Raw genomic sequence first — 72,089 nt, 5'->3', positions numbered from 1 at the left:
GATTTCTTTGAGGTATTTTAATCTCCTTTTTTCGAAATGATCAGCAAGACTCATCTACATTGGGTTCTTGACATGTGAAGAAGTTGGTGGCAAAAAGAAGATGATATGAGAGGATTTCGATAGAGTCGATGATCAACAGGGAAGCGGGGGGAGATGGAGGACTCCGGCCTCCGGGTGGGGTGTGTTTTATATATTTGCAATTTTAGTTTCATCTCTCTCGCTCAATCTCAAACATTGAGTGATTCCATTGTGTCTTTAAACATGAATTGCTTTATTTCTCTTGATCTCTTATCCAGATCCAAATCCCTATCTCTGTCTCTTATCGTCATCTGTAATTTGAAAATGTTGTGTTTTCTTGTTTTGCTATTTTGGGCTTTTCTTGCTCTATTATTGGATATAGATTAACATAATACGGTGTGCTCATATCTTCTTCAAAATATGGTTTTGCAATAGATCCTTGCAAGTATGAAATATCCTACTTTTTTGTACTTTTTGTAGTTCAAAACACAAATAGATGTACGTTATTGATGAAAAGAACAACCAAAAGAAACAGAGTACAAGTCTTGAAAGCAAATTTCTCAATCTAATAACCATTTTTCATCGATTGCTTCCAAAAACATTTGTGTCAGATGTGAGTTCAAAAAGATGAAATGAGGGTGAGATTTTTTATGCTTTTATGTTTGTTGATGTTGAGAGGGAGAGAGAGAGAATTTAATACAACTTTAAATTAAATAAAAAAATTAAAAAAATACCACAAGGGGAATTTACTCTTTTTAGTTTTCTAGGGACTAAATATGCAATGAAAGATTCTCCAAATGACCACCAATCAAAAGTTTTAAGGGCCTGTGGTTTCTACACCGTTTTTTTTCTATTAAGTGTGAACATGTGCGAGACGTGTGAGGTCAAAATCGTTATTTAACAACCACATGGACCATTTTTGAAGTTTTTGTCTTAAAATAACTTACTAACCCGCCCTAAAACTAGAAAATCGAACTTTACTCTCATCGGTGGTTGGAAAGGGTGTTCCTGTCATGTAACATGATAGTATGAAATTCCAATTCTCAAAATTTACACAAGCCTACATTGTAACGTCGTGAAAATTATGACATAAAAATTTGTTTTCAGATTAATAAATCGTTAATACATATCTTTCCTAGAAAACCAAGGTAACCAAGATATAGCAAAAAATCATCAAATCAGAGTAATTAACATTATGCAGAAACATGTCGTGTGTGCTCTGCAATCATTCCGAGCTCTTCCATTTGAAAACTGGAGTACCTGAAACATAAACTGAAAACCGTAATCACAAAGTTCAGTAAGTTCCCCAAAATTCAACACACATACAACCACATAATATAATACGACATACATATTGTTGCTATGCCCCATGGTCTTTACCTTGAATGACATGGGTTCCCCCATGGTCTGATATCCGAGTGTCATGGGCTCCCCCATGGTCTTTACCTGGAATACCATGGGCTTCCCCCATGGTCTAATAACCAAGTGTCATGGGCTTCACCCCATGGTTTTTCATGCAAGTATCATAGAGAAAACTAACATTCTATATATCAAGTAATGGGCCGGCATTGGTTCCTTCGACCTATGGATATAGTGAGAAGACTCACCTTGCACTGCTAAATCAAACAGAAAAATCATTGGCTGATGGCTGACAAATCCCCGAACTATCAATAACAAAACAACACCCAATTAACAATTGGGTTCCAGTCCATAACCATATATCCATATTTGGGGTAAAAAGACCATTTTACCCCTAACCTAGCCTTGTCCAAATCTAAGGTCCAAACTTACATTCTGAAAGGCCCAAAGGCCAATTAATCAACCAAGGCCCAAATATGACCCAATTTTCCAAATTGAGCCCAAACCCCTTACATGGACCTTACTAGGCATGCACAAACCGGTTTTTTTCTGAACCGGACCGGTTCAAAAAACCGGTTCGGTTCTAGTCAAACAAGTCAAAACCGGTTCACCCGGAAACCGGTTCGGTTCCAAACCGGTCCACCACAAAAAAAAGCCGAACATATGTAAACCGGTTCGGTTTTATCGAAACCGATTCAGAAAAAACCGGTTCAACGCATATAAGGTTTTTTTTAATTTTTTTTTTGTTTTTGGGCTAATAAGGGTAAAATAAAAATGAGTTTTTTTTTTGTTTAGATTGTATTGATTTGTTTAGTGGTTAACCAAAAAAAATTTGCATTTCACAGTAAGTTATTTGGGGGGAAGGAATTGGGAAGGCTTATATGCCTAATACACACATACACTTACATATATATATATATATATATATATATATATATATATATATATATATATATATATATATATATATATATATATATATATTCAATTTTTTTTCTTTTGTTTCCTGTTTAATAGTATACATACTTTTTGGTGTTTATTATTTTTTTGGTTTTAAATTTATGTTTGTGTACATGAACAAAAACATAATGTATGCACAAAATTATTCAACTTGAATCAACACATTTTTTTGGAGCAATTTTCAACCTTTTTTTCATTTTTTTTTTGTTTTTTATATTGGAAATACATAATACAACTTCAAACATAAAAAACACAAAACATCCAAATTGTCAAACTAATACATCTTCAAATATAAAACATTGTCGTCGTCGTAATCTTCATTCCAAGTCCGTAGTCATTGTATTTATTCGTCATCCGCCATGTCGTTGCGTAATCCTCTCTCATACTCGAGCTCTTCTAGGGTGAGTGGCACCGACATTCCGATCGCTACTTCTTCCTCATGTACTCGTGCTTCGACATGCAACGATGTGCCTTCTAGTACTTCCACCGACACAATGTCTTGTATCCGTTCCACGCCATCAAGGTAGCATTTCAAGCAAATGCACACTTCCACCGACAAAGGGGTGAGTTTTGTTCTTCTTGGTGATATAACCCTGCCACTAACAGAAAAAGCCGATTCCGAAGCTACCGTAGAAGCTTGGGAGCTTAGTAGATCACGGGCCATAGCGGCTAGAATCGGAAATTGGGTTTCCTTTCCTTTCCACCAAGCCAAAATATCAAAATTTTCAAACTCTTGAATACTCATTTGAGACAAGAAATCGGAACCAATGTACCTTCCGAGCTCGCTACTAGGGGTGTTAGACCGAGCTCGTTTGGAATTTTCATTCCTCAAAGTATTATAAAGCCTAATTGTTTCGTTATTTTGGTGAGAAGTGGATCCGGATGCCCCCGTATTTTGCATCATGTCATGAATGTTTGTTGAACCATATTTTGTTAAATAAACTTCAAACAAATTTTGAAAAACTTTGTTAAATTTTGAAACTTCCTTTGATGCATAATCAATGTCATCATCCAATAAACCCAAATCGTAACAAATATTTTCAATTAAAGTCTCAAACCCCCCCCCCCCCCAACATTTAGAGCCGGATTCAAAGCGGCAGAACAAGTAATAATGGGAGGCATTTCTTGAAAATATTTTTTTAACTTTGCTTTCATCGGTTTCATCATATTAGCAAACATTGTGCTCCTCATTTCAAACTCATTTATTGTCGCACACATTAAAAAAAATTTGGTTTAAAACTAAACAACTTGTAGGATAATAAACCCCCGATAAAAAAGTAGTTGCTTTTTTAAAAACATCAAGCATGTCCGTAACAAGTTTGATAGTATCCCAACTTGATTCCGGATAAGCCGTAACCTTATTACGGTCGGCAAGGTTGTCATGGAACATTTTTAAAGTATCTTTTTGACGTAAGGCACATTCAAACATTTTGCAAGTGGAGTTCCATCGGGTATTATTTTCCCAATTCGGACCTAAAAAGAGGGCATTCGCATCGACACAAAATTGCATATAATTATGATATCGAGCGTTACTAGAACTAAAAATATCTTTTAGCATGTCTTTGAAACCATCTTTTATAGTTTCAATGCTAGTTAGTCCATCTTGCACAACCAAATTAATGATATGTGCAACACATCGACTATGAAAAAAAACACCATAGCAAATTGGTTTATATTTTAGTTTTAGTTGTCCAACCGCGACGGTGTTGTTTGAAGCATTATCAAAAGATATAGAAAAAATCTTTCCTTCAAGTTTATAAGTTTTGATCACACAATCTAAAATTTTAAATAAATTTCTACCGGTGTGCGGGTACTCAAACAATTCAAACGTAATCGTACGCTTCATCATTACCCAATTAGTTGGATTAATCCAATGAGCGGTAACACAAAGGTACGCATCCGGTGAACCGTGAGGAGCCGTCCAAACATCACAAGTTAAATTCACACCGGTTTCTTAAGATTGAAATCCTAAAATCATTTCATTTTTTGCAAGTTTCCACATTTCAATACAATCACGTCTAATAGAAGTACGACTCACATGGCAATATCGTGGTTGGAGAGTATCTTGGATGAGTGAAGTCAATCGTTTGTTGTCGAAGTGGTCAAAAGGCAAGCATTCTTGAATCACGAACTTCGCCATCCTATCCCGAACTTTAGCCATATCGTAACTCCACAATGTTGCATCATTCGCCATTGTTGTTTGATTATGTCCCGGCCCAAATTTCACCGCGGGGCATCTTTTGGTCATATGAGTTTTGAATGTCGAATTCTCATCTTCATTAAAAAAAGCACCACATTTCTTGCATCGCGCTTTTTTTATACCGTTCGACATTACACACAAATCATAGTTGCACCAAATAGCCGGATTTCTATTTGTTTCTTTGATGCTAACAACGGTAAGATTGGTTGATGAATCTCCAACACCAACGGAAGCCGAATCCATTGTTTGAATTAACAACGTTTTTTGAACTAAGAGAGATTTTTTTGAGGTTTGGTTAAGGTAAAATTGAGACCTAAACATCTAATACATATATATACTATAAGGAATGGTTAATATGGTCAAAAAGGAGCCAAAATCGGGTCTTCAACGGCCTCAAATGGCTATATAACCGTTAGGAAAAGACAAAAAAACGGTAATACTCGAAAACCGGTTCACCAACGGCTATATTCGCAAACCGGTTCAACAAACTGGTTCAGCAAAAACCGGTTCCAGACCGGTCTCAAGGGTAAAAAGTGTGAATTGGTCCAATCTGGTGGTTCGGTTTAGCATCGATTCGGTTCTTACGTGAACCGGTTCAGGGCCAAACCGGTTTTCGGTTCAGCAACCGGTCCGGTTCCTGAACCGGTTTTTTTGCACACGCCTAGGCCTTACCCTAAATCCCAACCATTCTTACTAGTCCAAAACACTTGTACTCTGATGGGCCATTAATAACTCAAACACCCTTTATAAATGATATATTAGATGTTTATTTGAGATTTATTAGATAGTTTATGTAATGTTGGTATATTTGATGTTTTATGTAATGTGGTATGTATTTTAATTAATGCTGCATTTTATAATATATACAAACAAACTAATATCATAAATAAATTGTTTTTTCAGGAAAAAAAAGAAGAAAAAAGAAAAACTTTAGCAGTGACACCTTTAGGAACGACATTGATCAATTGCGACAACAATTTATTCCGGGAAGAGTAGCCGGGAAAACTCCGACCGTTGGCCGGAATATCAATAGAGACGACGCTATTTGCGACGACAAGTGAGTATTAGCTACGAGGTAATAGCGACAACATGTCGTCGCTAAAGGTATTAGCGACGACAAGGTGCATCAATTTCGAGGATTTTTGACGTCGCTAAAGGTTACGTTTTTTGTTGTGTAATAATGAAGGGTATTTTGGTAAAAATGATATTTATTTTTAGAAGTGGACAATTACTTTGGGACAAACCCAAAAGAAAACATGAACTATTAATTTGGGACGGAGGGAGTATTAAATTTTGTTAACTATTACTACATGATAAAACTTTCAAGAATCTAATATTGAATGTAAAACATCGAAGTAGTGACCTTCTGAGCAATGGTGTCATCGATATCTACAAAATATTGTCTGGAAAAAACACAAGAAAGAATATAAGAAATTAAGAATCAAGTCGATCCAAATTTAGCCTTGAAAAAATGAGGTAAATGCTTAAAACCGCCAAGATTGTCAACTTACTTCACCACTACATATCCAGGATTATCTTGAAGGGGATTTGGATGTGTCCTCAACAAATCATACACATAAATAACAATAAGATACGCTAAAGATATGATCTTCATCTTGTAAGCATGATTATATTCGATTCTCTTTACATGGGAAACATGTTTTATTAGCTTGCTACACTAAATATGGGGACCTAATATTTTAATTTTCTGCAAAAAAAAATCTGGTGCATTACCTTGCAGCACTGAATCTGATGAGTTATTATCAAAGTAGCCTTCCCAAATTGCAATTGGATGTGGAACCTGAGTATACTAAAATAACTTAACAAATGAAATGCAATTGGCTAGATATATGTAAAACAACCATTAATGGAGAGAAAATAAAGGTTCTTAACCTATGTTGATGCCTTTAATCTGTTTATGAGGGCAGAAAAATAGAAACATACTGGGTTTCTCGAAATTACAATAGAAATTTTGTGGTTTTTAGAACCTATATATACTTGCTTTTAATCAACATTGATACAACAAAACAGAAAATGCAGAGTATAATATGTATTTAGTAATCAACTAAAAAAAAAATATAATAATGTTTAGGTAGAAGGCGTGTATTACTCTTATTTCAGGAGGAGGTGCAAAATCTAAAAGCTCATCACAGATAAAAAAAAAAAAGTATATTTCTATTAAACGTCCATTTCATTAAAAAAAAAAGTTTTAAAAAACTTGCTATATAAACTCTAAGCTGGCCTGGAAATGAACACAAACCGAAATAAAATAAAAAACATTTTTTTGAAGTACCTTGCTATTAAAAAACCATTTTAGAGATATTTTATTTTGGAAAACTTTTAGACTCGGGTTTGACCTGGAAATAAAACTGTAACATCCGGATTTCCAGGTATGACAATTTGAGTATTTATTTTGAGATATGAGGAGTGACTCGACGAGTTGACGCCTCAACTCGTCGAGTAGGGTCGCGACTGATGACTCGGATTAATGAATGGACTCGACGAGTCGGCGAGTCGACTCGACGAGTCGGCGAGTCGACTCGACAAGTCAGCGCTGTGGACAGAAACCCTAAATCTTTGGGCATGAGACCTATTTAAAGGCACTTATGGCCTTCATTTGCGGCCACCTTTCCAGAAAGAGAACCCTAACAAGCTTGAGTGTGTAGAGTGAGAGAGAGAGAGAGAGAGAGAGAGCTATCTTGAGCTAGTTGGTGTGATTTTGCAAGGAGGAAGGAGATTCCAGCTAAAAGGAACCAGAGGAGGTTGTTGATCTGAGTTATTCAAGCAAGGAGCTTCTTTCTGAGGTACCAAATCGAACCCCTTTCTTCCCTATTGTGTAGAATCCATTTATTGAGGATTAGGGCTTGAATCACCTCCTTATTGGGGTCTTGAATGTATCAAACCCCTCTTGCAAGTTGTGTTATAGATCTGGACCTTTCTAGGTCCAGAGAGCCAGAAAGTATGAAGCTTTAGTAGAGAAATCATAGGGTTTTGAAGCTAGGAAGAATTAATGGGGTTTCTATGGTATATTATGCAAGATACACCATGCATGGACATCAAGTTCAGACCTTTACATGATTTTTGGGTGTTAGAAGGTCATATCTATAAGTTAGAGAAACAGATCTGACCTCAGAAGGTCAAATGAGTAATACCATGGAAGAAACTCGTCGAGTCCATAAGAGAACTCGACGAGTCGGATCGAGTTGCCCCGCGATTCGTGACCAGTGGTAACCCGTCGAGTTGGGAGGTTAACTCGACGAGCCGAGTGAGGCCTTAGAAGAGTTCAGAGGATACGCATGCACTCGCCGAGTCACACGAGTGCACTCGGCGAGTCTGGTCAAAATTGGACCGTTGACCAGAGTTGACTTCAGTTGACCTTAGGGTTTGGTCAAACTGATTAAGAGGGGTCAGAGAGGGGTAGAATGGTCTTCTACCCATTCTCTAGAAATGAGGATGTAAAGAGAGTATTGATTAGAATTATTATCATTGTGCTAGGCGGAGGCTAGATCGAGGATATCGAGCACGAGAGTTTACTAGACATCTTACGAGGTGAGTCTTCTCACTATACATTACTTAGAGTGGTATATATGTGCACACCGGAGGGTCTTATGTGTTATGTGTTGCTTGTGATTATGTGAATTGTGATATTTGTATTCTATTTGATATTTAGACCGGACCGGAGGGTCCAACGATTTAGACCGGACCAGAGGGTCCAACGATTTAGACCGGACCAGAGGGTCCAACGAGCTAGACCGGACCGGAGGGTCCCGCTGAGACACATTGACCGGAGGGTCCTACAGAGTATAGCCTCAAGTGGCTTATGTGTTGTATGTGGTATTTTGGGGAACTCACTAAGCATTTATGCTTATCGTGTTATGTGATATGTGTTTCAGGTACTGCCGAGGATCGCGGGAAGGCGTCAGCATGATTTGTACACAGTGACAGAGGATTATGTTTTCCTTTGAGATTCTGGGATATGTTTTATTGTGATGACTTTTGATACACATGAGATTTTGAGAATAATTATATGAGTTTTATTGTGTTTGAAAAACGAAAAATTGTTTTAAAAATTTACGTCGTTACAAGTTGGTATCAGAGCCTTGGTTTGAGGGATTTGGATACACCTTCGGGCATATCTGGACTCAAACTCAGGATTTGAGAAAAGTTTTCAAAAAGAAACAATTTTTTCAAAAAAAAAAGAGTAGAAGATTCCAGAAAGAAAGGGAAAAGAGCAGTGTGTACAATCAGCCAGCGCCCGAACGGTGATTTCCGAATATACCCTTACGTTATGTGTTATGATATTATGAGATGTGTTAAGCATGCTAGAGTAGGCTAGGTAATTCATATGTTAGGACTAGAGTGGCCTGATTTGTGATTCCTTAGCCTAGGAGTTCTGCTGCTGTGAGTTGCTTTGAGTGCATATAGGTAGCAGAGAGTAGGCTGTATTCAGAGTAGTATAGAGTACTTGCGAGTTGGGATCCTAGGAGGAGGACTTGGGGTGGATACAGATACGGTGTGGAAGATAGTATTGGGCCCGTACTACTGAAAGCACCGGATCGGTAAGCATTCCAAGTAAGAATCCTTAGGGTGTTAAGGAACAAGTAGGAGTGGGTGATCGAGTGTGAGTAATCTCGATCGAGTCTCTGATTATTTGTTGTTGTATTTCAGAGGCATCATGGTGGGTACACGCCACAACTCAGAAGGCAGTGGTACCAGTGATGAGGAGATTCGTAGGTTGATTCACGAGGAGGTGGCCGCAGCCATTCGAGCTGAGATACCGGAGATGTTTGGGTCTATCAAGACCACGCTGATTGAGACATTTGACGAGCGAGATGCTGCTCTGACCGAGGCTGCTGTTGCTGCAGCCACCGCAGCCGTCGCCGCTGCTAGGCCACAGGGGGGCGACTCGTTGCTGTACCGGGAGTTCAGCAACACGAAGCCACCAGAGTTTGATGGGACTCAGGATCCGATAGCCGCGATGAGGTGGATCTCTGACATTGAGGGATGCTTCTACACATGTTCTTGTCCGGAGCATCTGAGGGTACGGTTCACACTGAACCAGCTTCGCTTGGGAGCGAAGGACTGGTGGAAGTTTGTGACAGCTGACTTTTCTACTGTAGAGCTTACCGCGGTGACTTGGGAGAAGTTCACCGCTATGTTTCGAGATGAGTACGTTCCCCCGATGGAGAGGGAACGTTTAGCCCAGGAATTCTTGTCCCTCAAGCAGGGAACTGAGTCTGTGACAGTGATTATGAAATTGTTTCATGAGAGGGCGTTGTTTTGCCCTGAGCACGTGTCTACTGAACAGGCACGTATGAGCCGATATCTGAGCATTCTGAGGAGAGACATTCGTGAGTTCGTGGCAAACCCGGCATACCGAACATTTGCCGAGCTCCAGGCAAATGCTCGGAAGAGGGAGATTGAGCTAGAGACTCAGGCCAGGGAGGAGGCGGAGTCTCAGAGGAGGGATAGGCGGCCGACACAGTCTCAGCCGACGGCCAAGCGGGCAAAGTCCGCTGAATCGAGAGCGGGAGGTCAGAAGGGCCGCACTTGTGGGAAGTGCGGCAAGAGCCACGATTGGGTATGCAGAGCAGGTGTGTGTTACAAGTGCGGGAAGGAGGGGCATATCGCGAGGGATTGGCCCAAGGGATTTTCGGTTTGCTTCCATTACAACCAGACTGGCCATAGGAAGGCCGAGTGCCCGCAGTTACTTCAGGGATTAGCGCAGGGATCTGCGCCTTCTTCTACTCGAGCTACAGAGGGTCGGCCCATGAAGGCCGAGGCACCGAAGGCTCGCGGTAGAGCTTTCTAGTTGACAGCGGAGGAGGTCCGCGCAGCACCCGATGTTGTGGCTGGTATGTGATCTTTTTCTTATTCTTTTGTTTATATGTGGTGCTTATTTGTGATATGTTTAGGTACTTTTCTTGTGAGTTCTGTACCTGCTTTGGTGTTGTTTGACTCGGGTGCGAGTCGATCCTTCGTATCACTAGCATTTAGTCGTCACCTCAGTATTCGTCGTGAGGCGTTGAGTCGACCTTTGAGAGTCTCCATAGCTGATGAGCATGTTGTTTTTGCGACTGAGGTGATCCGGGGATGTGTGCTTGACATTTGTGGAGTCGAGTTTTCGATAGATTTAGTACCTATCGCGATGGGGGATGTCTGTGTCATCGTGGGCATGGACTGGTTGAGTCGATTCAGAGCTATGATCGACTGTGAGCGTCAATTGGTGACCATCCGGAACCCGAGTGGGGGAGAACTTACAGTATTCGGCGAGGGTACCCGATCTGGGTCAGCATTTTGTTCGGCTGCTCGAGCGAGGCAGAGCTTGCAGCGGGGCTGCATGGGTTTTCTGGCATACGTGTCGGATACGCGGGATATTACGGAGAGACCGAGTACTATCGCTGAGGTGCCGGTGGTTAGCGAGTTTCATGAAATTTTCCCCGAAGAGTTACCGGGTGTGCCTCCCGAGAGGCAGGTGGAGTTTCGCATTGATTTGCTTCCAGGGGCGGCACCTATCACCAAGGCACCCTACCGCATTGCGCCGCCAGAAATGCAGGAGTTGTTCTTGCAGCTTCAGGAGCTGTTAGGGAAGGGATTCATTCGGCCGAGTAGCTCGCCGTGGGGAGCACCGATCCTTTTTGTCAAGAAAAAGGATGGTTCACACCGGATTTGCATCGATTACCGGGAGTTGAACAAGCTAACGGTCAAGAACCGTTATCCACTCCCGAGGATCGACGATCTGTTTGATTAGTTACAGGGCGCATCTTGGTTTTCCAAGATCGATTTGAGGTCTGGTTATCATCAGATGAGGGTTTGTGAGGAAGATATTCAGAAGACAGCATTTAGAACTCGTTATGGGCATTACGAGTTCGTGGTGATGCCTTTCGGGCTCACCAACGCACCAGAAGCGTTCATGGATCTCATGAACCAAGTATGCAGGACGATGTTGGATCGATCGGTGATCGTGTTCATCGACGATATTTTAGTGTATTCGAGATCCAGAGAGCAGCATGAGGAGCATCTGAGGGAGATCCTAGGAGTGTTGAGATCGGAGAGGCTTTACGCCAAATTCTCCAAGTGTGATTTCTGGTTACGAGAGGTCCAGTTCTTAGGGAACCTCGTTAATCAGAATGCGATATTGGTCGATCCGGCCAAGATTGAGGCTGTTATAAGCTGGGAGGTGCCGAGATCCCCCGTCGAGATCAGGAGTTTTCTGGGGTTGGCCGGCTACTATCAGAGATTTATTAGAGATTTCTCCAAGATTGTCGTTCCCCTCACTAGAGTGACCCGGAAGGGCGTTGCTTTTATTTGGGGTCCCGAGCAGCAGACCTCGTTTGAGACTCTTCGCCGGAGATTATGCGAAGCTTCGGTGTTAGCCCTTCCCGAGGGAATGGATGATTTTGTGGTTTACTACGATGCGTCTATATCGGGGTTAGGTGCTGTGCTTATGCAGAGAGGGCACGTGATAGCATACGCATCGAGGCAGATGAAGCCTCATGAGACGAGGTATCCCACTCATGATTTAGAGTTGGGGGCAGTGGTGTTCGCCCTCAAGATATGGTGCCATTATTTGTATGGGGTTCGGTGTACCATATACGCGGACCACAAGAGTTTGAAGTACCTGATGGATCAGCCCAACCTGAACATGCATCAGAGGAGATAGTTGGATGTGGTAAAGGATTATGACTGTGAGATCTTGAACCACCCGGGCAAGGCTAACGTGGTAGCCGATGCCCTGACTCGCAAGGCAGAGAGTGCCCCGATTCGGGATATATGTATGAGGATGACAATGATGACTCCGGTATTGGACATCATTCGAGAGGCCCAGAAAGAGGCCGTGAGACCGGAGAACCGCAAGAGGGAGCGGGTGATTGGCCAAGTATCCGAGTTTGTGACGGATAGCCGGGGACTTATGACCTTTCAAGGTCGAATTTGGGTACCTTATACGGGCGGAGCTCGTAGCACTCTGATGGAGGAAGCGCATAGGTCGAGATTTTCGATCCATCCCGGGGCCACTAAGATGTATTTGGATCTGAAGAGAGACTTTTGGTGGCCCTGTATGAAGAGGGATGTTGCTTGGGTGGTCGAGAGGTGCTTGACCTGTCGTCGGGTTAAGGCCGAGCACCAGCGTCCGCACGACAAGTTGCAGCCACTAGAGGTTCCCCAGTGGAAGTGGGAACAAATCTCTATGGATTTTATCACCAAGTTGCCGAGGACCGCACGGGGGGTCGACGCAATTTGGGTGATTGTGGATCGACTGACGAAGAGCGCTCACTTCCTTGCTATCAGTGAGAGCTCTTCTGCAGAGAGGCTGGAAGAGATATACGTGAGAGAGGTAGTGTCTCGGCATGGAGTGCCGATCTCGATTGTGTCAGACCAAGACATGCGTTTTACTTCCAGGTTCTGGAAGAAGTTTCATGAGGAGTTGGGTACGAGATTGCATTTCAGTACCGCCTATCACCCATAGACAGACGGGCAGAGTGAGCGGACGATTCAGACGCTCGAGGACATGCTTCGAGCATGTGTTATGGATTTCAGTCGAAGTTGGGACATATACCTACCTTTGGCTGAGTTTTCTTACAACAACAGCTTTCATTCGAGTATTGGTATGCCTCCCTTTGAGCTTTTATATGGGAGGAGGTGTAGGACCCCATCTGTTGGGGAGAGGTAGGACAGCGAGTGATGGGTAGCACTGAGATAGTGTTTAAGACGACTGAGCAGATTCAGCAGGTCAGGCAGAGGTTACTGACAGCCCAGAGTCGCCAGAAGAGTTACGCAGACAGGCGACGATCCGAGCTCGAGTTCCAGGTTGGAGACTTTGTACTCCTGAAGTTTATCCCCTTGGAAGGGGTTGATTCGGTTAAGGAAGAGGGGCAAGCTGGGGCCCCGATATATTGGTCCCTTCAGGGTGACCGCTAGAGTGGGCAATATAGCATACCGTTTGGAGCTACCAGAGGAGTTGGGTCAGATCCATAACACCTTCCACGTATCCCAGTTGAGGAAGTGTGTAGCCGATGAGACGGAAGTTGTACCATTAGAGGATATTCAAGTGGATGCGAGCCTGAAGTACATCGAGAGACCGATCGCGATTTTCGATCGGAAGATTAAGGTTCTGAGGAATAAGGAGGTGCCTCTGGTTCAGGTCCAGTGGCAACATCGGAGAGGGTCCGAGCTGACTTGGGAGCCGGAGACAGAGATGCGGGAGCAGCTGTTGGGTTTTGAGCATTCTAACACTCCTATGGTGTACATGCAACCCTATAAACCTTGGATCTATGTTTTCTCTATTATACATGCAAATATTAACTATTCCAAGGTTTCATCCTAACTAGCATATTATGAAGCACCTATACTACAAAGTTCTAATTAGATGACATACCTTTTGATGTAGCTTGATGTCTTCAAGCTTTAAGAGCTTAGCCCCAATAGTGTGGAAGCCTCAAATGGAATCACAAATCACCAAAACACCTTGGAAGAACTTGAGAGAATATGTATGCACACTAAAATCGGCCCACTCTTATTTTCACACACTTGTGCCAATTTTGTGAGCCAAGGACCCCTTTATATATTATGGAGGATTAGGGTTACATCCATGTAAACCCTAATACCCATGACCTTTCATTTACATAGGATCCATGGGTTAAAAGCTCCATGGACCATCCATGAAAGCTTAGCCCAACCTAAATGAACTTGGCCCATTCCATATATATAAGAGTCCATATTTAATTAGTTCTTTTTGATCACTTAATTAATTCTAAATTAATTCTTGATCAATACTAATTAAATAATATGATTCCATATTAATATATTAGAACTTATAATATATTAATATAAATCATAAATATACTATTCTCAAAAGACTATCCATATAAATTGTGCCGGTGAAGTGCAACCCAAATGGACCATGCCGGGTCGGGTCAAGTACATACCAAATATAGTTATGGACTTAGACATTAATCCAACAGTCTCCCACTTGGATAAGTCTAAAACTATTATTGAGTATGACTTCAAAACCTAACTGGAAATCGTAGCTCTTAAAGCCGTTGTCGAACTCTGACCTTGTCAATGACTTGTCCATTAGATAAGGGATCATATATTCCTCCATTCTAGATATCATATGGACTGAGACATGGATTATAATCATTCTCTCTGTCCATTTGTTGTTTCCCGATTTTCGATTTATGATGACTGACTGATTGAACAAATCAAATCAGTCCTGGCTTGGCCAAGCACTCACATGTGTCATCGCTAAATCATCGAGGGGCCCACATATATCGCTTTTATCCCGAAGGTAAAAGGAATGGATAAACTTCGACTCATATGGCTTGTTCTACTACTTGTTGAATCATACACAAAGGCACGTTTTATAACATCGAGTTACCAAATGCGTTTTCGTGCAATCAATCTATAACCAACTCATAGTAACAACTCATATCTCTTGGTTTGAAGAATATAAGATATTATCATCTCATGATCACTCGTGATAAAATCCATGAAGTGATTCAAATGAGCACGGGTTGAATCCAATACTCAGAACTTATGAGCACTCATGAGTGTTGTAGCACCACTTTGTCCACCAACTTGGACCTCTACAAACCAACCCATGACAGTCTTGATTCATATCTACTTCCAACATATGACCGACTGTGGATGGTTTGAATAACTTAATCATTCAGGAAGAGCGACTTAGTTATTTTGGAAGTCAAAACATGCAAAGTGAAACACAAGAATAAATGAATCAAATATGGTATCAAACCCTATGAATATAAATAAACACTTTTATTTATCACCATACTGATTACTCATTACTCATTGTTTCGGTTTTATCAACTTTATACTTGAATTAAAAACACTAGTTGTCCCATGCTCCAAGCATGTACACTATGTTTTTCTTAAATAATAGCTTTGCCATACACCAAGTATGCACTCTATGTTTGTCTATGATCCTTACTTTGTGAAATAAACCAATTGAACATAATTTCAATGATTCTAATTTCACACTCCCAAATCCTTATCGAAAAATGTGAGAATTTCAAATTCCTATCATTTATCGAAATCTGTTTAGATTTTAAACTTATATGCACTGACCCTCCTGTAATGAATATGTACAAAGTCACAAAGACTTGTCAACAGTCATTATAAGGTATTCCAATGGAGATCAACTCCATGGAAACTAAGTCTCATATTCAAAGTACATTGCTTTGGACATGCTTCTTGCATTTAGTTTGCAAATCTTACACAGATAACTTCCACCTATGGAGACAACTCCATATTCTCATTTTGACTATCACTTCTGAATAAGAGATGCCTCTTTTCAGAATATGTCAATATGGTCCTTCCAACATTAGCACTATACTTCCAACTGTCCCTGAGCAACCAATCTTTGGTAAACCTCAGAATGTCCTCGACAATTGCTTAATCATTTTAGTCATATCCAATTCTAGACCTTTTCCCTTCTTAATGCCTCTGGGCATTTGGAAAAATTTAGAAATGACAAATATTATAGCACATGCAATCGATCCTGTACCCAAAGCAAATGGTACACGATTCATGATGTCTCACATAAAGACATGATTCTAGACCAGTCTTTTGCTACAATATTTTTATTTGCCATGTTTTCAAAATTTGACTATGAAGAGGGATGCCGTAATCATAATCGAATTTTGAGAACGCAATATATAGAATTTCCTTAAGTTGAACCAATCCAACATGAAATTTATATATATATTCTTGACTAAAGATGATTAAGGTCTCAATCTAAGCCTTTAGAACTGAAATGAAGTATATCCTCTCCCTTAATTATAGCAAAACAACTTTTTCAATCCCTGCAGCCTCACGAATTGAAACTTTTGTTTTTTATAATTAACATTGCTAACTTGCAACACTCACAATAATTATCATGCTCCCACTAGCATGATGATTATTAGCATAACACTTATGCTCCCACTAGCTTTGACATGTACTCAGAAATCAGGTGGACTTCTAGAAATCAATACTTTATTGACTTTCTTACCAAAGTTCAGATTTCTGATACGAGATGCTTTGATAAAACTTTATCAAAATCATACACCTTTCCTTAGATAGCATTCATGTGTGTCTAAACAATTTCAGAACTATGAAAAGGGATGCCGTAATCATGGTCTCAATTGTTTAGACCTTTTGCCATTTGCTTCAAATCTACTTGGTGGAAGTGTTTCCTCACCATCATTTTCATGAATCGGAGAGAAACCTTATGACCCTTAGATTTTATGGTGTATGTGTTCTTATCCATGTGAATCGTCAAAACCATAGTCACAAGACAAGGATAATGACAAATCCAAACTCATATGGACTGAACTTATGCAATCTTAACTTCTTGCCACCTGGCAGAACAGGGCCTGCCATTGCTTCCAAGTTGTTATGCAACCAATTGAGAACTTTCAGAACTCCTATGCAAAGCCAACTTTAACTAGAATGGGCACAGAATATGTCAACACGATAGGTTATAAACCTCAAGTCGTGTGCTAGTGAAGAACCTCAGGTTTTATTCTTGATTAGTTCTTGAAATTCTTTTTAGGATCTTTAAGACTCCCACTATCCTCTTGACATATAAGACTATCTTGCCAAATATTCAAGAGATAGTGCGGATTCTTTATCAAGACAAACACTTCACACAATTGGCCTTAGTTGGTCTTTGTTTTATCCAAAACATCACAACTTACCAATTTCAAATGTACAAGAGTAGGACACTTTTACTCTTACATTTGACAAGTGTTTTAAACCTTTCTTTAAGATATGTCACTCAAGTTACAATCTTGGAGTATGACTCTAAGAATTATTTTGGAACGAAGTATGACTCATCTTCCTGATCTAACCATTTCAACAATTCATGACTCCTCTTCTTAGTCATAAGAATGCATTAAGATGACCTTTAGAGGACTAATTGTGATATGATTTCTAAATCATTAAGATGATCACAAACATGATACTAAAGTACTCTCCCATCTTTTCAGATTTGAGAAACTTTTATCTTTCTGCCTAATTTGATTCTTCCCATTCGTTCTGCCATACATTGAGACTTTTCCAATGTTTCAGAATTATACTTAAACTTGTAAGTATAACCATATTTACTAAACTTTAGTAAATCAAATAGTCTTAACGAGCTTTGTGGTGGACATGACCAGTGCACAAGAATGTGTACTCGATCCCTTTAGTCCTTCACTTGACTCACGCATCCATGTGAACAAGTAATTAGTCTTGATTTTCCAATGCTTGAAAGTTCTCATTCATCATACTATTCAACTTGCATGATTCCAAGTTTCGGTCCAATTGAAACTTGGGCGATGAGGAACTTTCCTGATTTGGTAAATTTAGACACTACCACAAATGAAAGAATCAAATCCATTTTCCAATATTGCTGTCAGTGGAATCATATAAGCAATAATTTTCCACAAATTCCATTGTAAGGATACTTCAAATAAATAAAATTAAACAATTTTCTTTTATTTTAAAACTTTGCGGAAAAACTTATCCTTACAATCCACATGGAAAATTGTTGTTATCTATTCCTTAGCAATATATCATAACTTCTTAAGCAACTGCTCAAAATTCTGATGCGATCGAAATCCACCTTCGCGATCAGAATCAGCATATACTTCCTTTAAGATTTCTCTCTATTCTTTGATTCTTAAAACATCAACATGTGACCCAGTCACATCATGTAATGAGGATCTCAGAATAGAACTTAACAGAGTTAGATAATGGGCTCTACCTGATGTAGAGTCAAACTTATTGACTTTAACATCCTTAGGTAAATTTGGCAGCTTTGCAATCAACGCCCCTTCCTTTGGCAAAATAAACATATGGACCCTTTGGTAATGGGACTATCTCAGACTTAGCCTTTCTCTTTACCATTTGGTCAACCGGGTTGACTATGGCCAATCCCTTTCCATTGGGAAGAGAATGCTTTTTCTGGATTTCCAGTGTCACCATTGTCACTGTCCATAAAGTTTTTGGGAAGTTGATCTTCTAATCAAATTTGCTTTACTATCGTTCCAAATCATTGCTGATTCAGCAGCACCAAGCAAATAGATATGATCATTAAGGTTCATGTCATAGTCTGTTTCATAGTAGTCCCAAAGGAACTCACTATGTGACTTAGAAAGTGATTGAACATCCAACTTTCTCAAGACTTTGACACCCAACTCTCCCGGCTTGTCAATATGTGACTTCATCTCTAAGATGTGATCACACATAGACCTTGATTGCCATTAGGGCTTGAGTGACCTTGAACTTGTGGGTTAGGGAGAATAATTGGAGGAGGTGGAGGAAGAGAAGTATGACTTCCATGAGCCAAACTCGGGAAGTCATATTCATTAGGAAAGCTTGGTTTGGGAAGATCATTGTTGTCTAAACCAAACATCAACAATGGGAGAAATTCACGTAAAGTTGATTTAAGTCCTTAATATAACACCCAATATGATATATTAAGGCTAGGACCCAACAAACTATTTTATAACTTGGAAGAGGGATGCCGTAATCCAAGCTATAAAATATTTGAAGGTAGGTGAATGACGATTCACCAATTTCCACCAAGATAAACGAAATGTATTATTAGGTTTTAATTGTTTTTGAAACTCCTAGATTCTTTTGAGATTCATTGAACTTTTCAATGGCATGTTTCAATCTCGAGTGTGCCCTTCAGGTTTTGTGACTGGGATGCCAAGGATCACAAAACAAGGTGTGAAGTAACCATGCAAATATACTTGGTACCCTTAATATTTACCCCTCAATCGATGTGCCGGTTAACCACACACGCTCCAACGATACTATGATAAACATTAAGTTACCCTTTGCCTACCTTGTTAAGTCCAGGTTAGTGTGCCGGTTAACCACACACACTCCACTAACAGCTTAAACAAAGTGCAAAGTGTAATTTCATGGATTAGCACCTTATTCACAATTTCCTAAGTAACTAAGATTGGGAATTTATAAGTGTTTAGTTACTTAGTATTTATCATTATACTTATAATGAAGGGAGAATTATAGTCCTTGTCCTACCTGTTCGGCTAACGACCCTCCACCAGTCAAGGAAGCGGTGGGTGAGAGTGGACACCCATTAAACTGCCATTTTATAGGCAGTAACCTTTTACCCCCCTTATAGACCGGCTTCGTGAATGAGGCCTACTAATGGTAAGACGACTTGCTCTTATACATATAATATATTAAACTTTTAATATTATAATAGTATAAGGGTGTATTTTAGACATTTAAAATACTTGGTGGTTTAATCTATTAATTAAACTATACTCTTAATTTAATTAAATTTAAACCATGTCATTATGGAATTATTAATTCTCTTTTAGTTAAACACTTTAATTATCTATTTATAAAGTCCATAAGAGTTAATTGAATTATTCAATAAAAACATCATAATTCCAATTATTAAATTCAAAATTAAAACCATTTAATTAATTGTTTAAGTTATGAACCCAAGAGTTTTAGAATTCAATTCTTTTTTTTTATCATAAAAAACTTTTTCCAAATTCCAAAACTTGAGGGCAAGTTTTGTAACTCTTGAAAACTTTTGGATTCGATAACTTATGGAGTTAAATACTTGTTTTATGATGAAACTTTTCATGTTCCATAACTTAAGAACAAGTTATGGAATTCTTTAAAACATTAAGACCAAGTTTTGTAACTCCATAAAAAACTTTGAATCAATTTTTTTAAAAACCTTTTCATATCCATAACTTATGGAGGTTTCAAAAAACTCTCTAGATCAAACTTTTAAAACTAATAAAATAATCATATCATTTTATCTTTTACTAAATTTAACCTAATTCAACTCATATAGCAAATGATTCAAATTTTACAAATAATTAGTTTTTCACAAAAACAAGTAATTATCTTAAAATTTGACAAACGTCATGTTTTTTTTCCTATTTTTTCCAACTTGAAAATAAAACATTTGCATCAATATAACAGAAAACAACCCATGGCTCTGATACCACTGTTGGGTTTTGAGCATTCTAACACTCCTATGGTGTACATGCAACCCTTTAAACCTTGGATCTATGTTTTCTCTATTATACATGCAAATATTAACTATTCCAAGGTTTCATCCTAACTAGCATATTATGAAGCACCTATACTACAAAGTTCTAGTTAGATGACATACCTTTTGATGTAGCTTGATGTATTCAAGCTTTAAGAGCTTAGCCCCAATAGTGTGGAAGCCTCAAATGGAATCACAAATAACCAAAACACCTTGGAAGAACTTGAGAGAATATGTATGCACACTAAAATCGGCCCACTCTTATTTTCACACACTTGTGCCAATTTTGTGAGCCAATGACCCCTTTATATATTATGGAGGATTAGGGTTACATCCATGTAAACCCTAATACCCATGACCTTTCATTTACATAGGATCCATGGGTTAAAAGCTCCATGGACCATCCATGAAAGCTCAGCCCAACCTAAATGAACTTGGCCCATTCCATATATATAAGAGTCCATATTTAATTAGTTCTTTTTGATCACTTAATTAATTCTAAATTAATTCTTCATCAATACTAATTAAATAATATGATTCCATATTAATATATTAGAACTTATAATATATTAATATAAATCATAAATATACTATTCTCAAAAGACCATCAAAATATAAATTGTGCCGGTGAAGTGCAACCCAAATGGACCATGCCGGGTCGGGTCAAGTACATACCAAATATAGTTATGGACTTAGACATTAATCCAACAGCAGTATCCAGAGTTATTTGCGGGGTAAGACTTCGAGGGCGAAGTTTGATTGTAGTGGGGGATAGTTGTAACATCCGGATTTCCAGGTATGACAATTTGAGTATTTATTTTGAGATATGAGGATTAATGAATGGACTCGACGAGTCGGCGAGTCGACTCGACGAGTCAGCGTTGTGGACAGAAACCCTAAATCTTTGGGCCTGAGACCTATTTAAAGGCACTTATGGCCTTCATTTGCGGCCACCTTTCCAGAAAGAGAACCCTAACAAGCTTGAGTGTGTAGAGTGAGAGAGAGAGAGCTAACTTGAGCTAGTTGGTGTGATTTTGCAAGGAGGAAGGAGATTCCAGCTAAAAGAAACCAGAGGAGGTTGTTGATCTGAGTTATTCAAGCAAGGAGCTTCTTTCTGAGGTACCAAATCGAACCCCTTTCTTCCCTATTGTGTAGAATCGATTTATTGAGGATTAGGGCTTGAATCACCTCCTTATTGGGGTCTTGAATGCATCAAACCCCTCTTGCAAGTTGTGTTATAGATCTGGACCTTTCTAGGTCCAGAGAGCCAGAAAGTATGAAGCTTTAGTAGAGAAATCATAGGGTTTTGAAGCTAGGAAGAATTAATGGGGTTTCTGTTGGATTAGTGTCTAAGTCCATAACTATTTTGGTATGTACTTGACCCGATTGTGAGCATGGTCCTTTTGGGTTGCCTTCACACGGGTGACTAGACAGGATGACAGTTGAGGATAGAGGTTGATTAGGGCATAAATATGATTTATTTATTATATTATATGATTAATATAATAATTTGGAATCATATTATTAATTAGTATTTAATCAGAAATTATTTAGGAATTAATTTCGGGATTAAAGGAATTAATTAAAAGTACAGGGGTTGTTTTGTAATTATTTGATAGTTGAGACTTTGGGCTATTGGATCACCTTATTAAGGCTTGAACGAAAATCCTAGAAGGATCTAGGAGTTTTCGTCCAAGGGCTTAAGGAAAGGAGTCCATGGACTTGCTTAGGCCCTAAGCTAAGGGATTAGGGTTTCCACCTTGAAACCCTAGCTAGCCTCAAGTATAAATAGCACCCTAAGGCACTAGAATTCGACCACTCCTTGGGAAAACCCTAAAAGGGACGAATTTTAGAGCAAGATACCCTTCTCTTCTCTCTCCCATATTCATCCTTTCACCTAGTGTGTTTGTGAGCCATTAGAGGTACTACACTTGTGGTACTTGCTTTCAAGAGCTAAGGAAACTCAAGGAACTAGTTGTTATTACTACATAACAACAAAAGGTATGTATTCTATTCTCCTATGTCAATTTCGAAAATAGTAGATGCATGCTAGGGTTTTTTTTTGTGTTCATAAAGTTGTATAACTAATAGTGATAACATAGATCCAACTCTAGGGTTGCATGCACACATAGGATTGTTTGTATAAAACCTATCAGTGGTATCAGAGACTTAGGTTTTTGTTTTCAATTAGATTTGATACAAATGTATGAATATGACAATTAGGGTTTATGGCTAATAACCCCTGGAGGGTTGATTTTCGAAATTAGGGTTTCTAAACCCTAGATTTCGAAATTTTGGTAAGGTTTCCTAAACGCTTTTCTTTGGCCCCAAGATTTCGATTTTAGGGTTGTCTAACCCTAGAATTTCGAAATTTGCTTTGTCCCCTAGATAGGATTCCCAAATTTTAGGGATTTGGATAATGTCATATCTTGTAATTATCCTTGATTCCTTAAATAGATAATTAAAGATCTTATGGATTATCTCATTCCATAAATTTTCAAATCTTAGGGGATATGGGATTAGATTAAATTAATTGTCTAATTTAATAGATAATCCTACAAGATTTAATAATTTTAAATTAATTGTTTAATTTTGGATAATTATTAAATCAATATTTTTTAATATTTAAGAGTTTAAAATTAAAAAGTTTTAATTTTTCGAAAAAGTTAAATATGATTAAAACCCTAGTATTTTGAAAAGTTCAAATTACACCCTTATGGTTTTATTAATTAATTAAAGTGTATAATTAAAAGAGAGTTAATAATTCCATAAAGTTTTAGTTTAAATTTAATTAAATTAAAAGTATAATTTATTAAATTAGACCACCTAGTATTTTAAAAGTATAAAATACACCCTATACTATATATAACATTAAAAGTCTAATATTATATATATGTATGAGTAAACAGTCAGTCTTACCGTTAGTAGGCCTCATTCACGAAGCTGGTCTATAAGGGGTGTTTAAGGAAATTGTCTATAAAATGGCGATTGAATGGGTATCCACTCTTACCCACCGCACTCTTGACTAGTGGAGGGTCGTTAGCCGAACGGGTAGGATAGGACGAAACCTTGCATTATAAGTATAATGAAGTACAAAGTAACTACATGCTTTTACAAATTCCCAAATTCTAGTTACTTTAGGCAAAATGTGAAATTGTATGCTAATCCATGGAATTACACTTCGTACCCTTGTCAAACGTTAGTGGAGCGTGTGTGGTTAACCGGCACACTAATTTGGGGTTGACATTGGTGGCGAAGGGTGGCTCGATGTTTATCATAGATCAATGGAGCGTGTGTGACTAACCGACACGTTGATTAGGTGATAGTAGCATTGAGTGCACCACGTGATTCGTATGGTTATTCACACCTTGTTTGTGATCCTCGGCATCCCAGTCACAAATATGAAGGGCATAATCGAGATTAAACATGCCATTGAAAGGTTCAATGAATCTCAAAAAGATCTAGGAGTTTCAATTCATTTAAAACTTAAACTTCATTTTCGTTTTTCATGGTGGAAATTGGTAAATCGTCATTTACCTACCTTCAAATATTCTGCAACTAGATTACGACATCCCTCTTCTAGGTTGTAGAGTATTGTGTTGGATCCTAGCCTTAATATCTTATTTTGGTGTTTTATTAAGGACTCAATCAACTTAACTTGAATTTTCTCCCGTTTTGTAGATGTCTAGTTCTGACAATCATGGTCTTCCCAAATCCCATGGAACAAGCTTTCCAAATGAAGATGATGTTCCACGATATGATCGAGGAACAAGAGATCATGCTTCACTTCCTCCACCTCCTCCAATTATTCTCCCTAACCCACAAGCTCGAAGGCTTGAAAAGTTCAAGCTCACTCAAGCCCTTTTGGCAAGTAAACACGAAGATGGGAAACCTATGTGTGCACACGTCTTAGAGATAAAGTCGCACATTGACAGGTTAAGAATGTTGGGTGTCGAGATTTCAGGTGAGTTGACTGTTGACTGGGTTCTTCAGTCACTTCCTGAATCATATAGTGAGTTCGTTAGAGAGTATTATATGATGTAACACGACGTGACCCTAATTGATCTCACATATTTGCTTATAGCTGCTGAATCAACAATGATTTGGCGTGCTGGTCAAGCAAATTTGTCTGGTGAATCAAACTCCCAAGCTTCAATGGACACTGGCAACATTAGAAGTCCAGAAAGGACTAAGTATGAGATTGTCCCATGTAATGTGCCAAAGGAGTCCATTTGCTTTTATTGCCAAGAGAAGGGGCATTGGAGACGAAGTTGCCCTATTTACCTGAGAGATCTAAGAGATGGGAGAGTCAAGACGTATGGCTCTACTTCAGGTAAACTCCACTATCTAACTCTTTTAAGTTCCTATTCTAGATTCTTAATACATTATGTGATAAGATTACATTTTGATGTTTTGTAGGATCGAAGAAAAGAAAGAAAGCTTAAGGAAGAAGCATGCTAAATCTGATCATGAAGAAATGGATTTGGATCGCATGGATTCGAGGATCGGATTTTTGAGCTGCTACTTTAGAGTTAGGAAAGATTGCTAAGAAATATGTAATAGCATAGTTTTCAGTTGAATTGCATTGTAAGGACAAATTTTTCCGCAGTAAAATAAAATTTAATTTTATCTTATTTATTTATCCTTGCAATGGCGTGTATGAAAAATTGATGTTTGAATGTTTCTATTATTAGCAATGATGAATTTGATTCTTAATTATGTTATTTGTGGAAATGTCGAGAATTTACCAAATAGGGAGAGTTTTTCATCGCCCAAGTTCCAATTGGACAGAAACTTGGAATCATACAACTTGGTTGCGTGATGAATGAGAAACTTCATATTTGGAAATTAGACTAATTCTTTGGCAAAGTGTCAAGTGAAGGACTAGAAGATCGAGTACACTAGGTTGTGCGTTGATCGAGTCCACCACAAGAGTGATAAAGATATTCGTCATGACTTACTAAAGTTTAGTAAATATGGTTATACTTATAAGATTAAGTATAATTCTGAGTTGATTGAAAGAGTTTAAATCAATAGCAGAACGAATAAGAAGAATCAAGCAGGCAGAAAGATAAAAGTTTCTCTATTCTAAGAAGAAGGGAGAGTACCTTTTATTGTGTTTTATGATAAGTCTTAATGATTAAGAACCATATCTCAATTGATCCTCTAAGTGAGTCTTAGTGCATTTGTATGGCTAAGAAGAGGAATTGAGAATTGGAAAAATTGGTTAAATCAAGAAGTCAATCATACTTCGTTCCAAAATCAAGTCTTAGAGTCACACTCCAAGACTATGACTTGAGTGACAAGTCTTAAGTAGGTTTATAACACTCATCAAATGTGGTGTTTGGAAAAGGTTTTCTCATTCTTGCACATTTGAAATTGGTAAGTTGTGATGTCTTGGGTAAGACAAAGACCAACTAGAACCAATTGTGTGAAGTGTTAAACTTGATGAAAAGCTACACTAACTCTTGAATATTTGTTTGTCAAGAAATGTTTCTTGGCAAAAGAAGCTTATATGTCAAGAAGTCAGTGGGAGTCTTAATGGTCTTGAAAAGTTTCAAGAACAAATCAAGAATAAACCTAGTTGATCATCACTAGCGCACGACTTGAGGTTTATAACCTATCGTGACTGGCATACTCTTGTTTCTGTGCCATTCTAGTTGAGTTGATTATGCATATGAGTTCTATGAGTTCTCAATTGATTGCATAAAGGCAAGGCACCCTGATCAATGGAAAGTACGTTGATAGGTAAGGGTGAGCTTCTTGACAACCTGGAAGCAATGGTGGGCATTCGTTCTACCATAAGGCGAGAAATCAAGATTGAACAAGTTCAGTCCATATGAGTTTGGATTTGTCGCAAACCTTGGTTTTGGCAGATTCACATGGATAGGAACAAATACACCATAAAATCTAAGTGTCATAAAGTTTCTCTCCATTTCATGAAAATGATTGTGAGGAAACGTTTTCACTAAGAGAGATTTTAAGAAGATAGCAATTGTGAAAATTGTATTCTCAAATTCGATTATGATTACGGCATCCCTTTTCATAGTTCGAATTGTGAGATTTGGCAATTAGTCTGAACATTTAGGACTTAGTAACATAAGTTTTGAATTTGTCTGAGATACACATGTGAGCTTTCTAAGGCAAAGGTGTATGAGTTTAAGAAGCTTAGATAAAGGCTTATCAAAGCATCAAGTATTAGAAATATGAACTTAAGGAATTCAATAAGCATTGTTTTCTGGAAGTTCAGCTGTTTTCTGAATACATGTCGAAGCTAGTGGGAGCATAAGTGTTATGCCGATAAGGAAATAATCATCATATTAGTAGGAGCATGATTATTATGGTAAATATTGCAAGTTAGCGATATTAATTATAGAAAACAAGAGTTATACTTTGCAAAGTCGCAAGGGTTGAAAAGTTGTTTTGCTATAATTAAGGGAGAGAATATTATACTTCGTTTCAAAATCTAAAGCTTAGATTGAGAAATTTTAATATTTTAGTCAAAGGATACATAGTGTGTTCTCAAATTTCGATTATGATTACGGCATCCCTCTTCATAGTTCGAATTGTGAGAACGTGACACATAAAATATTATGGCAGAAGATTGATAAAGTATCATATCTTTATGTAAGACATTATGCATTGTGTCCCATACGCTTCGGGTATAGGATCGATTGCAAATGCTATAATATTTGACTATTCTAAAATTTTCCAAATGCCTAGGGCATTAAGAGGGAAAAAGGACTAGAACTGGATTTGACTAAAAAATTAAACAACTATCAAAGGACGATCTAAGGTTCGCCAAGGATTTGTTGCTTGTGAATAGTTGGAAGTATAGTATTGGATGGACCATATCGACATTATTATAAATAGATAAGATTCTATTTAGAATAAGTTGTCATATGGCAAATATGGAAATGTTTCCATATTGGGAGTTGGAAATTGAGAATTTATGTCTAGATTAGAAAATTTTATGCAAAAAGGATGTTCAAAGGAATGTACTTTGAGTGAGAGACATCGCATCTATAGAATTGTTTTGTAACAATTTCTGATAGAGAACCTTGTAATTTCATTGGTCAAGTCTTGGTGACTTTTGTGCTATGACTTTACGAAAGGATCGTTGCATAAAATGTTAGAATCTAACATATTCTAATAGTGGCAAGAACCTTGTATTCTTACACTAACGATGAGGATTAGGAATTGTGAAATGAGCATCATTGGAAAGGTTTTCAGTTGATCTATTTCACAAAGCATGGACCATAGGAAACATAGTGTGCATGCTCGGAGCATGGGACAACTATTGTTGTAATTCAAGAAATAAGTTGGTTATCTGAAACATTAAACAAATGAATAATGAGTAATCAATATGGCGTTTAAATAAAAGTGTTTTATTTACACTCAAAAGTTTTGGGGCCATAAAGGATTAAGTATTATTATTGTGTTTCAGTTTGCATGTTTTGACTTCCAGAATAACTGGGTTATTCGAACCTCCACAGTCGGTCATACGTTGGAAGTAGGTATGAAGGAAGACTGTCATGAATCTGTCTGCAGATTGTCTAAAGTGTTTAGACATAGCACAAGTTTGCTGTAGAGTTCATGAGTGCTTTGGTAAGATTAAAGTATTGGATTAAACCCACGCTCACTTGAATCACTTCATGGATTTATCACGGGTGATTAGTGAGACGATAACATTGTATATTCTTGAAACCGAGACGTGTGAGTTGTTATTTGCTGGTCGGTTGCACATTGATGATAAGTAAACGCACCAGTAACTTGGTGTTATAAAACTTATTATTGTGTGTGATTCGATTAGTAGGTGCAAGCAAGCATTTGAGTCAAAGTTTATCCATTCCTTTTACCCAAAGTGGGATAAAAGCGATATCTGTGGGCCCCTCGATGATTTAGTGATGACACCTAAGCGCTTGGCCAAGCCGGGACTAAGTTGATGTGTTCAATTGTAGTCTGTTGTCAGTCGTCATGAATCAGAAGTCGGGAAACAATACATAGACAGAGAGAATGATTTAAATCCATGTCTCGTGTCTATACGATATCTTGAGAATGGAGGAATATACGATCCCTTATCTAAAGGACAAGTTACTGATCAGAGTTGACAGCGGCTTTTGAAAGCTACGATTGCTGATCAGCTTCTGAAGTCATACGCAGAATAGTTATTAGACTTATCCAAGTGGGAGACTGTTGGATTAGTGTCTAAGTCCATAACTATTTTGGTATGTACTTGACCCGATTGTGAGCATGGTCCTTTTGGGTTGCCTTCACACGGGTGACTAGACAGGATGACAGTTGAGGATAGAGGTTGATTAGGGCATAAATATGATTTATTTATTATATTATATGATTAATATAATAATTTGGAATCATATTATTAATTAGTATTTAATCAGAAATTATTTAGGAATTAATTTCGGGATTAAAGGAATTAATTAAAAGTACAGGGGTTGTTTTGTAATTATTTGATAGTTGAGACTTTGGGCTATTGGATCACCTTATTAAGGCTTGAATGAAAATCCTAGAAGGATCTAGGAGTTTTCGTCCAAGGGCTTAAGGAAAGGAGTCCATGGACTTGCTTAGGCCCTAAGCTAAGGGATTAGGGTTTCCACCTTGAAACCCTAGCTAGCCTCAAGTATAAATAGCACCCTAAGGCACTAGAATTCGACCACTCCTTGGGAAAACCCTAAAAGGGACGAATTTTAGAGCAAGATACCCTTCTCTTCTCTCTCCCATATTCATCCTTTCACCTAGTGTGTTTGTGAGCCATTAGAGGTACTACACTTGTGGTACTTGCTTTCAAGAGCTAAGGAAACTCAAGGAACTAGTTGTTATTACTACATAACAACAAAAGGTATGTATTCTATTCTCCTATGTCAATTTCGAAAATAGTAGATGCATGCTAGGGGTTTTTTTTGTGTTCATAAAGTTGTATAACTAATAGTGATAACATAGATCCAACTCTAGGGTTGCATGCACACATAGGATTGTTTGTATAAAACCTATCAGTTTCTATGGTATATTATGCAAGATACACCATGCATGGACATCAACTTCAGACCTTTACGTGATTTTTGGGTGTTAGAAGGTCAGATCTATAAGTTAGAGAAACAGATCTGACCTCAGAAGGTCAAATGAGTAATACCATGGAAGAAACTCGTCGAGTCCATAAGAGAACTCGACGAGTCGGATCGAGTTGCCCCGCGATTCGTGACCAGTGGTAACCCGTCGACTTGGGAGGTTAACTCGACGAGCCGAGTGAGGCCTTAGAAGGGTTCAGAGGATACGCATGCGCTCGCCGAGTCACACGAGTGCACTCGGCGAGTCTGATCAAAATTGGACCGTTGACCGGAGTTGACTTCAGTTGACCTTAGGGTTTGGTCAAACTGATTAAGAGGGGTCAGGGAGGGGTAGAATGGTCTTCTACCCATTCTCTAGAAATGAGGATGTAAAGAGAGTATTGATTAGAATTATTATCATTGTGCTAGGCGGAGGCTAGATCGAGGATATCGAGCATGAGAGTTTACTAGACATCTTACGAGGTGAGTCTTCTCACTATACATTACTTAGAGTGGTATCTATGTGCACACCGGAGGGTCTTATGTGTTATGTGTTGCTTGTGATTATGTGCATTGTGATATTTGTATGCTATTTGATATTTAGACCGGACCGGAGGGTCCAACGATTTAGACCGGACCAGAGGGTCCAACGATTTAGACCGGATCAGAGGGTCCAACGAGCTAGACAGGACCGGAGGGTCCAACGAGCTACGGGACCGGAGGGTCCCCCTGAGACACATTGACCGGAGGGTCCTATAGAGTATAGCCTCGAGTGGCTTATGTGGTGTATGTGGTATTTTGGGAACTCACTAAGCATTTATGCTTATCATGTTATGTGATATGTGTTTCAGGTACTACCGAGGATCGCGGGAAGGCACTGGCATGATTTGTACACACTGGCAGAGGATTATGTTTTCCTTTGAGATTCTGGGATATGTTTTATTGTGATGACTTCTGATACACGTGAGATTTTGAGAATAATTATATGAGTTTTATTGTATTTGAAAAACGAAAAATTGTTTTAAAAATTTACGTCGTTACAAAAACTCATAAAAAACAAAATCTCAAAGTATGTTGTTAAAATTGTCATTTCAAAAAAATAAATGAAAAAAAACCTGTCAGTAAGCAACAAATAAAGCTCTATTAGTAAGTTCCATTTTCAGATTTCATTTATATGGAAATACATACAACCCCAAATGATGGCTAACATACCTGATAGGACAAAACTTTAACATGAGGTGTTCCAACCCTAAAAATATACCCAAGGTATTTATAGAAAAAGAATACAAATTTAGTTCATAAATTTACCTTGGAAGTCTAGAGTAGTAACTTTCTAGGGTTCAATACATATTTATATCCATGCGTTGCCATCAAAGGTTACTCTATGGATTTGGTAGAAGGAAGTAGAGGACTTTGTACCTTTATGTTACAATTGAAAAAGATTTTAAAAGAAAATGTTATAGTAAGGATAAAGAAGCAAAATCAAAACTGTAATTGCTTTATTGCCAGCATCGTGATGAGGAGTAGTCTGATTGAAAGTTTTGAAGGTATTATTGTTCGATACCAACCTATTTTCCAATGAACTATCTGGATGTTAATGCATGGAAGTTGGAACGGATAAATTCCAGAAGGAGGAATCTGACCCTGCCTCCCTCCCTCGCTCTCTCTTTCTTGTTTCTCTCTTCCTGCATCTAATCTGACTGAAACCGATGAACACATACACATATGCTTCTACTCTGATTGTATCCTCCGATAAGTGAAATTGTGACACCGCCGACCAACGGAGGCAGGCAAATGTTGCATAGTCGACTTGTAAGAGGTGGAGAAAACGTTAACCGTCAGAGCAACAACAGAATACGGCTTCAATTTAGGGTTGAGAGTTCATCTTTAATGGAACAATGGGGGTTTGACGATAAACCTTCACTCCTATCTGAAGCACTGACCTGGTGAAGATGATCGAAGGAGGTCTCAATGGCACCGCCTTCTTTCCCGGTTAATCGAGGATCGGGAAGCGAAAGAAATCGACAGTGCAGATGGATTCACAACGAAGATGGAAATCAAGTGAGATGACTGAGACAGATAAAACATGAGATAATACTTAGAAGATCGAAAGGGATAGGTGGTGTAAACATTCCATTGGCCAACAGGGGCGATGACTGTTTAATGGAGTCAGTGTAAACATTCCAAACTTTCTATTTATTTTCACAACTTAAAGAATCATAATCCTGGTATAATGGCCTATATAAAAACAGATTCTGAAGATCGCTTTGAGTGTTGTTTTTATGCCATTGGGAGCACGGTAAATAAAATAAATTTGTTCTTATTTAATATATACTAATTTGTAAAAAAATATAGAGTGTTTATGTGTTCCATACAAATATATTACGAGCGTTCAAACGTTTTTGTCGTAAAGTCATAATTATGGATGGTGCCCATTCGAAGGGGGATTTTAAGGGAACCATATTGCTTGCAGCAGCTATGGATGGGAACCCCGTTGCACACGGAATATGCAAAAAAAAAGAGTGGCCTTACTTGGACATGGTTTCTTGAAAAGTTGTATGAATGCATTGGTGATTGTCAAGATTTGACCTTTGTAACTAACATGGTCGATGCAATTCGAGTTAGTATTGAAAATGTTTTCCCAAACGCTCATCATGGCATGTGTGCTTTTCATCTGCTAGGAAACATAGTACACCGGTTTGGGAAAATTGAAAAAAAAAGTCTTGTTTTAGAGGCTTGTGAGAGCTTACAAAACAAATGTATTTGAAAATTTGTGGTAAATATTTAGTTATAGTATGCCGCAAGTAGCGGCGTATATAAGTGAAATTCAACGTGCTAAATGGACTAGAGCGTATTCCGCGTCAAAACGGTACGATTACATGACCTCCAACAGTGCAGAGTCCATGAATTCTTTATCTGTAGATGAAAGGAAGATTCCTATAATACCTCTTCTTGAGTTGTTGCGTCGTCTTTCACAGGAATGGTGTAACAGAATCCATGAATTCTTTATCTTTAGATGCAAGGAAGATTCCTATAATACCTCTTCTTGAGTTCTTCCGCCGTCTTTCACAGGAATGGTGTAACAAGCATCACATTGATCAAGGTATGACTTTAATTAGGTCGAATAATAATTCATTATATATATATTCTTTACATGGAAACGTTCAACGGTGCTAACATAGTGGGCTGAAAAAGTAGTTAGCAAAAATGAAGAGTGTACGACAGGATGGTCCGTTTCAGGTGTTTCAGATGCAATACATCAAGTGCATGATTTCAAACATGGTGACATAGTTGATCTGAGCCAAGAGACTTATACATGCAAAGATTGGTAAGGAACTGGTTTACCTTGTGGTCATGTCATAATGGTCTTAAAGCACTTGAAAAAAACTAACTTTGGACATCTGGCTATAGAAGCTTACAAAATGGAAACGTACCGAAGTACATATGAGGAGGCGGTTTACCCCCTTCCAGAACCCTGTGATTGGGAGCTTCCTGATGAGATGATGGTTGTTAAACCCCCGATAATGGATACACGTCAAGCTGTTAGACCCAAAAACAAAAAGTGTATCTCGTCACAAGGTGAGGAACCTATAGTAAGAAGGTGTAGTATAAGTGATAGTACAACATATAATGCAACGACTTGTCCGACATTGGTCCCAATGAAGCAAAAGAAGGCTAAAAAAGTAGCACGACGTCAGGTAGTAAGACAAAAGGGAAAGGGGCGCAAGGACGCACGGGAAGCAAGGGACTCACAATACGCAAGGGACGCGAAGAGAAGACTATTGTTCAACGTTTGATTTGAATGATTGATCTTGTATTTATAATTAAGTATCTTATATTTCGGAAGAAGTTGATTATGTACTTTGATTACTCTATCAACAAAATTAGCTTTTGTTAAGAACATAACACAACTAAGGCTTACATAGAAAACACAATAAAAATACATATAAATAACCTAAAAACATAAGAAGCGTACAACATTTTTTTTACCAATTATTAACTTCCAGGAAATGCTTTGGATATTTTTATTTCTCAATTGTTATATAGTCATCGCTAATTCTCATTTTATCTTCAAAATGATCCTTTTGCAGACTAACATCTAACATCTTGGCATCCTTCTCAGCAACCCATTTTTCAATCATTTAGATACTCTTCTTAGTCTTTTTGATCCATTCTTCATGCTCTTTGATTTTCTTTTTCTTGATATATATCCATTGTTCGGCCTTTTTGCATTATGATGCAATGAACTCAATACGTTTAGTAAGATCCCAGGATGACTGTTTATCCTGTTTTTATGGTTCTTCAACCCATTACAATTCTTTCATAGTTTCATTGGACATATATGGCCCTTCCGAAGAGGCTGTAACAAAAGGGTTGAACGGATCACAGTAGTAATAATCAACTTCGTTGTAGGAGCAAATCTGAAAATTTGAGGATGAACTCATAATGAAGTTGAAAAAGGATATATTTTTTATATAAACTCATAATGTCAGTTTATACACCGATTAACTCCGCAGAAGTAACTTGGCAGTTCGCTGGTAGTCCGCATAACTGATTTGTCAGTCCACATAACTGACTTGGCAGTCCGCGGAAGTAATTTGGTAGTCCACTGGCAGTCCGCATAACTGACTTGTCAGTCCGCATAACTGACTTGGCAGTCCGCGGAAGTAAATTGGTAGTCCACTGGTAACTTGGTAGTCCACTGGCAGTCCGCATAACTGACTTGGCAGTCCGCGGAAGTAACTTGGCAGAACGCAGGCAGTCCACGTAACTGACTTGTCAGTCGGCATAACTGACTTACAGTCCGCGGAAGTAACTTGGCAGTCTGCGTAACTGACTTGCCAGTCTGCATAACTGACTTGGCAGTCTACTGGCAGTCCGTGTAACTGACTTTTCAGTCTGCATAACTGACTTGGCAGTATGCGGAAGTAAATTGGCAGTCCGTGTAACCTATCTTTTTATATAATAAAGCATGTATGTATATGAAATTCACATCTTTTATTCACAAAAGGGATCCTTTCACAAAATGGCGTCCAATGTACCAGCTTCTTCGAATGCAGCAAATCAGTCTAATGCAACAGCTCCGTAAAATGGTACATGTCCATGGACGACAACATGGTATATCGTTCACCTTGAGTTCGTCAGCCGTCTTTCCATGAGCAAGGCACTCCATATTGCAATAGGTTGTACATTTTAAGATAAAAATGTTACAATTATTTATATAAATTATCGTCTAAAAAAGTAGTTAAAATTTAACAAATATTACCGAATAAATTAGCCACCCAAAGTCAGTAAATGCAAGTAACCTTGACCAAAACTTCACATCCAGTGGGAGTATATGCAGCCAGTGTGTAGTGTTGAGGTTGGAAGAGATCATATTTCATTCTTTCCAAAAACCCAACGTACTAGCAGCATAAAGACTGTCTAAAAGTAGATGATTTGAAACATCACTAATGTCTTCATTCACAATGTCTTCATTTGCTTTTTGGAGACACCCCACTGCTCTTTTTTCCTTGGTTTGGTGATTTTCTTCAATTTTGGCATGGAGTCCATCTAAAAAATTAAAATGTTAATTAATTATCAACAATGTAATATTTTATAAATACACTAAATTTAGATTAGATTAATATCACTGTGAATGGTGTCCGCTGATACCGTGAAAGACCCCTCGTTCGTTGCAGCCTAACAATAGGAGTGACTGTTTTTTGTGATGTTGAACCACATTCGGTGACGGCTCAACATATTGCCCCATAGTTGTAGGCCCAACTTCTCCATCCAAACCATGAATAAATGTATCATCATAATTCAACTCCGTACCATGGTAATATGTTTCTTCCTCCTCTTCATTTACCATGTCCTCCCCACTAAACCTGAAACATCCCAAAAACACGGTCCAAAAATTTCGTTTTGATATTTAATTTAAAACCATAAGTCATTAAAAATCATAAGAAATCATATGTCATGTATCTCAAAACATCATGTCAAATATTGTATCAAAACAAGTGATAAAAATATCATAGTGAACTCCCAGGCCAAAAGACTGTGGTGTGTGCTATGCCATCATCCCGAGCCCTTCCCTACACTAGCTGAAGTACCTGAAACCAAAACTGAAGTTGTAAGCACAAAGCTTAGTGAGCTCCCCCAAACTACCACATACCATACTCATCACATATCACATAATCACATAACTCTGGGACTACTCCCAACTGCATCGGGACGAATCCCGGCATCGGACCCCTATCCGGCATCGGGCTCACCCTGGCATCCGACCGCATCGGGCATCAGGCTTACCCCGACACATACATAGCATACATATATCATAACACATAGCATAATCACATATTCTGCATCGGGACCGCCCCGACATCGGACCGAAGTCTGGAACATATAATCATAACATATAATCTAGCATACATCGGGCTTGCCCCGACATCGGGCTTACCCCGGTACACATAACACATAGCAAATAACATGAATGAATCACAAAGACATCAAGCATACATAACTACTTTTCGGGACCACCTCGACATCGGACCGAAGTCCGAAAACATACAAACTGCATCGGGCTAACCCGCGGCATCGGACCTACATCCGGAACTACTACTATCTAGACGGGCCGGCATTGTGGCTGTAGACTCGTTCCTACTGGAGGAAGACTCACCTCTCAGTCTGGATACTGAAAAACTCTTGCACAGTAACTCTGTCTGCTGCTCCAACTACTCTCCGGCTATTATGACCAAATAACAATAAGTCAAAAACTGAGGATTCCTTTATGGATAAAATGACCACTTTACCCCTGGTCAAAGTCAAAGTCAACGTCAGCCCTCAGTCAACCCAACTCGCCGAGTCCCTCCACCGACTCGTCAAGTTCAAATTGTCATAACATCGGGATATCTCGATTGTACTCGTCGAGTTCCTCCTTGGACTCGTCGAGTTCTTTTACTTCCGAGTCTCACTCATGTCCAACTCGCTGAGTCATCTCCTTAACTCAGTGGTTTCACTCATAATCACAGAAGGGTTTAGGGACATGGACCCGACTCGTCGAGTCCCAAGAACAACTCGGTGAGTCCACTGCATTCTCAGATTATACAATCGATTCTAAGTGATTCTACTGCATCTAATTCATAGATCTGGACTAATTAGGTTAGCATAACATGTAAAGTTGCTAACTTTACGTGCATGCATGATGCTATGAAGCTAAATCACCCAAAACAAGCTAAAAATGAGAGTCTAGGGCATAGAATGGGATCTTGGTCGAATAAAGGTGGCAACTTTGAGCTTCTGGAGCTCAAGAGTGCCTAGATCTGAAGTCCTTTCAGTCCCAAAATCTCTCTACTCGAAATTTAGCTTAGAAATGACCCAAAAGTGACAACAACAAGCTTCCAACAAGATCTAAGTGAAAAATAAACCAAGGTACAAGCTTTATACCTTCAACGGCTCTGAAATGTTACAAAAACTCTGGATCTCCTGCCTCTTCTTGAATCACCAATAGTTCTCTTCCTTCTCCTAACTTCAAATCACACAAAATGGTAAGAAAAGCTTTAGAACACTCAATGGTTGCTAGGGTTTCGAGAATGGACTGTGGAGGTGATGGAGGCAGGGGTAGAGGTCCATAATGTTGCTTAAATAGGGTGCAAACCCTAAGGATTAGGGTTTCCACATGATGGACCTACTCGCCGAGTCCATACGTTGACTCGTCGAGTAGACCCCTTAGTCCCCGCGGTCCAGCTCGCATCTACTCGACGAGTTAGGGCTACCAACTCGTCGAGTAGCTCTTATAAAATGCACATTTAGAGAATTACTTTCGTACCAGGAATGGGGCGTTACAAAACCCTTTATGTGGTTTATCTTTTTTCTATAATACACTGTCTACTTTTGAAGTTAAGTTAGCCACAACGCCTATTAGACGCTTCACGAATGTCTTTTTTCTCGTCTTCTTCTTCTTTACCGACCTTGTTGATGTGTCGCTTCATATATAGCTTCTTACTACTTGAGGCTGTTGTGAGGTAGAAGCATTTGTGGCCGTTTCAGTCGAATATGTTTCCGACTTGTACTTCTTTCTTCGAGGAGGCGAGGCAACAATAGGTGGTGGAATTTGATGCCGTGGAGGAGATCCTTCATGGTTAAGAGTCAAATTCACATAGAGAATATAAAATGGCTCCATGATCTCCGTCTCGTTTGCCACGACAACAACAGGCTGGTTGTTAGGCTGCAAAAATCAGATTGTTAGTTTAACATGCAAGAACATTGGAATTTGTAACTATATATAATTTAATATAAAAAACCATACCACAGACACGTTGATTATTTGACAACATTAAACCAAAGATAATGGTGTTTTTCTTCTCCACGACCTCATTCGTAGCAGTTATTCCGACATTTGAACATAATACTGTGTTGCATCTGGGAATGTCTCCAAAATCCATATCTATCGAAAAAAGGTGAAACATCCCAAAAATATGGTCCAAAATTTTCATTTTTTCTTAAATTGATGAAATAGTGTTTCAACATCATCCATGATGGGTTTTAAGCACTACATCATTCCTATGGTGCACATGCAACCCTAATGCTTTGGATATAGGTGTTTCTCAAGTTATACACACATATTGAATTATCCAAAGCATGAACCCTAACTAGCATGCTATTTTTTGAAATTTACAAGATAAAACAAAGTTAGATGAATACCTTAGACTTGTAGCTAGTAGATCTTGACCTTCAAGAGCTTAGTGTCGCAATTGTTGCACCTCTAGTGAGTCACAAACACCAAAAGCAAGTTATAAGAATATGAGAGAGAGAGGAGGCACCAAAAATCGGCTAGGGTATTCCTTAGGAAGCAAGTGGCCGGTTTTTGGAGTCCTAGGGGTCCCTTATATAGCTGAGCAGCTAAGGTTTCAACCCAAAACCCTAATATGACTGCTTAACCTTCAAGCAACCCAGCAGATCCTTCTAGAAGCCCTTGATGGACGAAATCTATGTGGGCTTCCACTTGGAATTCGTCCATCCCTTTCCATAGGGATCCACCTGCCCAAAATGCAATTATCTTATAATTACAATATCAGTCCCCTTAATTTAATTAGTCTCTTTTGATCACCAAATTAATTCCAAATTAATTTCTGATCAATACTAATTAAATAATATGATTTCTCAATTAATATATTATTCTTATAATATATTAATAAATCACAATTAACCTCTTTCTCTATAATTCATCCTATCAAATTGCTAAGGTGAAGGCAACCCAAAAGGACCATGCTACTATTGGGTCAAGTACATACCAATTATAGTTATGGGCTTAGACACCTAATCCGATAAGTCTAATAACTATAACTGCCAATGCAACTTCAATATCCGATTAGCAATCATAGCTCTCAAAAGTCGCTGACGAACTTTGACCTAGTCAATAACGTGTCCTTTAGGTAAGGGATCATGTAGTCCTCCGTTCTCAAGATATCATGTGGACAAAGACATGGAATAGAGTCATACTCAATGTCCAACAGTTTGTTTCCCGATTTCTGATTTGTTTGACATAGAACTTAATTGAACACATCAATTCAGTCCTGATCAGGTCCGACACATAAGTCAACACAAAATCATCGAGTGGCTTAAGATATAGCTGTTAACCTCCTAGGATAAAAGGAATAGATAAACTTTGACTTATATGCTTGTACTATTCACTTATTGAATTTAAGCAACAATACGTTTTATAACATCAAGTTACTGATGCGTTTACGCATTATCAATGTATAACCAACTCGTAAACAACAAATCATATATCTCGGTTTAAATAATATACGATATTATCGTCTCATAATCACTCGTCACATTTTCCATGAAGTGATTCATATGAGCATGGGTTTGATCCAATACTCAAATCTTATTTTAGGAGCACTCATGAACGTTGTAGCAAACATTTGCTCTGTCTAAAAACTTAGACAATCTACAAACCAATGCATGACAGTCTAACCTCATAACCTACTTCCAAAGTATGATTGACTGTGGAATGTTTGAATAATCTTATTATTATGGAAGTCAAAACATGCAAAATGAAACAATAGTAAATAATCAACACAAGATAGTAACATTACCCATAAATAAAGCTCCTTTATTTAATCATCAAATGTCAACTACAATTTATCGATTACAAGTTTCTAAATAACTATCTGATCACTAAAACTAATATCGTACTTCAGCCCAATGCTCCTCGCATGCTGTAAGTGCTTAACCCTGCTGAGACCCTTTGTGAGGGGATCTGTTGGGTTCTCTTCTGACAATACCCTCTTTACTACGAGGAGTCTCTCTTCTACTCGATGTCTGATGAGGTAGTATTTTCTGTTGATGTGCCTGGATCTTCCATGATCCCTCAGTTCCTTGGTTAAGGCAACCGATCCTTCGTTATCGCAGAAAATATCCATAGGCTCCTTTATGGATGGTACGACTCCAAGGTCTCCGATGAAGTTCTTCAACCATATCGCCTCCTTCGATGCTTCGCTCGCTGCTATGTACTCTGATTCGCACGTTGAATCAGTTACAATCTCCTACTTGGAACTCTTCCAAGTCACCGCTCCTCCATTCAGGGTAAATACCCAGCCTGACTGAGAGTGGAAGTTATCTCTGTCGGTCTGAAAACTGGCGTCACTATACCCTGTGACTCTCAAGTCTTCACATCCACCAATTACGAGCACCCAGTCCCTCGTCCTTCGCAGATACTTAAGAATGTTCTTAACATCTATCCAATGAGCTCTACCAGGGTTCCCTTGATATCTGTTGACCATGCTCAAAGCGAAGGCCACATCAGGGCGAGTACACATCATAGCATACATGATCGAGCCAACGGCGGAAGCATATGGCACTCGACTCATTTCTGCTATTTTAGCTTCGGTACTCGGGCTTTGAGTCTTACTCAACTTGGTATTGCTTTGGATTGGTAATTCCCCTTTCTTGGAATTTTCCATGCTAAAACGTTTCAGCACTTTATCCAAGTAAGTACTTTGACTAAGTCCTATTAGTCTCTTACTCCTATTTCTCAAGATCCTTATCACTAGGATATAGGCAGCCTCTCCGAGGTCCTTCATAGAGAAACACTTCCCAAGCCAGGACTTAACTTCCTGCAAGTTCGGGACGTCGTTTCCTATGAGTAGTATGTCATCCACATACAATACCAGGAAGCTAACTATACTCCCACTAGCTTTGACATATATGTAGGACTCATCCTCGCTTCTCGAAAAACCAAACTCTTTGACTTTCTCATCGAAACAAAGATTCCATCTGCGAGATGCTTGTTTCAATCCATAGATGGATTTCTCAAGCTTACACACTCTATTCGGGTACGTTGCATCTACAAAACCCTCTGGCTGATTCATGTAAACATCCTCAGCCAACTTTCCATTGAGGAGAGCGGTTTTGACGTCCATTTGCCATATTTCATAATCATGAAATGTAGCAATGGCCAGCATAACCCTTATATATTTGATATTGGCCACTGGTGAGAAGGTCTCATCATAGTCAACTCCCGGAGTTTGAGTGAAACCCTTCGCAACCAGTTGTGCCTTGTATGTGTGCACTTTCCCATCCATGTCGGTCTTCTTCTTGAAGATCCACTTGCACCCGACTATCTTACGACCTGGTACATTGTCAACCAAGTTCCAAACTTGATTGTCATACATGGACTAAATCTCGTTGTCCATTGCCTCTTTCCACTTTGTAGACTCTGGGCCTGCCATGGCTTCCTTGTAGTTGTTAGGTTCATCCATATTTACTAGTGTGTTATCACTAATAAACGTATCACCCTCAACAGTTATATGAAAGCCATATAATACGGGTAGAACACTAACTCTACTGGAACGTCTCAGAGGTAAGGACTTGTCAATCGGTTAAACAGGAGTTTCCTCCTCGGGTTGATCGCTAGTGTTTGAGGTTCCTATATCACTTGATTCTTGAAGCTCTTCAAGATCAATCTGCCTCCCACTGTCCTCTTGGCATATGAGTTCTCTCTCTCAGAAAACCACTATCATCGCAATGAAGACAACATCGTCACTCAGTGTATAAAAGAGATATCCAAAGGATTTATGTGGGTAGCCGATGAAAATACATCGCTCACTACGAGGTTCAATCTTGTCGTGAGTCTCTCGTCTTACGAAAGCCTCACAACCCCAAACCTTGATATGTGCCAACGAGGGAACTTTCCTTGTCCACATCTCGTGAGGTTTTTTGGCAACCTTCTTAGTTGGGACTAGATTAAGAATATGGGTGGTAGTCTCTAAGGCATACCCCAGAATGAGATCGGTAACGAAGCTCGACTCATCATGGAACGAACCATGTCCAACAAGGTTTGATTACGCCTCTCAGCCACACCATTAAGTTGTGGTGTTCTAAGTGGCGTCAATTGTGAAACAATTCTACATTCCTTAAGATAGTAGTAGAATTCTATACTAAGATAATCACCACCCCTATCAGATCTGATCCTCTTAATTTTCCTCCCCAATTGATTCTCCACTTCATTTTTGAAGTCTTTGAACTTTTCAAAGGTTTCTGACTTGTGCTTGATTAAGTAGATATACCCATATTTGCTATAATGTCGGTGAAAGTCACATAGAAGCGGTTAGCATCCCTTGTGGTGGATCTGAAGGACCCACACACATCTGTGTGTATGAGATCCAACAAACCCTCACCCCTTTCACATGAACCAGTGAAGGGTGACTTGGTCATCTTCCCAAGGAAACAAGACTCGCACGTGTCGTCCGACTTTAGGTCAAACGATTCCAAGACCCCATTCTTTTAGAGTTGGGCTATGAGTTTCTTGTTGACATGTCCAAGACGACAATGCCACACGCATGCCTTGTCTAAACCATTAGACGAATCAATATTCAACACATTATTTCCTAAGTTGTCTACAACCATCACAGTTGCATATATACCATTACAAGTTAATGCTTCAAAATAGAAAACACCATTAAAGAAAGCATTAATAAAACCAATTTCATTATTGAACAAAAATCTAAAACCTTGTTTATACAAACCATGAAAAGAAAGCATGTTTCTCGCCATATCAGACGAGTAGCAACAATTATTAAATTCTATCCCTAACCCACTACTAAGCACTAAAGAGTAAACTCCAATCTTGGTGACAGGCGATGCTTTCCTATTCCCCATGATCAGGTTCATCTTCCCATGCTCCACATCCCTACTTCTTCTTAGACCCTGCAAATCAGAACAAATATGAAAACCACATCCTGTATAGAGGACCCAAGAACTAGCATTTGATGAGTTATTAGATTGAATAGTGTAAATACCTGCGAAGTTAGGCTTTATCTTCCCATCATTTATGTCTTGCAGATACTTTGGGCAACTTCGTTTACAGTGCCCTTTGTCATGGAAGTAGAAGCATTCTGCTTCTTTTGGATTGGTCGAGGGAGCAGCAGAACCACCTTTTGTTCCACTTGAAGAGGAAACATCATGAGACTTTCCCTTGTGGCTCTTACAAGGAGCCTTCCTCTTTTTCCCTTTCCCTTGTCCAATTGCCAAGACAGGGGCAACAGCAGTAGGAGTTGATGCGATAGCTTTGCCTTTCAAACCAGTTTCAGCAGTTCTTAACAACCCTTGAAGTTTGCTCAAATTCACTTCGTCCTTGTTCATATCCTAAGTCATCTTGAACTGATCATAACAAGGAGGTAAAGAGTGGAGGATAATGTCAATCGCCAGCTCTTCATCGAAGTTGACATTAAATTTGATCAAACGGTCCACAAATCTCTGCATCCTCTGCAAATGGGCCGTGATGGACTCTCCATCCTTCATTTTGGTTGTTATCAACGAGGCAACGACCTCATACCTTTCTTGACGTGCACTTTGATGGTAATTTTCCATCAAATCTTGGTGCATTTCATAAGGTCAGTAGTCCTCGTAGAACTTTTGAAGCTCGGGAGTCATAGTGGCTACCATGATGCACGACACCTTAGTCGCCTCTTTGCATTGGGCCCTATACTCTTGAATTTCTTGGGGAGTAGCAGTGTTTTCATTTATCTCGACGAGTTTCTTGTCGAAAATGTCTTCCTTGTCCTCGTACCTTAGGGCCATGCGAATGTTGCGAATCCAATCATTGAAATTAGACCCGTCAAATGTGACCCTCCCACAAATGCCCAAAAGAGAAAGTGGGTTCGAGGAGTTAGCGTTGGAGGAGTTTGAGCCTAACATCTGAAAAAGAAAAGAGACAAAGTTTAGATTAGATAAGAATCCTTAATATGACACCCAAATGAATATTAAGGCTAGGACCCAACACAATATTTCACAATTCGGAAGAGGGATGCCAAAATCCAATTGCAAAATATTTGAATGTAGGTAAATGACGATTTACCAATTTCCACCATGAAAAACGAAAATAGACAATTAGGTTTCAAATGAATTGAAATTCTTAGATTCTTTTGAGATTCATTGAACTATTCAATGGCATGTTTAAAGCTCGATTATGCCCTTCAAGTTTGTGACTAGGATACCGAGGAACACAAACAAGGTGTGAATAACCATGCAAATTGCTTCGTACTCTCGATGTCATTTATCACCTAATCAATGTGTCGGTTAACCACGCACGCTCCATTGATCTATGATAAACATCGAGACACCCTTTGCCACCCTTGCTAGCCCAAATTAGTGTGATGGTTAACCACACACGCTCCACTAACGACTTGGTAAGGTGCAAAGTGTAATTTCACGGAATAGCATCTATTTCACATTTTTCCTAAAGTAACTAAGATTGGGAATTTATAAAAACATTTGGTTACTTTATAATATTTATTATACTTATTAATGAAGAATTAGTTGTCTTATCCTACCCGTTCAGCTAACGACCCTCCACCAATCAAGGAAGCGTTGGGTGAGAGTGGACACCCATTCAATCACCATTTTATAGGCAGTTTCCTTATACTCCCCATTATAGACCGACTTCGTGAATAAGGCCAACTAACGGTAAGAATGACTTTATCTTATATATATATATATATATATATATATATATATATATATATATATATATATATATATATATATATATATATATATAATAATTAAGCTTGTAATATTATAATATTATAAGAGTTGTATTTTAAACTTTTTAAAACACTAAGGGTTTTAGAGTTTAATATTTCAAAATTAAAACTTTTAATCAAAATTTAAATTCCAAAACTTGAGGGCAAATTTTGAAAATTTTCAAAATCTTTTAGATCAAATTTTATAACAAATAAAATAATCATATAATTTTATCTTTTACCAATTTGTCCTAATCTAACTTTATTTAACCAGATAATTCAAATCAAATTTTACAAATAATTAGTTTATCACATAATCTAGTAATTATCTTAAAATTTGACAATTATCCTTCAATTAGATGATGATATTCATTACAATAATGTAAAAATAGAGTTTTATCAGTTAAATAAGTTTATAGTAATTATCCAAATCTAATTTAGGCTTAAATTTCGAAAATCTTGAAGTCTAACGAGTCAACTCATCGAGTCCCCATATGGACTCGTCGAGTTCATCTGGCAGTTCCCAAATTTCGACTTCTTTCAGCTTTGAACAAATGAATATGACATCAAATATAACAGAAAAACACCCTAAGCTCTAATACCACTGAGGAGTTTTAATCACTACATCATTCCTATGGTGCACATGCAAACCTAATGCTTTGGATCTAGGTTTTTCTCAAGTTATACACACATATTGAATTATCCAAAGCATGAACTCTAACTAGCATGCTATTTTTCGAATTTTACAAGATAAAACAAAGTTAGATGAATGTAGCTAGTAGATCTTGACCTTCAAGAGCTTAGTGCCCCAATTGTTGCACCTCTAGTGAGTCGCAAACACCAAAAGCAAGTTTGAAGAATATGAGAGAGAGGGGAGGCACCAAAAATTGGCTAGGGTATTCCTTAAGAAGCAAGTGGCCGATTTTGGGAGTCCTAGGGGTCCCTTATATAGCTGAGCACCTATGGTTTTAGTCAAAACCCTAATCTGACTACTTAACCTTCAAGCAGCCCAGTAGATCCTTCCAAAAGCCCTTGATGGACGAAATCTATGTGGGCTTCCACTTGGAATTCGTCCATCCCTTTCCATATGCACTTTGTTCAGGTTCATTGGTCCTACAAATAAGTAAAGCTTGTACTACAATAAATTAAGGTATTTACCTACACATAAGTTACCCACACATGTTAATGTGTGGGAAAATACCCACACATATTTTTATGTGTAGATAACTGAAAATAATAGTTTTTAGTGATTGTCAAAACTTACGTTGTGTAGATAATACTTTTTAATTGACACTTTTATTTTGGTGTGTAAATTTTACCAAAAATATGGTCATTCGTAACAAGTTTTTTATCCACACATATAACAAATTTTATTAATGTGTAGGTAAATTACCCATACAAACTTAAAAAATCAATATATGTGTTGATAATTTGTTAACTTTTTCCAATACATATTATTTTTCTATACGAATGTGTAGTTAAATAAAATAATAATAATTATTTTATTTTTCTAAAAATCACGTGGAAAGTTTACTACCAATACATATTTGAAAATTAAATGTGTGGTTGGAAAAATCATTAAGTTTTTCACCAATATATAATATTTACATGTTAATGAAATGTGTAATTATCATACGTAAAATAACCAAATTTTGATCTAAATATACTTTGACGAGTGTAGTTTAATTCACATGTATTTAATATTTAAAAGTATAATATATGTATAGGTAGTATATTTATAAATTATAACCTACGGTAAAAATGATTTAACTTTATTAAAATAAAGAAAAATGACGTAGAAATTTGAAACATATCCCAAATAGTTATAACAAAAACAAAATTTTGATTAAAGTTAGAAAACAAATTAGATTAGGATTTTGAAATTTGCATCGCGGATTAAGATATGATCCTACATTCCTACAATCCTACTCATCATCCACTCTGTTTAAATTATTTTTCAATTTTATTTTCCCTCCATCTTTTCCCCCTTAATTTTTTTCGTTTTTTAATTCCCTCCAGGCTCCAACTAATTCTCCATATTTATTTCAGATACTTCATACAATTAAACCCAAAATCCATTCCCGATGTGAACCCTTGTGTTACCACGCCTCACCTTACCGATGGCAGCCCTGTTATCCACCGCTTCCTCGTGCATCTCCTTCACCCCTGTAACTACCATTAGCTTGTATTTTCTTTAGTTTTCTACCATATATTTTAAATTAATATGTTTTCTGATTAAAGCATTTGATATGCATTTTGTTTGCTTGTTTGTTTAAACTCAGTGTGCAGAGATTCAGGACGAAATTACTTCCATGATGGTGAATCCAGAACGAAAGTTCATTTGTTGTATATATTTCTTCTCGTTCTCTTAAACACGTCATCGTGATTTCAGGTTTTAGACCTATATCAAATTAGCCTACGTAACTTGATTGCCTACTACATGGATGATCTATGTGACTAGGAGTTGATTATTCAGTTGATATTCAGGTTGTATTTCACTCCCTCCTCTAGCCCTGCTCTCTTCTAATTTTCTAAGATTTGTATCTCCTTTTTCTATTTTAAGACTAATTAGATATTAAGATTAATATCGTTTAAACCTTTAAACGGGCTTGGATCCTCTAGACGTAGATGAAACCGATTTTTTTGTTCGATTGTATGCCCATGAATCACTCTACAAGTTTGATGACAAATAGGGATGCATAATCTTTCCAAGGGTTTCCACTTTCCAATATTATATATGTATTGTTTTTCATTGATGGTTGCTATACTCTACTTTTTTATTGGTTCGGAAAAGTGGGCAAAGACTTACCAACAGAGTGAGGCAACCATGGTAAGAGCTTATTCATTTTTTTTTGGTATATTTAGTCATATGTTATTACTTTTAGGTATCCATTGTGAATAATATGTTTATGTAGCTACTAATTGTTGTTATTTTGTTATAAGCATAAAATCCCAATCTATATATATCATGTATAGAATTAAGTAGAATGGTTTAAGTTCTGGTTGTTATTTTTTTGAGTTGTTATCTGCTCGAACCGGTTCCTACAGGAGCAATTGCCAATTGTTCTTGTTTACCCTATACAAGTCATTGTCAATTGTTCTTATTTACCTAATTTTGGAAGATAATATAGCAATAGTAGTCTTAACTTTTTATCTTCCCATTTTTTGTTGTATATAAGGGTGAGCGTGGTGCGGTTTTAGGGCCAAACCGAACTGCAAACCGCAAGGTGCGGTTTTTGAATTCTAGAAACCGGTGGGTGCGGTTTTTCAATGGTTCGGTTTTGCGGTTTTTGAGTGCGGTTTCGGTTTGTATCGGTTCGGTGTCGGTTTTAAACCGAGTCAAACATATGGTGCGGTTTTTTATTTTCACCGATACGACTTTTTTAACCGTGATGTTCATGTGAAAATTTATGATTGTATCACATAGTGTCATTTCGTTTCCTCACATTTACAAGTTGTAATTTTGAGTTTACTTAATCACTTCGTTTGCAACCCATTTTCTCAAGCTCATTTTTTTATTCGGTTTGTGTTTAGAAGTTACAAGTTTGCAACTTGTAGCTCACATAGTGTTTACACTTTACACATAATCATTAAGTGACAAACTCAAATATTAAACCTAATACCTAATTATTAATTACCGTCAAGTTCGATATATAATATATGTATAAATTAGAATTTATTAGTTTTTTAAATAAAATGTATAATTGTATAATATAAATTAGTCATTTATTTTATTGTTAATAAGCTTGCGGTGCGGTTTGGTTTTGGTGGTCCGGTTTCTAGATAAAAACCACACCGCAACAATAAATTCGGTTTTTCAAAAAAATAAAATCCGCATCATTGGTTTTTGCGTCGGTTTTGGTTTTTCGGTTGCGGTTTATTGTGGTTTTTGCGGTTTTTCTTTTATCGGTTCGGTTTTTGCTCACCCCTAGTTGTATATAACTGAATGCATGATCATTTGAAGTTGTAAAGCCAAAATTTTAGCAAGTTGAGGCTTGTCAATTAATTAGCCATATGCGTACACATTTATTTACTTTAGACCACTTCACGAATACTTATGTAAAAAAGCTATAATCGGGCACTAATTACAAAAGTAACTGTTAATGATTTTTTGGTTTATTGTATGGGTCTTTTGAAAGCTTCGGGTCTCAAGCTGATTCAGTAACCTGTCATTGCGCAATGCCGAATATTCGAAAGCAAAACATATCTCTGAATACGAAGAAGAAAACCTCAACCGGTTGTCATGAGAAGATTGTGTTGAAGATTTTGTTGGTACTTGATCAACTCAGTGCACCAAATTACTATGAGTTCAAACGTTTACAAGACTTGCAATAAGAGATTTTCCTATCAGATATTATTATTCTTTTATATATTCAATATTCGAGATTAATTGTTTACTTTGTATGTAAAACAGTTGAATTATGCAGACATCTTTATTATTATTCTTTTATATATTCAATATTCGAGATTAATTGTTTACTTTGTATGTAAAACAGTTGAATTATGCAGACATCTTTATTGATGTTTCCAATGTGTAGCAAAAATGTAACAATTCTTATTTGTCGTCATTTTATTCTTTAATGATGTTAATTATCGTAATTTGTATCTAATTTGCCTTTGATAATTGACGTATTTTATATGTAAGTTTCCCCACACATGTAAACCACACATAATTGTTTTATCTACATATACAAAGATCTTTACCTACACATATTTACTGACACGTGTCACCAACATTTTTGTATGGACATGCCACCTATCTTGACACGTCATTGTCCATGACATCGGTCACATCATTGTCTATGTAATTTACCAAGTCATCTTTCTAATAACTTAGAATACTTCTATCCACACATATTTATTAGTTTTATCCACACATTTATGTGTAGGTATAAATAACTCTATACCCACACATAACGTATGTGTAGATAAGTATATATATTTACAGTCATGAGCCAACACATGGTTACACTTAATTTATGTGTTGGTAAATACAATTACCAACATATAATAGGCTTCTACCAACACATAAGATATGTGGGTAAAGACGGCTACCATCATATTTTGTGACAATGTCTCTGCCGTTTATCTATCATCCGACTCCATGTCTGACAAACATATTGGATCATAGGTCTCTCCTCTTTCTTTTCTCTTTTGAAGTCGTGTATCAAGGTTGATGTTATATTTCACAAACACCAATGTATTCAACCTTTGTTGCTCCAAACGATTCCTCTTCTGGGAGTGTGTATGGTAAAAAATGCTCCAGTTTCTCTCACATCCGGTGACACTACATGTGAGGCTTAAGACACGAATAGCAAGATATTGAAGTTCCGGGTGAAAGTAGATTAGGATTCAAGGAATCGATCCCCTGTATTGATTATTAAAACCCTTTATATAGGGGAAGAATTACAAGGAAAATACAGCCACTATTTTAGGAATAGATAACAATAAATATTAAATACAATCTTTTTCTAACTGTGAGACTTGAGTCGGTCTCTAATATTCTCCCGCAGTTTGAGCGGTAGGTAAACGAACACTCAAACTGGAACGAAAATCTTGATAAAGCTATCGAGGCAATCCCTTTGTGAAAATGTCTGCATATTGTAAAGCAGATGGAACGTGAAGCGCCCGGATTTAACCTAGCGGAACCTTTTCCCGAACAAAGTGAATGTCGATTTCGATGTGTTTCGTCCGTTGATGTTGAATTGGATTATCTGATAGATAGACGGCAGAGACATTGTCACAAAATATGATGGTAGCCGTCTTTAGGGGAACATATAACTCGAGTAATAGGTTACGGAGCCAATTAGTTTCAGCAACGCAGTTAGCCACTCCCCGATATTCTGCCTCGACATTCTAACGAGAGACGGTAGGTTGTCGTTTTGACGACAAAAAAATTAAATTATTCCCCAAAAAGTACACAATACCCGGAGGTCGAGCGTCGTGAATCCGGACAACCGCCCCGATCCTCATCAGAATAAGCAATCAGTGAATGAGCCAGTGATGAAACAATTTTTAATCCATAGTCAAGTGTCCCAACTAAATAACGTAAAATACGTTTAAGAAACTGAAAATGGGGCTGCCGTGGGGCGTGCATGAATAGGCACACTTGTTGAACGACATAGGTGATGTCGGGCCTGGTGAAGAAAGATATTGGAGAGCCCCTGCAAGTGCCCGATATAAGTTGGCTTCGGGAAGAAGATCTCCTTCGGTAGCACCGAGTTTGGTGGATGTGTCCCCCGTGGTAGCACACAACTTTACATTAGTCATGTCGGGGCGTTGAAGCATTTCTCGGGCATATGTGGCATGAGAAAGAAATAGACCTTTGTCGTCTCCAGTAGTTGAAATACCAAGAAAATGATCTAAGACCCCTAAGTCGGTCATAGCAAATTCGGCTGATAAAGTGGTAATGATATACCGAAGTAGGATAGAATCTGAAGCGGTAAGAATAATATCGTCAACGTTGAGTAAAAGATAAGCTTGTTTATCACCACGGTGATAGATGAAAAGCGATGTATCACACGTGCTACACTGAAAACCATGAGATAAAATGTAAGTAGCGAATCTGTTGTACCATGCCATGTGTGCCTGTTTGAGCTTGTATAATGATTTCTTTAAAAGGCATACGTGCTTAGGAAATTGAGGATCGATAAAACCCATAGGTTGATGCATATATACTGTGTCGTTAAGATCGACTTGTAAAAATGTGTTCTTAACATTTAATTGATGTATGGGCCATGAGTTGGATACCGCTAGACTGAGCACGGTCCGTATAGTGGCCGGTTTAACAACTGGACTAAAGGTTTTCGTGCAGTCTACCCCCACGGTTTGTGATTTACCATTGACAACCAACCCTGCCTTGTACCTATCAAGAGTTCCATCAGATCTAAATTTGTGGCGATAGAGCCACATACAACGTATGACAGGTCGATTAGTGGGGCGAGGCACGAGCTCCCATGTTTTATTTTCCTGTAAAGCTCAAAATTCATTTTCCATGGCAAGTTTCCAATTAGGGTATATAGAGGCTTGGTTGTAAGAGGTGGGTAAGGGAGATAAGTTGTTTGGGTTGGTGGATACATAAAGATTGAGGCGAGTGACTGGTTTGGTGGAACCGGTTTTTAAACGTGTTTGCATGTGGTGAAGGGAGGGTGTAGGTGGGGTTGGATTGGTATGGGTGGCCTAAGGCAGTTGGGATGGTGCAAGGGGATGATTAGTCTGAGTGGGTTTATGACGTCGAGTGTAGGTGATTGTAGGTGGGGATGTTAATTGGTGGGAAGGAGTAGAATTTATGGTGGATTTTTGGTGGTTGTCGAGGCCAACAAAATTAATAACCCTATATCTTTTACACTAAAATAGTGTATAGTGGTAAAGGGATCGTATCCATGGAGATTTGTTCAATTTATGAGTCTATGAAAAATCTCTTTGTAATAGTACTTGTAAAATGACAATAAAAGTAAAAATGGGGGTTTTGATATTTTGAAACACTTGAAATAAACTAGGATTAAACTAAGATTTAAATAGTCAATTTCAACAAAAACAAGAGTTTGATTTAAAATCAATAAGAGAAAGATGGTTGACTTTAGGTTTCCTCACTTTGACTTTTTGATGAATATATCATTAGAATCCAATGGTGCAATACTTGTTTTAAATCCTTAATTTTGCTACTGTAATCCAAGAAGCTTGAGATTACCTAGACTTTTCTTAGTTGTTGAAATAGTTAGAGGTGCTCATAACAATTTCCTTAGTCAAAGTCACCAATTCCATTAAGCATGTAATTAGTGAAAGTCAACTAGCATTAAGAATTAAAAAGTCACCAAATCCAAGAGGAGTCAAAAGCTTCCACTACCATGTCGGGGAAAATGTTTTTATGATTGTGTGAAGTAAAACTAACACAAAAATCACTTGTTGCTTGCTAATTTGAAGATCCTTTACTTAATCAATAAATTAGTCAACTAATCACCACAAACACATTTAAACTCATGAATAAAAACATATAATTAATGATAAGATGTTAAAACACAAAAATTTTCATGAAGATTCAAACACAAGTTCATGGAGTCTTCAACATTCAACAATTAGTCATAAGATTTCACCAAAGTCAACCACAATTTGTCTAGCCAATCATGGCTAAACTTAAGAAAACGAAGTTAGTAAAGAATGTACCCAACATTTTAACAAGAATCAAGAGGTGAGAATGATGAAGTTCTTGAGGGTTCTTGGTCTTCAAAGTGCTCCAAAACTCCAGAGAGAATGTGTCAAAATCAGATGTTCAAGATAAGGCTAAAGAGGCACACCAACCTTCCCAATATAGAGCTCCAAACAAAATCCCGAAAATGCCCTTTCAGGAATTCACGCGGGCCGCGTGGAAACCTTACGTGGGTCGCGTGAGTGACGGATTTTTGGGCTTCTTTAAGTCTTGGGCCCCCTCAGCTATTCCATTGGCCCAGTTCGAGTCTAATCAGCTTCTAGCCCATTTTTCTTCAAGATTTCATCAATTTGAGCCCAAAGTGCCTTTCCAAATCACTCAAAGCTTCCGCAAACTCCCGATCATCGATCTACGCACACTTGAAAATTCTCCTGCGCCTTTCAAACTTAAAGTTCAAATCTTCCAAACCTTCAATAAATTGACAAGCCCATTCCATGAATCACCTCCATAGCCATCAAGCACAAAATCCTCGTTTTCCTCCAAGTCCAATCGCCTCCCTAAAATCCCGCACCGCTAGTCTACAAAAAAATCTTCAATAATGCTCATGAAACTAGAAAGTACCCGAAATGGTCATAAAATAACAAAAAAGGAAAATATGCATGGAAATTAACTAAAATGCGAATGAAATGTTCTAAAATAAACTATAAAAAGAAGTAAATAAAACGAAGCTATCAATTTTGGTGAGGGAGTGGAAGTAGGTATGGGGTTATGGATTGGGTGTGTTGAAGTAGTGGTTTGGGTCTGGATTATTATTGGAGAAGGATCATCGTGAAATTGATAGGTGTAAGGAACGGTGGGTGTGGGCTCGGAGAAAGGAAACGAGTTTTCGTGAAAAGTAACATGGCGAGATAGATAGACTTTGTCGGAGGATGGGTCGTAACAACAATATCCCCTAAAGTTTTCTGGGTATCCAAGAAAGATGCATTTGGTGGAACGAGGGTGGAGTTTATTTGGTTGGGTAGCAGACAAGTTTAGGTAGCATGTGCAACCAAACACACGTACATGATCATATGTACGATGTCAGCCAAATAGAGAAAAGGTGGGAGTGGAAAATTGTAGGCGTTTGGTGGGTAGTATGTTGTGAAGATAAGTGGCGGTTTGTAGAGCCTCTACCCAAAATTGAGGGGGTAAATGGGCATGATTCATAAGAGTGAGGATGATGTCGTTTAAGCGACGAAGCATCCGTTCGGCCTGACCATTTTGTTGGGAGGTTTGGGGACAAGAAAAGCGAAAGGTAAGGTCGTGGGTTGCAGCAAAAGTTTTGAAGTTATGATTATAAAATTCTCCACCTAGATCGCATTGAATGGTTTTGATATTACGATTAAATTGGGTTGAAATAAGCCAATGATATTTGGAAAAATTGGTAAAAGTTTCTGATTTGTATTTTAATGGGTACACCCATACATAATGAGTGAAATTATCGATCAAGACCATATAGTATTTGTAACCGAATTTACTCAAAATTGGATAAGTCCACTAACCAAAATGTACTAAATCAAAAGGTGCAAGGGTAACCGAGTGAGAATCATAAAATGGTAAACGTGTGTGTTTAGAAAGTTCACACAAGTAAAAAAAAATACTTGGTCGTAGACTTATTACAATGGATTGAAAAACGAGTACGAAGTAAATCCAAAATTGACTCGCCAGGGTGGCCTAGCCGGTTGTGCCAGTGATCGGTAGTAGTAGAGAGACAAGCTGAAGCGATGGGTGGTGATGTGAAGGGGTAGAGTTCTCCAGAGCTATTGTGGCGAGACAGCATGACTCCACTCTTGAGATCCTTCACGGAAAAGCCAAAAGGATCAAATTCAATGGATTTATTATTGTCAATAGTAAACTTGCGAAGGGATAATAAATTTTTGATAATGTTGGGTGTGAAAAGAATATTATTTAGGCGGTAGGTTTGGTTTGGTAATTTGTGGGTTGAATTGACAGACCCATGAATTGGAATTGTCTTGCCATCTCCAACAAAAATAGAGTTAACAGGAGAAGAAAACAAAGGTGTAGTGATTTTACCTTGATCTGCAGTAAGATGAGAAGATGCTCCAGAGTCCATATACCATTGGGGGTCATGAGTATTCAAATGAACTTGTTTGAGAGCCTGGGATAAATCATTAGGATTACAAACATTATAACCTCCAAAATCAGTTGTTTATTACAGCTTCAAGAGTAGGAGTAGACCGGTGAGCAAATTAGGCTGATGAGGAGGATCGTTGGGTATCTCCCTGTTGAGGCGAGTAAATGGGGTAGTGATATGTGGTTGAATAAGTGGGTTGAGTCGGGTAGGGTGCAGGAGATGGTGTCCATGATTGTTGTCCCCACTGATGTGATTGCCATTGTTGATGAGCAGCATTCCACTGTTGCTACGAGTAGCAGCGACCACGACCTCTGCTGGAGCGGCCTCGACCACGAAAACTGCCACCCCGTCTTCGTAAAGAATTGTGATGATAGGGTTGTTAATGAGGACCAGTGTTGTGTGGTGGAGCATCAGAACAATTGTCTTGAGGGGCGACAAGAACTGATTGAGTCGGGTTTTCCGTGTAGCCACACGTTGTTGCTCTAATTGAATCATGTTGCGTGTGGTATCCCAACTAATATCTGAGATTTGGTTGATAAAGGATGCGACAGTGTCGAACTCGGCGGGTAGGCCTCGAAAAAGTTGAAGGATAAGCCGAGATTCAGATAAGGGATTATCAATGTCTCCGAGTTGTTCAATAAGATCAGAATGTCGTTGACAATAATCGTCCATAGACGAACAAGTATTGAGGGTAAGATTGTAGAACTCTCCTTCAAGGGCCGCCACCCTTGATCCTTTGTTAATGTGGTAAATCTTTTGAATCCGGAGCCAAGCCGCACGGGCGGTCGTTTTGATGTCTAGGATTCTACCAAGAACCTCATCTGAAACAGTAGCATAGATCCACTGTAGAACTAGTGTATCGATTTCTTTCCATTGGGTGTAGCCTTCGTCTGTCTCCTCCGTTGGCTTCGTATCATCGATGTGATCAACAACATTATATGTAACACCCGGAATTTGGAATACTAATTAAGGAAAGATAATATGCAATTTGAAGGTCAACTCGTTGAGTCCAAGGGGGATAACTCGACGACTAGGAAATAAGTTTGGGACGCGGGTTGAGAAACCTACTCGACGAGTTGGGGAGGAACAACTCGACGAGTAGGTCAGGGTTTGGGAAACCCTAAATTCAAGGTTTTACACCCTATTTAAGCATCTTAATCCCCACCTATCAGCCTCATTTCCAGCCTCCAAGTCCCAAACCCTAATGCTTTGGATGAGCTTGTGAGTTATTTCTGAGTGAATCTTGTGTGTTTTGAAGATTGTGGAAGAAGGAGAAGATTAGGGATTCAAGATGAAGCATTAGATCTTAGATCTTGTCCATATTTTGCAGCTTTCTGAGGTAAAAAGTCCTTAACTTGGTGATTCATAGCTTAGATCTCTTCTAGTTTTGATTTATGGGTCTTTTCGACCCCATTGTGGGAAAAATGATACCCTCCATGGATTGTATGTTAAGGATTCCCATTTTCCAGTAATATTTGGCCCTTAGAATCATAAAAAGGGTCTTAAACCCGTTCTTGTCCAAGAAAAGGCCATGTTCATGGATGTAGGTTGCTATATCTCAAGTTGGGGTCCATTTGAGGCGTGCAAAGCTATCAAGTTGTCAACTTTACAGAAATAGGTTATGGTAACAATATGGATCTGTATTCTGGAACCTTAGATCTGAGGAAAAAGTAGTATAGAATAGAAATGCAAGGGACTCGACGAGTTTATAGAGGAACTCGACAAGTTCGGTCGAATATTCCCGATTTTGTTCATGGAACTCAGCGAGTCCACAAAGGAACTCGACGAGTTGTATGGAAAAGTCCCGATTCTGTTATAAGGAAGGACTCGGCGAGTTGGAAGAGAACTCGATGATTCAGATCACGATTTCACGACTCTGTGAATCATGGGAACTGGACGAGTGGAGTCAACTCAGAGCGTTGACTTTGACTTTGACGCGACGTTGACTTTCGACCATAGTTGACCCTATAGAGTTATGAAGTATGGAGTGGGTTCTAAAGGGGTAGCCCAATAAGGAGTTTGGGGCCAATTTGGAAAATTGGGCCACTAAGGGGCTTTGATGGATTTTATGGTTTTGACCTTATTGATTTTGGGCTTGGGCCTTAGTTTTGGGTATTGTTAGGCCAGGGGTAAAATGTTCATTTTACCCCAAGTTTGGATTATTGTTCGTGGTTTAGAACTTAGTTGCTAATTCGATTTGTGTTGGTATTTGTTAGTTGGGAGAACCATCAAGGCAATAGTTAGGGAGTTCGGGCGGCAAGCTTCAGCATTCGAGGTGAGTCTCCTCACTATGTGTATTGGTCTAAGGCACCAATGTCGGCCCATTTAGTTTGTGTATGGTAGGAAGACCCGGGGGTTAGCCCTAGGCATTATGTATGAAAGACCAGGAGACGACTCCTGGCACATAATATATTATTATGGTAGGAAGACCTGGGGGTTAGCCATAGGCATTATGTATGAAAGACCAGGAGACGGCTCCTGGCACATAGTATGTTATTATGTATGAAGACCTGGGGGTTAGCCCTAGGCAATATGTATGAAAGACCAGGAGGTGGCTCCTGGCACACTGTATGCTCATTAGCTAAGTAGAATAGTATGTATGCTAGTTGTCTTTGTGATACTTGCATGGAATACCAGGAGGTGGCTCTTGGCACTTGTCTGTAAGACCCAGGGGGTGGCCCCCGGCTTGGCAAGAAAGACCACGTGGTGGCCCGTGGCATAACGGCAAGACTATGTGCGACACATAGCAACTTATTTGATTATGGTATATGATTGATATGTATGGCTCACAGTTACGTATGGCATGTATGGATCAGTAGATATGTATGCTATGTGGTATTTGGGGAACTCACTACGCTTCGTGCTTACGGTTTACAGTTTTGGTTTCAGGTACTTACGGTTTTTCAGATAAAAGAGCTCAGGACGATTGTGGCGCATTCACCCATGTTGTTCTGCAATATGTGATCTTTGGGATTAGACACTGATATTAGTTTTAATTCAATTGCTTTCAATGTTTGGAACAAAGTTATTAAAGTGTTTTCTTATATCAACAATGAAATTTTTGGTCTTGAATTTTGGGATGTTACAAGTTGGTATCAGAGCTTTGGTTTGAGGGATTCGGGCACACTCTCGGGTGTGTCTGAACTCAAACTAAGGACTTGGTATAAAAATTTTCAAAAGAAAATCATTTTTATAAAAAGGGTTTTAAAAAGAGAAAAAGGGGTGATGCGTGCAATCGACCGAGCTCAAGTAAGTGGTTCCCAAAATACCAATACATGTTTGTTATGTGATATTATATGATTATGTGATTCGTATGGTAGATTAGAGCTAAGGATCTAGGAGAGATGCCTTGTATGATTATATGAGCTTGTAGATTTGCATGCTAGAACTGATCAGCCAGTAGTAGGATGGCATGTTTAAGTTATGCCTGATTGTATGAGCCTTTAAATTACATGCTAGTACAGATTCCTGATTAGAGGATAGAAAGGTTTAATTGGAGTATGTTGTTTATATTTTCCAGTGTCTGAATGATGCTTGCTTTGTGCTTTATGGGACCCTGAGTGATGGGATTTAGCTACTAGGAGAATACGTTAAGTCACATGTGACCAGGGTTGAGTAATCTCAGAGTGATGGATTTGACCCTATTGCGTAGCCCTCGTTTGGGTCCTAACCTTTGTAGGGATGAGTCCTTTAGTTGAAGGATTATCCGAGCCTCGTTACATGTGATGGTATTCATGTAGTGGCTAATTGGCATTATGAAGAGTCCTTCAGCAGCTGAGGACTGGGTGGGTTCGGGAACCTAGGAAAGCCTATGATATGTTGCAGTGGGTTAGTAGTATGGTTCACTGAGTACTGGCAGAATGGTTTGAAGAAGTGACTTAGAGGATTCAGGAGGATTGCTGAGGAAAGTATGGATAGGTGTGGAAGGTAGTATCGGGCCCGTACTACTGAAAGCACAGGATCCATACTCGAATCGGTGAGAGTCTTGGAGAATCTAAGAGGCTTATGAGAGGTGGATTCTTGGGTATGTTCTGATTATTGGCTTGTCGATTTTCAGTTTGGAGATGATCTATCAGGAAGATGGTCCGGGTTCGGGTTCTGGTGCAGGTGCTGAGCCGATTAGCGAGCAGTTGCGGGAGTTCATTTCATCAGAGATAGTGGATAAGCACTTGGGCGTGTTTCGTGTGGAGATTATGGGTATCATTAGAGCTCGCACACTGACTTTTCGGGAGTTCCGTGCTTGTGAAGCTCCTGCGTTTCATGGGGATAGGGACCCCATTGTCACTAGAAGGTGGTTAGAAGATATGGCTAACGCATTCAGGACGAGTTTCTGCCCTGAGGAGGCGAAGGTCAGATATGCTTCCCGTCTGTTGAAGGATCGGCCACGCAATTGGTGGGAAGAGATTGGTAGTGAGTTAGGTGATGATGCAGTCGATGTTATGTCATGGGATGACTTCTCGACCAGGTTCTGAGATAAGCTCACAATCGCGATTGAGGTGCAACAGTTGGTGCGAGAGTTTCTGGATCTCTGCCAGACTACGGAGACTGTGGCAGAGATCACTGCCAAGTTCCGGGAGAGGGCTTTATTGGTACCGCAGTATGTAGCAGACGAGGAGATGAAGAAAGTAAGGTATCATGATATGCTGCAGGATGAAATCAGGAAGTTCGTGAGTATTTTAGGGTGCGAGACCCTGCATGATATGATCTCTAAAGCCCGAGAGCGGGAAATTGATTTGGATCACATTGAGAAGAGGAAGTCAAATCAAGTGCATACTTTGGAGGGTCCCAGGAAGAGACCCAAGACTTCAGATCAGAGATTGTTAAGCCGGAAGGGCCAAAGTCAGTGCAACACATGCGGGAAATCGCACGATGAAGTTTGTCATTCCAGGGGTTCAAGTTGCTACAAGTGTGGCAGGGTTGGCCACGTCAGCACGGATTGCCCACAGGGGGATAGCCCATTATGTTTTCACTGGGATCAGGTGGGCCACTAGAAGGCCGACTGTCCGACGATGAGGGGAGTAGTAGGGAGTGCGTCTGTTCCGGCTACTTTGAGGATCACTGATGGATGAAAGGGTAGGGCAGGAGCCCGAGCGGAGAGGAGTCGGACTTTGCAGTGACATGCAGGAGAGATCAGGACTCTGGCATGCAATGTTGTAGGTATATATCTTTTGCTCTTTTCGGTTCTATCCGTATTTTGTGGTTGCTTTCTTGCATCGGTTTGGGGTAAGTCTATACATGCGTTTATTTCTCTGCTTACGTTTGGATTTTATATTTTCAAGTAATGTCATATGCCAATTGCATGCCGTGAATTATTAGTGGCTAGTGTAAGGTCGATTCCCTTTTTGCTGGTTTGGAGTATTCAATGTTATCTTGGGTTAGGACCGAGATTGATTCAGGGGCGTTATGTGAAGGTCTGTGGTCAGGGTTCAGCAGGGTGGTTATGCACCATTATCAGGATTCGGTGGTTTTAGTCTTTGTGTTGGTTTGGCTTTTGGAAGCGCCAAAGGAAGTGGACTATTACTGAAGTTTTGTTTGAGCATCGGTTAACTAGAACTTTAAGGTTTAAGAGAGACATCTGGTTAAGCATATAGGGTCATCAGTATTGGGGACTCGGAAAGCGTTCATCTAGTGTTCAGTAATTATGCGGTCTTTGGAGTGGGCTAGTAATGGATCACTAATAAGGTTAAGCGTTGGTAGTCAACATTGTTGGGTTTTGCATACTACAACATCCTATGGTGTACATACAACCCTAAAAGCTTTGGATCTATGTTTTCTCTAATTATACATGCAATAATTTTTCCAAAGCTTTAAGCCTACAACTAGCATACAATTGACATAAACAACATAAAAGTGAGTTGTAGAATTACCTCTTTGTCGTAGCTTGTAGTTTTGGCCTTTAAGAACTTAGCACCCCAAGTGTGATGCCTCAAATGGAATCACAACACACCTTGGACAAAGGATGACTTCTTAGAGAGTTTCTTGCACTCAAAATCGGTTATATGGGAACTCTAAGAACCTTAGTATCTCTGATTTTAGCTATGAGGTTAAATATATATATGTTAGGAATTCAAGAGTCATAGGTAAACCCTAATCCATACTCTTGGGCTTATTATCCATGATCCATGATTCAAGTGGGCTAACTCTTTATGAATTCATCCATAAACTTAGTCCATCATGTATCATAAGACCAAACCATATTATATATATATATATATATATATATATATATATATATATATAACTAATTTACACAATTAGTCCCCATTAATTTAATTGGTCGCTTTTGATCACCAAATTAATTCCAAACTAATTCTTGATCAATACTAATTAAATCATATGATATTAATATATTAGAACTTATAATATATAATAAATCACAAATAACCTCTTCTCAAAAGTCCATCCTATCAAATTGTCCTGGTGATATGCAACCCAAATGGACCATGCTACCCTCGGGTCAAGTACATACCAATTATAGTTATGGGCTTAGATACCTAATCCAACAGTCTCCCACTTGGATAAGTCTAATAACTATTATTGCAAGTACGACTCCAAAATCCCGACTAGCAATCGTAGCTCTTAAAAGTCGCTGTCGAACTCTGACCTAGTCAATGACGCGTCCATTAGATAAGAGATCATATATTCCTCCATTCTAGATATCATATGGACATGAGACATGGATTATAATCATTATCTCTGTCCATCTGTTGTTTCCCGATTTCCGATTTATGACGACCGACTAATTGAATAAATCAAATCAGTCCAGGCTTGGCCAAGCACTTAGGGTTGTCATCACTAAATCATCAAGGGGCCCACATATATCACTTTTATCCCTCTAAGGGTAAAAGGTATGGATAAACTTCGACTCAAATTCTTGCTTGTACTTACTCATCAAATCACACACAACAATATGTTTTATAACACCAAGTTACTGCTGCGTTTACATACGTCAATGTGCAACCGACTTGTAAACTACAACTCACATGTCTTGGTTTCAAGAATATAAGATATTATCATCTCACAATCACTCGTGATAAAATCCATGAAGTGATTCAGATGAGCATGGGTTGAATCCAATACTCAAATCTTATTAACGGAGTACTCATGAACAATGCAAGCAAACTTGTGTTATGTCTAAACGCCTTTAGACAAACTAGGACCCATTCATGACATTCTTGCCTCAATACCTACTTCCAAAGTATGTTCGACTGTGGATGGTTTGAATAACCTAGTTATTCGGGAAGTCAAAACATGCAAAATGAAGCACAAGAATAATACTAATCCTATATGTCCTCAAAACTTTTGAGTGTAAATAAAATACCTTTTATTTAATCGCCATATTGATTACTCATAATTCATTGCATAATGTTTCGAATAATCAACTTAATATTTGAATTAAAACAATAGTTGTCCCATGCTCCAAGCATGCACACTATGTTTATCTATGATCCTTACTTTGTGAAATAGATCAATTGACAACATTTCAATGATGCTCTTGTAATGACTATGCACAAAAGTCACAGAGACTTGGCAACAAACATTACAAAGTATTCCAATGGAGAACAATTCCATGGAAACAAAGTCTCAATGTAACACCTAAAATTTCAAACAATTTAAACTTTTAAAACATGTCAAGTTCATCAAAACATTACAACTTTGTTTTCAAAATATTATTTATCAGAGTATTCCCAGAAACATAAACATAATATGAGGAGTTGTACGATCATGCCTTCGCCTTGCCGCGGTCCCCTGATGTACCTGAAACAATAAACTGAAATTGTAAGGCCTAAAGCTTAGTGAGTTACCCCCAAAATACTGATACACATACAGTCCACATAACCATATCAGCAATAACATATCATAACAACTGAACAGAACAGCACATAACTATCCACAACCCTACAGACTGTAATACCCACGAGCCCGCAGTACGAGTCTCCCTTAGCCCGTAACTGGAATGCTCCCGAGCCCACAGTACGAGTCTCCCTTAGCCCGTAACTGGAATGCTCTTAGGGTTTGTTGGCTACCGCACGAAGCAGTGCAACCTCAACCCATCCCATATAACCAACACATATCATAACCACTGATCATGCAATAATCATATAACATCACAGGTAGTCCTACAGGTCTACCTAACTGGCATAACCACTATCAGGCAACACTAACTCATACTCAACATCTAACACTGCTGGGATAACATATCCAATGGGCCGGCCTTAGTGCCTTAGACCCCTTAGTATAGTGAGGATAACTCACCTCACAACTGTCGTCTGAAACCAGAAAGCTCAACTCCCGGATCTCCAACACGAACTCCACCACCTATAAATACCATAAAACCCTTTTTCATAAATCTCCAAATTACCAGAATACCCTCAGAAGTCAACTGGTCAACCCTTGGTCCAAGTCAAAGTCCACAGTCAAAGTCAACAGTCCATGTTGACTCGACTCGTCGAGTGCAGTTCACCAACTTGTCGAGTCCTTCCTGAACTCGAGAAGTCGTGAAATCCTTGATTGGCTCGTCGAGTTCCCCTTTAACTCGCCGAGTTCATACGTGTCCAAGAATTGGGAGAAACCCTAGCCGACTCGCCGAGTCTTCGAACGACTCGCCGAGTTCAAGGCAATCTTCAACGGACTCGCCGAGTTGTTCATCCAACTCGTCGAGTTCATGGCCATCTTCGACGGGCTCGCCGAGTTGTTCATCCACCTCGCCGAGTCCTTGCAGACCTTCATCTATGCAGACGCTTTTTAAGCCATGGCAAGGTTCCAGATTACAGATCCAAGCTTCTAAGGCATGTTTATCACGTAAAGTTGCAAACTTTACGCACATGCAAGGCTCTAAAGGCCCTAAATGACCAATCTAAGCTTCCAATGGGGCTTTACACCTTGGGGGAGTCTCATTCTTGCACCAGCTGGAAACTTTATGGACTAAGAAGCCCAAGGGAACTCAGTTCCGAAGTTACAACTTCAGATCTTAGCTTACACACATGAATAACTTCCAATCATACCATGAAAACCCTAGAGTTTGTCCAAAGAGGGGATCTAGAAGGAAATGAGGTCAGGGTAACGATTTATACCTTCCATAAGATGCCCAATAAGGTAGATTTCAGATCCCACAAGCTCCTTGCTTCTGAATACTTGCTCTCCAAGCTCCCTTCTCCACAAAATCCTCTTTCAAGCTCAAAAATACACAAATGGAACACACACTCGATTAGGGTTTGAGAGGGACAAGAAGCAGTAAAGGGGAGGCTGGGGGAGGCCAATGATCCTTTAAATAGGGTGCAAAACCCTGAGATTTAGGGTTTCATCTGCCAGCTCCTACTCGTCGAGTCCCTTCTTGGACTCGGTGAGTAGGTCATTAAAATACATGGACCAACCCGCTGCTACTCGACGAGTGGGGCAATCAACTCGTCGAGTAGCCCTTGAAATCAAGAATTCACACATTAAATCAATACCTGAGAATCAGGGCGTTACAATTCTCCCCCACTTGAACTAGACTTCGTCCTCGAAGTCTGCTGCAGCGAATAACTCCGGGTAATGCTCCCGCATTTCAGCCTCCATCTCCCACGTCCACTCGGACCCCCTCCGATGCTCCCACTGTACCTTCACCAATGGTATCTCCGTATTCCTCAGAATCTTCATCTTTTTCTCCAGTATGGCCACATGCCTCTCTACGTAACTCAGGCGTTCATCAACCTGAATATCATCCAGCGGCACCACCTCCTCTTGATCCATAATGCACTTTCGCAGCTGCGAAACGTGGAAAGTGTTGTGTATTCGACTAAGCTCCTCCGGCAGCTCTAGCCTGTAAGTGTAACAACGTAAATTTTCAAACAATTTTTCATTTTTAAAACATAATTCATTCATAACAAAACCCATTGTATCACATAATATCTCAATGAACAACCCCAGAATCTTAAGTACATAAATCTTCATCAGTGTGTACAGACCATGCCGGCGCCTTCCCGCGATCGTCGCTAGTACCTGAAACACATAACACAACAACTGTAACCATAAATGCTTAGTGAGTTCCCCAAATACCACATACAACACATACGCCTTTCCAGGCCATAACTCTGTGGGATCTTCCGATCCAAGTGTCTCAGGGGACTTCCGTCCCGAATCTCGGTAGACCTTCCGGTCCTACCCGTATCGACCTTCCGGTCCGTAACCTCCTGACCTTCCGGTCCATGTCATCTTGACCTTCTGGTCCATATCATCTTGACCTTCCGGTCCTTACCATACATAACATACATATCACATAACCGCATATAGCACATACATCTCATAGCATACAAGACCTTCCGGTCACACATAGGTACCCTTCCAGGTACAGTATAGAGAGAAGACTCACCTCAATGAAGTCGGATAACTCTCGTGCTCATCGTCCCGACCTAGCCTCCTCCTATCATTCAAATAACATCCCCGATCAATACTCTTTCATAGTCTCATCTCTAAAGATTGGGTAGAAGGCCATTCTACCCCTCCCTGAACTCTCTTGAATCAGTCTTGACCAGAACCCTAAGGTCAATGAAAGTCAACGGTCAAACTTTGACCCGACTGAGTGCATACGGGTGACTCGGCGAGTCCATGCGGGTCCTCTGAATCCTTCTGGCCTCTCTTGGCTCGTCGAGTCATCCTTCCACTCGACGGGTTCCTCCTGTCACGAATCGCGGGGCAACCCCGACTCGACTCGTCGAGTCCACTTATGAACTCGGCGAGTTGCTTCCATGTTCATACTCAAATGACCTTCTAAGGTCAGATCTGCTTCTCTAGTCTATAGATCTGACCTTCCTAAGCATGATAATCACATAAAGGTCGAATCTTGGTACACATGCAACACACCCAAAGCTTCTTTTGGTGAAATAACCACTAAAATGGCCTCCTAGGCTCATAACTCAAAAGGTATGGCATAAAGCAGAGTGGTAATGACTCTCTGGACCTCTTAAGGTCTAGATCTATGAACCATCTCGTCTTGGGACCTCACATACTCCAGATTCAACTAAAAGAGGCATAAAGAAAACCCTAGATTTCACTAGAATCATTATAAACACGAGAATGGCACAGATTGTTACCTCCAACAACTTCCTCTGATAAAATAGAAGTGGATCCTAGCTCCTCAACTCGCTTAGCTTGTTCTACCTCCTTCCTTCTTGCTAAAACACACAAGAAATGGTGAATTAGCCTTCCTCTTGCACCACAATCGATCTCTCTGCTCTCTAGGGTTTCTCAGGGGTGAAGTGGCCACAAATGGAGGCCATAAAGGCCTTTAAATAGGGCACAGACCCCGAGAATTAGGGTTTCAATCCACAGCGTGGACTCGTCGAGTCCATCCTTTCCGACTCGTCGAGTCTGTTCATTAATCCAGTCAGCACACGCGATCCTACTCGACGAGTCTACGCCTCAACTCGTCGAGTCCCTCCTCATAACTCAAAAAGAAATACTCAAATTGTCATGCCTGGAAATCCGGATGTTACAGTAAGCCACCTTGCCAACCCTGGCAATGATCCTGAACGGCCCAATATATCGGGGACCCAATTTTCCCCTCTTCCTGAAGCGGATCACGCCTTTCCAGGGCGAGACCTTCAGGAGTACCATGTCACCGACCTGAAACTCTAACTCGGAGCGGCGCCGGTCGGCGTAACTCTTCTGTCGACTCTGAGCGGTCTGCAGTCGTTGCCTAATCTGTTGAATCTCCTCGGTAGTCTGCAACATCACCTCCGTCCTACCGATCACCCTGTGGCCAACCTCACCCCAACAAACCGGGGTGCGACATCTCCGCCCGTACAACAGCTCGAATGGCGGGGCGCCAAGGCTAGAATGATAGCTGTTGTTGTAGGCGAACTCTGCAAGCGGTAGGTGAGAATCCTAACTCCCACCAAAATCAATGACACATGCCCTCAACATGTCCTCGAGGGTTTGAATAGTCCGCTCGCTCTGGCCGTCTGTCTGCGGGTGGAATGTTGTGCTGAAGTGCAACCGCGTGCCCAGCTCCTCATGGAACTTTTGCCAGAAGCGGGAGGTAAACCTGACATCCCGATCAGAGACAATGGAAACGGGAACCCCATGGCGAGACACGATCTCGCGAAAGTACACTTCGGCCAATTTCTCGGCCGATGAGCTCTCCCGTATAGCCAAGAAATGGGTACTCTTGGTCAATCGATCCACGATGACCCATATAGCATCAAACCCCTTCGCCGTCCTCGGCAACTTGGTAATAAAATCCATCGTGATATGTTCCTATTTCCACATGGGAATCTCTAGAGGCTGCAGCTTTCCATGCGGCCTCTAATGCTCGACCTTGACCATCCTACAGGTCAAGCACCTCTCGACGTACCAAGCGATCTCTCGCTTCACACACAGCCACCAATAGCTCAAACTCAAATCCCGGTACATCTTGGTGGCCCCTGGGTGAATAGAGAAATGAGACTTATGATCCTCCTCCATAACCGTCTGCCTAACCCCACCAGACATCGGAACCCAAACCCGACCGCATCGGGTCAATAGTACCCGACTATCCTGCACGAACCGGGTATTCTCACCCTTGATCCTCTCCAGCTTCCAATTCTCCGGTCGCATGCCCTCTACCTGGGCATCTCTAATCAAACTCACAAGCGAAGAATCCACCGCTATCCTCATACATTCCGCGGGGGTGGATGACCCAGCCGACTTGCGGCTCAAAGCATCCGCAACCACATTCGCTTTACCAGGGTGGTAAAGGATCTCGCAATCGTAGTCCTTGACTACATCCAGCCACCTGCGCCGCCTCATGTTCAGGTTCGACTGATCCATGATATGTCTCAAGCTCTTGTGATCCGTGTAAATGGTACAGCGGACCCCATAGAGGTAATGTCTCCATATATTGAGGGCGAAAACCACCGCCCCCAACTCCAGATCATGAGTAGGATACCTCGTCTCATGCGGCTTCAACTGCCGCGATGCATAAGCTATCACCCGTCCCCTCTGCATGAGGACCGCCCCTAAACCTATGATGGATGCATCATAGAACACCACAAAATCCTCAACTCCCTCCGGGAGTGTCAAGACTGGTGCCTCACACAAACGCTGACGGAGGGTCTCAAACGCCCTCCGCTGCTCGGGGCCCCACCGGAAATCCACCCCCTTCCTCGTCAGACGAGTGAGGAGTACTGCAATCTTGGAGAAATCCCGTATGAACCTCCGATAGTACCCTGCCAATCCCAGAAAGCTCCTAATATCTGAGGGAGATTTCGGAATCTCCCACTGCATAACCGCCTCGATCTTGGCCGGATCGACCAAAATTCCCTCCTAGTTAACGAGATGTCCGAGGAACTGGACCTCTCGTAACCAAAACTCACACTTCGAGAACTTGGCGTACAACCGTTCCCGTCTCAGAACCCCCAACAGCTCTCGCAGATGCTCCTCATGCTGCTCTTGGGTCTTGGAATACACCAAGATATCATCTATAAACACTATGACCGAGCGATCAAACATCAGTCTGCAGACCCGATTCATCAGGTCCATGAATACTGCTGGCGCGTTAGTGAGCCCAAATGGCATCACCACGAACTCGTAATGTCCATAACGAGTTCGGAACGCGTTTTTCTCCACGTCCTCCTCTCTGACCCTGACCTGATGATACCCAGACCTCAAGTCTATCTTGGAAAACCAAGATGCGCCCTGCAACTGATCGAAGAGATCGTCTATCCTCGGGAGTGGGTAACGGTTCTTCACCGTTAACTTATTCAACTCCCGGTAATCAATACACATCCCGTGCGAACCGTCCTTCTTCCGGATAAAAAGAATCGGCGCTCCCCAAGGAGAACTGCTAGGTCGAATGAACTGCTTGCCCAACAGTTCCTGTAGCTGCGACGACAGCTCCTGCATATCTGGTGGTTCCAATCGGTACGGTGCCTTAGCGATAGGGGCCGCACCTGGCACCAGGTCGATCCTGAACTCGACCTGTCTCTCCGGAGTTATCCCTGGCAACTCCTCCGGAAACACATCTGCAAACTCCCTGACCACCGATGCATCGGAAACCGAAATCTGATCCCTGACTCGCGCATCTACCACATATGCTAGATAACCCGCACACCCGTGCTGAATGTACTGCCGAGCCCTGGCAGCTGAACAAAACCCTGATCCCACTCTGCTGCCCTCGCCATATACAATCGGTTCTCCCCCACTTGGGGTTCGAACGACCACCCGCTGGCCCTCGCAATCAATCATAGCACCGAACCAACTGAGCCAATCCATGCCTACAATCACGCACACCTCCCCCATGGGGATCATAATCAAATCTATCAGAAAGGACACCCCGAAAATCTCCAAGTCACACCCTCGATAAACTGAAGAGGCAGAAACCTCGTGTTCGTTGGCGATAGAAATTCGCAACGGACACTCTAACTCGCCCACTGGCGCACTAAACTCCCTACTAAATGACTGCGATACAAAAGACCGACTCGCCCCCGAGTCGAACAAAACCAAAGCAGGCAAGGAGTTCACTAAAAACGTACCTAATCACAGGTACAACAGATAAGCATACAACAGATATAGAAAACAAGATAAAGGATAGAAACATACCAGCAACCACATCTGGTGCTGCTCTGGCCTCCTCCGCTGTAAGCTGGAAAGCACGACCCTGAGCCTTCGGAGGCTCTGCCCTGACTGGTCTCCCATCCGTGATCCTCAAAGTAGCCGGCGCTGGAGCCTGCACCGGTTTGACGGTGAGTAACGGGCAGTTGGCCTTCAAATGGCCAACCTGATCACAATGGTAACATAACCTCATACTCGGTATCGGAGCGGCCTGGCGACAATCCTTCGCATAGTGCCCCTCCTTGCCACACCTGTGGCACCCACTACTGGCTTGACAAATATCGGAATGAACCCTGCCGCACTTCCCACAAGAGCGGCTCTGCTGACCCCCAGTCCTAGTATCAGCGGTCTTAGACCGCTTCGGCGCCGACTGAGACTGTGTCGGGGCATGTCGCTGCTCTCTCAACTGCAACTCAATCTCCAACTCACGCCGCCCGGCGGCCTCCTACAACTCTAGAAGAGTATCACATCGCTGGGTAGACACAAACTGACGGATATCCGTCTTGAGCATGCTCAGATAACGGGTCATCTGAGCCTGCTCTGAAGCAAACTCCGGGCAAAACATCGCCCTCTCAGTGAACATCCGGGTGATCTCCGTCACCGACTCCCCATCTTGTCTCAAACTCAGAAACTCCTGTGCCAAACGTTCCCGCTCAACCCGCGGAATGTAACGGGCGCGGAACATGTCCCTGAACTGCTCCTAAGTAACATCAGCTCTCTGATCATCAGTGTACGACCCAGTCGCAAGTCTCCACCAGTCCTTGGCCCCGGACCTAAGCAGGTTCAGAGCACATATGACCTTCTGGTCAGTAGGACACGAGCAGGTGAAGAAACACCCCTCCACTTCTTAAATCCATCTCATAGCCTTGATGGGATCCTGCGTCCCATCAAAAGTAGGGGGCTTCGTGTTATCGAAGTCCCTGTACTGAAAACCTCTACCAACTCCTCCCCCTACCGCGGATACAGCTGATGCAGCTGTTGCGGCGGCTGTCTCTGCAAGGGCTGCATAGCGCTCATCAAAATACTCCACCATGGCGGTCTTAATCGACCCGAACATCTCCGACAGTTGTGCCCGGAACGCAGCAGCAACCTCATCATGCAGGATCTCCCGAATCCTAGCATCCAACTCCTCTGTACTCATCTGCACCACCGGCTCAGGTGTTGTTGGCCCCTCCTGGCCTCTGTCTCCTGATCTTGTCCCCGAACCGGATCCAACCACAAAGCGTCTTGTCATCACCATTCTGAAACATACCACAAGATGTCAGATAATCCACATAAATATCTGGGAGCCAACTCCCGACTAACCCTAGGGGTTGTGACTTCCTTGCTACGCGCATGGGTCCTGTGCTTTCAGTAGTATGGGCCCCTACTACCTTCCACACCTACCCACATCTGTCTCAAGTATCACCACAATGCCCTAACTGAACACACAACATGGCGAGCGCTCAATCCTCACTCCTAGAGGAATGCTAAATATTTCATAACTAGCCTACCGGCCTCTCACATAACCCACCTATCCATGAAACTTCCACCAATCCTGCAATACTAGTGTGTGCTAGCCACACATAACGCTGGACCCTATAGACTTTCGAATATCCAATCCTACCCTAAGCTCCCAATCAAACAAGAACAGAACATAAGGCCAAATCAAACATTCTCAGGCTATAAGATCTTAAATATGTATAACCACAATGCATACACTGAGCAACTACAGTAATGATGTCAATTTCATATAAGGAAAACCCTAGGCTAGCATTCATCATATAATCAGGCAATTCTATCATGCAATTCCTGAAGATTCCTAGCCTCCCTCTAGCATGTTGTTCTAACATATCACATAATCAAATAACTGTATGGTATTTTGGGGTCTACTTACTGGCTCCGACTGATCGTACACCCTGTATCCTCCTTTACTTATTTTGAAAACCCATTTAAAACCATTTTGAAAATCTTTCCTTGATTTGAGACTGGATTCACACGAATGTTCCTCCAATTCACTCAAACCAAGGCTCTGATACCAACTTATAACACCAAAAAATTTCAAACAAATTTAAACTTTTAAAACATGTCAAGTTCATCAAAAGATTACAACTTTGTTTTCAAAATATTATTTATCAGAGTATTCCCAGAAACATAAACATAATATGAGGAGCTGTACGATCATGCCTTCGCCTTGCCGCGGTCCCCTGATGTACCTGAAACAATAAACTGAAACTGTAAGCCCGAAAGCTTAGTGAGTTACCCCCAAAATACCGATACACATACAGTCCACATAACCATATCAGCAATAACATATCATAACAACTGAACAGAACAGCACATAACGATCCACAGCCCTACAGACTGTAATACCCACCAGCCCGCAGTACGAGTCTCCCATAGCCCGTAATTGGAATGCTCCCGAGCCCACAGTACGAGTCTCCCTTAGCCCGTAACTGGAATGCTCCTAGGGTTTGTTGGCTACCACACGAAGCAGTGCAACCTCAACCCATCCCATATAACCAACACATATCATAACCACTGATCATGCAATAATCATATAACATCATAGGTAGTCCTACAGGTCTACCTAACTGGCATAACCACTAT

Source organism: Lactuca virosa, chromosome 8 (genome assembly GCF_052849685.1).
Source record: "Lactuca virosa cultivar CGN04683 chromosome 8, Lactuca_virosa_CGN04683_v6, whole genome shotgun sequence".
NCBI lineage: Eukaryota > Viridiplantae > Streptophyta > Magnoliopsida > Asterales > Asteraceae > Lactuca > Lactuca virosa.
This window is presented reverse-complemented; position numbering follows the sequence as displayed.